This window comes from Sinohyriopsis cumingii, chromosome 11, assembly GCF_028554795.1.
Source record: "Sinohyriopsis cumingii isolate HCF-2022 chromosome 11, ASM2855479v2, whole genome shotgun sequence".
NCBI lineage: Eukaryota > Metazoa > Mollusca > Bivalvia > Unionida > Unionidae > Sinohyriopsis > Sinohyriopsis cumingii.
Window position 1 is genome coordinate 58,753,078 of NC_142971.1, and position 72,089 is coordinate 58,825,166.

The 72,089-nt window shown below is 36.7% G+C and overlaps 1 protein-coding gene across 1 annotated transcript; it reads right to left on the bottom strand.

Annotated features, from left to right (window-relative positions):
• Positions 1-11,874: 11,874 nt before the first annotated feature.
• Positions 11,875-56,307, bottom strand: LOC149788523 (YY1-associated factor 2-like). The gene is made up of 4 exons (XM_089974533.1): positions 56,172-56,307; positions 37,892-38,011; positions 21,020-21,190; positions 11,875-12,328 (listed from the first exon to the last, which is right to left on the bottom strand). Exons 1-4 carry the CDS (start codon positions 56,195-56,197, stop codon positions 12,109-12,111), a joined length of 537 nt encoding a protein of 178 aa, XP_089830659.1. The 5' UTR covers positions 56,198-56,307; the 3' UTR covers positions 11,875-12,108.
• Positions 56,308-72,089: the final 15,782 nt, after the last annotated feature.

Below are 72,089 nucleotides of genomic sequence, written 5' to 3' on the forward strand. Positions count from 1 at the left end.
TTGAGGTCAATGTGCTCAAGTCCATGGCAGCATCTATAAGGAAAGAACTGACCAGTTTCCTTTATTAGAAGACATAACACACCCATGGACTGTATGGGATGACACGAATAGGGTGGCGGGGTAATGTCGACCCAATCCACCTCCCTATCTCGTACCTGAACATTGACGCAAAGTGTATAACATTATTCAGTGGTAGTTTTGTGTTTGGGGGGTGTCCTCGACACGAACCCAATCCATGTAATGGTTACCGTTATCTTTTTATCACACTCGCCGCTTACTGGGCGGTATGACTGGTTTTATGATTCCTATAGGGTGCTGCTCCTCTCAGGGAGGGGGGACTAGCTCTTCCCTGTGCGAATGCAAAGGGTACCGCTGAACCTCACATAAGACCCGATTAGCTCTCCACCTACTGATTTTATCCGGTAGGAGGGACCCAGTACCTAACCCTAACTGACTCAGACCGAGTCGGAACAAGCGTCAGGGGTCACTGGGCATTATACGTCTCCGAAGTGACTGATCCTCCCTTTATAAGTCATACCCTATTAAAGCAGACCTCAAAAGAAGAATATCTGAATACAAGAACAATAATAAAAACAATTATAAAGATCATGGTTTGTTAGGGACCTCATGGTCAAGATATAGTATGAACAGCATTAGCTTACCTGTTTCATAGGGTAAAACACGGAAATAGTGGTGCCAAAACTTTACTCAAACTCTCTTTAGAAATATAATACTGTATCCAAGTGTGTATGACAATGAAATTAACCACCAAAACAGTGTGTGTATCCATCTCCCTCTAGTTATGTTAATGAAAGTGCCTGATACCTATGGCGAAGCATGATATGCTATTATTGCGACGATGACTATAGTGAGACAAATTAATTGTAATGTAATACAAACTATATAAAAAAATTAGGCGTGCAATCCTGACTCACTAGTGTGCTACATGACTGAACACACAAAAAGAATAAATTGCTTGTGTGCGACTCTCTTTCGCAAATAAAAAAAAAATCCACATAAAGTGTCGATCAAAGAAAACATGTTCACTAAATAAAACGACGGACAATGAGTCACAACCAATTCCATCGGAACTCGAGAAGAGTTTGACATTCCATGGAATTGCTGAAAATGCCTTTATGCTCTCATCAGAGCCACCTCAACCTAATAAAAACGCGATCGACTGACGGAACAGCACTCTATAAATACGGGGGGGGGGGGAGTATTTTGATGGTTAACCCGCGTTCTAGAAGTGGGCAACACACAAAATCTGCAGTGCGTTATAAATAGAGCCAGTACACTGTGTGTGTGTGTGTGTGTGTGTGTGTGTGTGCAGTCTTACCAACCAAGTTACAGGGTTGTACATTCAGACAGGAAAACTGATGGATTGTTGCATGAACGGGACTAGTCAAGATATCCCTGCTGTAAGCAGCGAGGGCAAAAATCTCGTAAACAGATGAGCAGACACTACTGTGGTTATACCCATGTATATCAGCAAAACAATGGTTTGACCAACTACTGTACACATCAAGGACATCATCTCCAAATGAAAGCACCAATCAAGTTAGATGGCTGTATATGCAACACTGTATATGAAATGGATCTCAATGCACAAATTGATCATAATGGTGCATGTGAAAAAAGTCACTGACGGTAAATTGAGTCATCAAGTTTAAAGTTCGTGCATGAGCATATACGAGAACGAGAGCTAAATGTACAATTTTACATAAGTCTTGGAGCATGAAAGTCGGTCAATGACCTAGTTTTTATGCCAACAAGTTGTACTTTTTTAAAGATAAATTCACTAATCAAGTTTCACGACTGCATATATATGACACATTTTAGTGAAATGTACAAGTTGTGACACTTCAGAAACTTGAACACATTCCATGCTGCCACCGTTCTCAGCAAGCTCATGACAGATGTCTAAAACAATTTTATCAAGCGTAAAGGATCTTCGTGAACATCCCATGCTGCCACCCTTTTTAGCAAGCTCCTAACAGATGTCTAACACATGACATCAGATGTAATGGAACTTTTTGAACATCAGTATGCTGCCACCCTTTTTAGCAAGCTCCTAACAGATGTCTAACACATGACATCAAATGTAAAGGATCTTCCTGAACATCCCATGCTGCCACCCTTTTTAGCAAGCTTCTAACAGATGTCTAACACATGACATCAAACGTAATGGAACTTTTTGAACATCATTATCCTGCCCAAGCTATACTGGAATACACGGTAACAGATGTAGCGGGACTCTCTGAACATCATAATACTGTCGCCAACTGAGGCGACTGCAGAATTGTTTTCGGGGGGTGGGGTGGCGTATTGGTCTGGTCAGTTATTAAGTTCTGCAATATAGGCGAAATCATGTTTAGAGGTGAAATGGGGGGGGGGGCAAATGTCCCCCACCCCACCCTGCCCCTATGTGCAGATGTCCATGGTTGCCAAAGATATACTGAAAATAAAGTAACGAATGTAGAGGGCCTTCCTGAACATCACAACACTGTTGCCAAAGCTATACTGGAAAATAGTAACACACGTGGCGGGACGTTTTGAAGATCATCATGCTGTTGTGAAAGCTATATTGGAATGTGGTAACAAAGGAAGAGGGGCATGAAAGTTTGAGCATCATAACATTGTTGCCAATGCCACAGATGTCACAAGGAAAGTAATAACCAAGTCTCATGTGTTACTGTATGCATCATCGTGATGAACTTCTCTGTGCAAGATAAAAATAACATTCGGAAACATTTCGTCGGCATAACTGCATATTGTAAAAGCAAAATTCCAATTACATTTATTGATAACATGTACAAGTTTTATTACTGAAATTTCAAGTACGAGTCCAATTTCTGTGTTCCATTTTGTGACAAACGGGCCAAATGTTGTAACAGCCTAATGTTATGATGTCAGTTTTGTGACTAATGGTCTAATGTAATAATAATGTCAGGTTTTGTGACTACTGGCCTTATGTTATGATGTCAGTTTTGTGAATAGTGTCCTAAAGTAATAATATAGTCAGCTTTGTGAATATTGGCCTAATGTAATAATCTAATTTTCTGTCCACCCACTGACTATAATCTCGCCTTATGGAAATGGACTAAAATTCACACATGCACAATTGTAATAAAAGGCATTAACTGCAAAACCACCATTGTACAAACGTTTTGCTACTACAAATTATTTGCTTATATCAAGTTAAATAAACATTTTATCCTGCATGGAGGGCATTTTAATGTGCAACTTTGTACTAATATCTGGGTGTTCTCGTACGGCAATGCTTTCTTCTAAGTTCCCAAATTTGCAATATTTTTGTACCCCAGCATCATCTCGGTTAAGGTTAGATTTGTGACTACTAGCCTAATGTGATGATAAGGTCAGTTTTTTGACTCCTGTCCTAACGTGATGTCCGTTTGTGACTACTGTCCTAATGTAATGATGTCAGTTTTGTGATTACTGGCCTAATGTGATTATGAGTTTTTTGACCATCAGCCTAATGTGATGTCAGTTTTGTGATTACTCACTTAATGTGATGTCTGTCTGTGACTACCGTCCTAATGTAATGATGTCAGCTTTGTGACTACTGGCGTAATGTGATGATCAGTTTTGTGACTACTGCATTAAGGTGATGTCAGTTTTGTGACTACTGTCCTAATGTAATGGTCAGTTTTGTGACTAGTGTCTTAATGTGATGTCAGTTTTGTGACTACTGTCCTAATGTAATGATGTCAGTTTTGTGATTACTGGCCTAATTTGATGTTCACTTTTGTGACTATCCATCTAATGTGATAATGATGTCACAAATATACACTTTCTGAATTAGGTTATGATCACTGGCTTTTGTAAATGCTAATTCACTTTTAATTTATGGATAATTAGTAACGGTATTTTTCCCATACTTTTCCATGTACTGACTATTACTTGGGGATAGGCATTCTACAAGGAGTACCAATGAGCCTTTACATTTTTAAGTGATTTGAATTCCTTAGACCCAAAGTTATGTAAAAATATTTACGAATAAAAAAGTCATATCCTCCAACATTTCAAAGGTGACCATCCTTAAAGACGCAACTTTGATCTGCCAAGCACATGTAGTTATTTTGGTACAGTAGATCCCTTCACGGAATTCAGATTCCAGATTTAAAACTAACTACAGGAACAAACACAGATTAGCACAAGATTTAGCAGAGAAAAAATATCACTTTAACTTTGGTGATTAGTACACTAACTGCCTGTGTTCTTGAGCCACACAACTTCTACACTTAATAAATACAGTAGCACCAATTTTGTTCCCCTCAAGACTGGTCAACGCATTTATAAGGCCATGTTTTTAAATCAGAAGGAGTGGTTTTATCAAAGAGACACCATAGTACAAGAAAAATTGATGCATTTACAAACAGCAGCATAGAAGTGTAGTAGAGAATTTATAATACATACTATCAGATAAAATTTCAGATTGTAGTAAAGCCTACTTTTAAGGGTTACATCTTTTCCTATTTCATGTAAATGAATGCCTTCTCATTTGTGTGTGTGTATGTATATATATATATATATATATATATATATATATATATATATATATATATATATATATACACACATACACACACACACACACAGAGTCAAATAACAAAATAAACATACTGTGGCTGTAGATTAAATAATTACATGTACAATCTACATTCACAATGCTGCAGGTGCTTTCTTGGACACTTCAACAAGACACAAATTATGCAGTAACTGGGTTAGAAATGTTTTTACCTAACCACTTGCACTTGAATTTAGTCTTTAATGTTTTTTTTGTTAGTTTCACAAAGTATTCAGTAAGTGACTAAATAAAATAATCACAGATCTCATGATGTAATTATGCACGATTCAACATACAATGAACTCTGTGGAGACTTTAAAAAGACCAAGAATGCCAAAGTACAAAACTGTAATATCAAACATATTCCTGGAGGATTTGATGTTGTTTTTAATAATTATGAATATTCATGAAATTAAATCCACCATGAAAATATAAAGTTCTAGCAATTATGTGTTTAGGTAAACAGTAAATTTTAATGTTTGATTCTCAGTTGTAGATGTAGACATATACGGTGTAAATATACAAACTTCGTTATTATGCAGGATTCTCCAAACTGCAGAGACTAAACAATAAACAGCATCTTTGACAGTTGGGGCTGGAGAAATCATGTCTGGCAAGTGAAGACCACTTAAATACAGCAGACTCTTATTCCAACTCCTGTTATTTGAATACCTATTACTATTCAAACTATTTTGGCTAGACCTGGCTAAATTTGTTCTTTGTTTATATCTTTTACATATCTATCATCTGAACTTCCATTCTTCCAGTACACCCATAATTCATAGTAATTTAGCAGTCCTAAATCCTTTAACCCTATTGAAATTGCAGCATTATCTGAAGCGTTAAAAACCGCCATGAGCGTCAGGTTATACTTCTTGAATTGTGACATGTGCAAGTCCAAACTGTGAGTACTTATTAATTGAAAAGCAAATTATGTTTATTTGTTGAAAATAACGTAATTTGCTTGCCTTTTGATAACCCTATTATTAATTCAATTAATGGCATTAGTTTTATGTGAAGTAGGTTTGTTATAAAAAAGTTTGAAAATCACAAACACCCGGAAAACTACAATCAACTATGCATGCATTTTGTGAAAAATCTATGGGATGTTGCTTTGCTTTCTACCGTGCATCTGCATCATGATACAGTTGAAACTGGAAGAGGCACAAAGTGTATGAGGGAGCCAAAATGTACAGAAACCAAAGTATAATGGAAACTGAAAAGAAAAGCCAAGATCACCACAAAAAAAAAGCATTTAACTTAAAGCACACTTGCACCTTCATAACCTTTGGTCATTCAATCTAAGTAATTTTTCTTCAACTACCCTGACTTTGGATAACTGAAAGTCTACTGTATTTGCTAGGCAAATAAAAAATACTTTGTTCCTATTCAGAATTACTTCTTACAAAACAAATTTTCAACAACAAAAAACTATGCAAGCTTCTGGCAATCTCAATCAAGTAGAATATATTTTTAATTCTATTTTTTATAGCCCCTATTATTTATTAGTTACAAAGTACCCATGGCCGCAAACACGTTTTATGGGCCCTAAGAAAGCTTTTCCAGTAGGCCCCAATGAATTACAAACTGAAGACATTGTCAAGCCGACTGACCACAGTGGTCCCTGGAATTTTGTCCTAGTATCCTACCCTGTCTGTGGCCCTGAAAGTACCAAACGGGTCTCTGAAGAATAAATAGCAAGCTACACAGTGACAGAGTTCTACACAAATTTGAAAGTACAAAGAACACTGAAGGGACCACAAAAATGAGTGTCTCTGGGTAGTGTCCTTGACATACAATTCCAAGGTACACAATCATAAACAAATACATGGTATATTTTATGTCCACCATGTAAAGTATTTTTGTGGAAATCATTTTTCTTCCATATGGTCTTAATGATCGCAACATCTCACCAACTGACAAAAACAATTCCGCTCCTTTTTATCTCCTCAAATGCACAGCATCCACAAAGTTTGGTTATGGTTTGTGGCACAATATGAAATATTTGATGAAAACCAGTTTCCTTTTTTAAGTCCATCTGACCATGACCGTTAACCTTTCAACCTCTAAATCAATAGGTTTTCTCACTGTTTCAAATGCAACCAGTCTACAAAGTTTTGTCAAAGCAGGTGTTACAGACCGCTAACAGCTTTGTGGAAATCAATACTTGCACTCCCTGCAACCTTGATATTTGACCTAAAAATAAATCGGTGTTTCCTTCTCCCAAATACAGTAGTCCCCCTCTTGAATGTCCCTCCTCCCCTGACCAGTGGCCACCTGCTCCTTACGGCCAGAATCCGTTGGCACCGACGAGTTTGTGTTTAAAAATACCCCTCGTGAAAGGCCACCCCACTAACACGACCAGCATATTAGTGCAATAATATAAAATTTACCCCTCACAAGCAGACGTATTTTATGTTAATATGTATCCAGAACCTGTATTTTATTCATGTGTTAAGTAATCCAATTTCTGTTTCCCGATGTCAGGTTTTCATTACTGAAAGAAGCGTTGACTAAAGTACATGTACCACTAAGGTTAATACATCATTTACGCCTCTCCGGAAGCCACATTTATTCCATAAAGCTGAAAAAGACTCAAATTTTACTCCATACAAAAGGGTAAGTACATGTAATCCGATCAGTCATACTGCTGTGACATCATGAGATGTCCGGTTTAATCACTCTGATAAATGTTAAGATTACAATTATTGAACAGTAGTAACAGCTGAGAAGTGGCAGTATCGATGTACATACACAAGCAGGAAAATGGTTTAATAGCCTTTACGACTTCCCTTAGAAAGATGTTGCGCTTGTTCACCTTTGATAATTAGTAGCTATTACTAATGAAAATAACTGTCAAGATCACAAATCCTAATGGCCACAAGGTCAAATCTGTGTGATGTTAATTGATGGTACATACCGAAGCCATTTTGGCTTCTCTCATTTAGTGTAAAGAAATGTATAAAAACAATAGGGTACCAGACTACAACTAACGAATCATGTGACACAATCACTTCCTTTAAAAACGTGTGGCAATTTGTTTAAATGCAGAAAAATTGTTTTATCAGTCTTGTAGTTGGCAACATTGGAATAAGTTACTGCAAAAAGATCAACATTTCATCAAGGAAAAGAAAACTTCTCAATTTAGAAGAGAAAGTGAAGTAATTTCAACTGACCAAAAAGGGGACAGTTCGAGGATCCAGGCAGAAAAATTTGATATCGGAAAGACTCGGATAAACAATATCGTGAAAGACAGGGAAACAATTCTGTGGAAATGGGAAGGTGGAATGGACAGAGAAAGGAAGATTGTTAGAGCCAGGAGATGTTTGCATCCTGATTTGAATGACAAGGTTTTTTAATGGTTTTGCACTGTGCGTGCTAAGAAAATTCCACTCACCAGCTGAATGATCCAAGAGAAAGCAACAATTTTGTCAGCTGAAATGGGGATATGACAACTTTACTACAAGTAACGGATGGCTGCATATATTTCAAGTTGGACACAATATTAAGTGTTCTGTCATTAGTGGAGAATCAGCTGATGTTAATAATGAAGTTGTCGAAGATTGGAACAAAAGACAATGATATATGCAGGGGATATGACAGCAAGGATATTTTTAATCATGAAGAGGTTGGTTTGTTTTTTTAGACTGTTACCAACAAAGTCGCTGGTACAAAAAGGGGATTCATGTAAAGGTGGGAAAAAAGCAAAGGAAAGATTTACAGTTTTACTCTGAACCAGTTGTTCTGGTGAAAACTGAAGCCACTGGTGAGGCAAACAGAAAAGCATGGATGACAGGACAGGTATTTGAGACCTGGATCAAAAAACATAATCAGCAGATGAAAACAGGAAGATCCTGCTTTTCCTTGACAACTGTGCTGCACACCCAGAACTGGATCTGTCAGATGTCAAGGTTTCATACTTTCCTCCAAATACAACTTCAAAACTTCAACCCCTGGATGCAGGGATAATCCAGACGGTCAAAGTGAACTAAAGGAAAAAACTGCCGAGACATGTTTTGTTCCTGATGGATAATATAACAGCTGCATTGGAGATAGCATAAAAGGTGACTGCTGAATGCAATCCAATGGCCGACATCAGCATGGGATGTCCTGACAGCCGAGACAATTCAAAATTGCTTTCAGAAATGTGGGTTTTTCCAAGAGGTATCGGGTGTACCAGAGGCAGAGGAGGAAAAGAGGAAAACTGGGATGAAGAGGACTAACTTCCCCTTATACCACCTGGAACAACCCTTAAGGATTATGTTCAGTGTGATGATGCATTAGCTTCAGAGAAGACAATTAGTGATGACTGGGAGTCATTAACTCATTCGGCACCAGCACTGTTATCAGCATCTCTGCTGCAATGCCCCAGAAGCACTAAGCTGTGTCTAGCTGCATGTGCCCCAGAGTTTTTATAGGTTTAAAAAAAATTGAAAATATCATGCACATGCATTTACTCTTACTTTAATTTCTCTTCTTATATCCAATTAAAATCCAAGAAATTTTCACCATTTATTCCAAATGAATTTGTCTACACTGTGATGTAATTTTTTTTCCTATTTGTCCAAGTCTTTCACAACCTATTTATACAGTATTTACAAAATTATGTGCGATTCAATCTCAGAAACTTCTATGTCCGAATCTAAATCTCACAAAATATCCAACTGCCGAACATATCTTTCCTTAGCTTGCTCAATATTTTCAAGATCAAACCAGAGAAACTCCTCATTTTTGCTCTCATCAAAAATCACTCTTACATCCGCCATCATTTACGATTTTTTCGTGAACAGAACACATGTAGTTAAACCACTCTCAAACAGTAACCCTTGGCTTCTGAACAATTCAAAGTTCCACAAAAGAAAGTAAAATCATTTCTAATTGGTTTAATAAATGTTTAGTTCTTGGAATAAACCATTTCTAACCAATCAGAGACGTTGTATCTAACACACATTCATCTCGCCTGGAGACGGGATTGGCCATTGAATGCAGTAAACAATTCACGACTACAGGCAGGATCGGCCAATGAATGCAGAAACCCAATCACACCTACCGACGGGATTGGGGCCGAATGAGTTAATGATAGAAGGTGCTAGAAATTCTAGTGAAACATGCCAGAATGAGGAAAGCGACTGTGACAGTGACACAACGTGTGACAATCCAAACCCAGCCATACAGTGCATTACACTGCATACTGCATGGTTACATTCCACAGAATTGATGGAACAGAATTGATGGATTATGGCCTCGCAACAATGTTGAACTTGTGGGCATAATTATGAAAACACAAGACATTCGTAAAAAAGATAACAGAAAAGCTGTCGAAAGCATGGGATAAATGATACTGGATACATTTTTTCCAGCCTAAGAATTGTTAGGAACAAATGTACTGTATTGAAGTCTCTACAGGAGACAAAAGATGTGATCTGTAACATTATTTTAAAGACAGATTTAAAACTATATCAATGGTTATTCATAACATTCTTTTGAAAATGATGAAACAGTTTGTTTCACACTGATTTCACAATATGCTTGTGATTTTTAAATGAAAATATTAAATGTTTTAGAATTAAATGTAGTTGTGACTTTCTTCATATGTATTTACTATTTGCATTTGTCACCCCCCTCTAAAAAGGCCACCCTCATTATAAGGCCACTTCTCTGCTGTAATAGGGGTTACCTTATATGAGGGGGACTACTGTACATATCAGACACAAAATTTGGTTAAAGTTAGTAATAAAAATTTAGATACTGCTTCATGAAGACCATTTATCTTATCACTGTGAACCTGACTTTTTAGTCCTAAATCAACATGTATTTCATATCGTAAAAGTAAGCCATTTATAAATTCTGGTTAAGGTACATGTATCTGATAAAATAAAATCATGAAACTGTTGTGTGGAAGCAGTTTTCCTTCTTTTAGTCCTGTTGGCCTTGGCGATTGACCCTAAAATCAAAAGTTTTCTTCCTTGCCCCAAATGCAAGTTTGTTAACACATTAACCCCTGAAGGTTTTTGTCGTTTTCGTCTGAAATTCGAGTACGAAACACATTTTGAACGCTATTTCTGAATACATCCAAAAACACCAACTTCCAGGTAATCTTCCAATAACATGCTGCCTAGTTCTATTAGAAACATTGTTTTTCACTGGTTATCTGGCTCACGCATGAGCAGAAGGGTACAAGTTGGAGTTCTTGTTTTTTGAGCTTTTGTTTTGTGCTTAACAAACTCATTATTTTCATATCAAGAACACTCTTTATTGCACATACCAATCTTCCATCTAATCCTGCTTTTTGCAAAGGTTCATCTGTCTGTCTGCAGTTCATACTGGTTTGCCCTAGACCTAAGACCACGGGCCAATTCTGGGTAGACAAAAATCGGGTCCACAAAATGAGGTTTTTCCCTCTGTATTTTGTAGTGCAACTAGAAAGTCCAGATTATTTGGTATCATTGTAGAGCTACATCTGTCTACCTTTCTATAATACCACCCACTTTCGTGTATCATACATGACCTTGAAGCTACAGAGCTCAGCAGTAATCTACTACCTCCTGCCACTTAAACTCATCACCAGGGGTTAATGTGTTAATGGTACAGAAGATAATAAATAACTCAAGTTATTGTGTAGAGTGAAATAACAATAGATGGATGGACATCATCGTAACATGATATTGTTTGTTTTACAACAGGTAATGTATAAATATCCTTGATCAAGTTTTAAAATACAAAGAAGTGTCTGCTAATACATATTTCACATCTTTCTGGTTGCCTTCTTGATTGAGTCCTACTGGGATGAGTCAATATTTAAGCCACTCATCCAGTAAGCAAAGTTAGTGTCAATATATGCCTGTAATTTTGATACAAAACATCACCTGACTCTTCTTCACTTAATTATTTGCATGAATAATTGCTATTATGGATGTGTGTGCATGACCTATAAAACTTAATACTTCACAGACAGACAAAGTAAAATAAAGTATTCTATCACTTGTTTTCCCCAAATAGCATTACCATCAAGATATCTGCAGCCATTGTCAACAAAATCCTGGCCAGAAATATATATGGTGCATTTTCATGAATAAGCTGTTAAAAAGGCTGTGTTGATGCCTCCTTAAAATTCATTTTATTTAGGTGGGAATGGCATACTTCTTACATGGATCCTTTTCATGGAGACACATGTCCCTTATCAGGAAACATTAATTCCCTTACACACAAATGAGACACTGCATAAGGAAGTGATGGGACATGGTATAAGCAAGTGATGGAAAAATGTATAAGGAACTGATAAATGATGAGTCATTTGATTTAATGGTGAGCAAGAAATTGGATATATTTACAATGAGTCAACGCTTTCGCCACATATATCTTCTGGAACATCCATTCTGATGAAATCTTAGGAATCACTTGTCCTTTTAGAATCTTGTCCAGAATAAGGAACTGTCATCTTTCTGTTGATGAATAAAATATGATGAGTGTGCTAAAAAGGAGAATGATATGTAAACCTTTGCATATATGAATGATGTTCAGACATGATTTTCCTCCACAGTGTGTTCAGAAAGTAGCTCGTTACTGGCAGTTGAGGAAGCATCACTTGTGTCTGATTGCACACTACTGATATTACTTTGAGCATCTACAGGTGTACTCTTTTTGGGCTGATAGTCTGTTATCACAACTGTCACACTGCCAACTGTTACATGCATATGACGGGCAGTACTTCGGTCAATATTCTTTAATCGTGGTGACCTGGAATAAAAAATAGTTTTTTAAGACAGATCTGGATACTGATATAAATAGAAAGGTCTGTATGTATCAATGCCCATGATGATTTGTGTCTAATGTCTAGCAATAATTAAGACAAGCCAGTAGGTTGATAAAAATGTAGATCCCAAAACCAATTTATAAACAACATTGCAAGCCTGTTCTTTGCAGTGCCTAACAGTGTAAAATGATGGTCTACGCTCACCCAATTGTCCAGTTTGGCTTGTTTAAATATCAGATAGTCCTTGTGCTGTGGTCTAAAAATAATATTTACAGATAGTCCTTGTGCTGTGGTCTAAAAATAATATTTACATCAAACGACAATGGGTTTTCAAACGAGACTCAGTATCGTTACACTGTAAACATGCACTTTTTTTATATTTTTTTTATTAAACCGTTAAAGGCAGACATATGGGTACAACTTGTCTTATAGTGACACTTACAAGCAGGGCCTTCCATCAGAATTAACATTGGAGGATGAGTTGCCAAACTATGCAGGGGATGGGGGAGGGACCTGCTCTACTGGGGAATGCTGTTTTTATTTAAAGAAGCTGGGTGTAATGTAAAAGGAGCCATGTAAATCACCATGCTCCCAAATGATACAGAAAGGCAAGAGATGGCTAGAGTGTATGGTCTCTGCAATTTGCTTTGCCATCCTAGAAGTTACTTACGGTTGATGCCCCAAAGGTACTTATGGTTGATGCCCAGATGTTACTTAAAAGTTGATGCCCAGAAGTTACTTAAGGTCATGCCAAGAAGTTACTTAATGATTGATGCCAGGGTGTTACTTAATGGTTGATGCCCAGAAGTTACTTAAGGTCAATGCCAAGAAGTTACTTAAGGTCAGTGCCAAGAAGTTACTTAATGGTTGATGCCCAAATGTCACTTAATGGTTGATGCCCAGAAGTTACTTAAGGTCAATGCCAAGAAGTTACTTAATGGTTGATGCCCAGAAGTTACTTAAGGTCAATGCCAAGAAAAAAGTTACTTAATGGTTGATGCCCAGAAGTTACTTAAGGTCAATGCCAAGAAGTTACTTAATGGTTGATGCCCAGAAGTTACTTAAGGTCAATGCCAAGAAAAAAGTTACTTAATGGTTGATGCCCAGAAGTTACTTAAGGTCAATGCCAAGAAGTTACTTAATGGTTGATGCCCAGATGTTACTTAATGGTTGATGCCCAGAAGTTACTTAAGGTCAATGCCAAGAAGTTACTTAAGGTCAATGCCAAGAAGTTACTTAATGGTTGATGCCCAGATGTTACTCATGGTTGATGCACAATGTATCCTTCCAATTAAACTATATGCTAAATCTTTTACCTAATGTTAAAGGTCCGCAATCAAATTCTCCCTTCCTGACTGATCAACATGTTACAAATATTAACAAATATGTTAAGCCCTTATCTCAAAAGCGAATTTTCTGCAAGAAAATGTATCTTTAATGGTGGTATAGATCATGTTTTATGACTGAGTGATACTGTTAAGAGTATCAATGTATTATTCTTAATTGCTGTCCTCACTATAACACCACTGTTCTTGTACCCTTGGAAGCTGACAGTTGGTGCAGAGCTACATGTAGATTAATTTGTAAGGGGCTGACACTCAACTGCCCAAAACAATTCCAGGAATTCAAGATGAGACTTTTTCTCCTTTTTCAAATGCAAACTAAAAACCAGTAAAGGTGTGTTGATGAACACCCCATTGATATTACCATCCATTCTGGAGAATTAGTGATAAATTTTCAGTATGATTATTGCGGTAGTCACACTAAATTTCTGCAGTGCACCATTATTATTCAGGACCAGCCAGTTATCGTGGGAAGTCTTTATAAGAAAACCCAATCTCGATATGACAATCGATTTTAAAGACGTAGGCAGTAGCAAGACTTTCAAGATGGCTACCAATTGTTCTGCAGAATAAGGTATCTAAATTATATCTCTACACAAAAAAGAGAAATTCCATATTTGATCTCCATGTACAATTTAAGGAGATGATGATGACAGGATTTTATCTTACAGAAGATCTGCCTCTTTATCAAAGATAAGGGGGGGGGGAAGAAACGGTCAAAAGTCAATATTTATCTAAACTTCAATATCTGTCTCTCTTCCTTCCTGCTCGACTGTCTTAGAGCTCTACTGAAATCAACATTTTTGACAGATGTCACCTCTGCTGTATAAGCATTAATCTGTTAATTATTTCTTAGCATACTCTGCTCCTTTTCTTTGTATGAATATTGTTCTGTGCTTCTTTCTGAAGGGGCATATACATAGCTATCTTTGCCTGCTTGAATATGTTGGGAAACTGATATTTGTGACTGTTATGTACAATTTTCCAGAGATCACAGATATTATCTTTTGGACACATCTGTTCCAAAAAAGGATTTTTCACTAACATAAACTTCCTTTGTTAAATCAGTAGTTTACTAACTACTATGCCAATTATCTGTTCCATAATTCTGTATAAAGGTATTTAGTCCATCAATGCTTGTGCAGACAGAGGTATTAAAATAAATATCTTTACTTCTTAATTGCATTTGTTAACCCTTATTTTATTCGATTTATCTTAACCCTGATATGGTTTTGTAGCATACAATACGCAGAACAAAACTGATTAATTAAAAAAAATGAAAATTACATTATACTTTTAAATTGTCTGTATTTTAATTAGGCTCAGTACTCTGCCATTTGTAAATTTAATTTTGAAATACCACTGAAGGGGATCAAGCTGTCTATCTTTTGTCCAAACAGCATGTATATCTAACTCATATTTAACACCATTTTGGGCTCATTAACGCTTTCCCAGCTCCAATACTCTAATATACTTTGTAACTTAAAAAATTGTTGTCATCATCACTATCACCAGCAAGTATTTGCCAAACAAAATCGTAATGAACGCTGGGAAACAGACATTTTGGGGTTTACTAGGTAGCCTGTATTTTAAACAAGCATTTGTAAAACTTTCTTCATGAATGGTTTCAAACTACGTCATAATGCTTATTCCTGGGCACGTTGTGCTAATGAAATTTATTTTCACAACCATTCATGTCGTGCTTGAAGAATCCAGATGTGGACCCCTTGTTATCCGACAAACACATGGCAACAAGAATGGTTCAATAAAAATTCTATACTTCACTGAGCACATTTACATATGTGGGACTTTCAACGAATCTGCGGGAGTTTCAATGTCCTCTAAGCTTGTGAAATGGTACAAATTGTGCATGATTTGCACAAAAGCACACCCTGACAGCATCTCCATGTTAAGTACTTGACATATCTAATGACTCCTGTGAAGACTCATTTGCTCTGCCAATACTTCCTGTTTGTCACACAGAGAATAAGTTACATTAATTTCTGATTGGTGATTATTGTTTAACCTGGAACAGAACAAGCAATTACCATAAATGTGAATTCGATGTAACACATTTCACCGTGCAACAAACAGGTAGCACAGCTTTCAAATCAACCAAAGAAGTCTAGATACAATTCAAAGTGCAATCATTGCATGAAAGTTATTATTAAATTGATAAGTACTTCATTATACATGTGGAACATGTTCGGAATGTATGCTGAACATACTTCTGGGTTAAGATAATTAGCATGGAATGATGGAGGGGAGCCAGATTATGAACCATGTAATTCTGTGTTAACTTAAGAAAATCAGCCACTGCACTCACAGAGAAACAGAATTTTTACATTTTCGAATATACCATTTAGACATTTTCAAATAAATCAATCACAAAATACTGTCCATTACACCCACTAAAGCTTCCATTATATCGTTCTCACTATCCAAACACCCTGTGTTAGCTTAAAATGTAAGAGAAGGACACAAAAACAGTATCCATCACACCACAAAAATTGTATCCATCACACCACTATGCTATCCAACACATCATATTCACTATCCAAAATGCCTTGTGATAATTTGTGAGATTTCATCCTTTTTTCTTACATTCTAAGCAAAAACTAGGCATTTTTTGTTCTTAACAAAAAACTTACCCCTAAACACAAAAAATAGTGACTGTGTTTTTGTGTGTATATGCGCAAGTATGTTTGTGTGTGTGTGTTTTTTTTGTATAAAAATTTAATGTAGATTAGTACTCTCATCACTATGAATTGTTTGCAGACCTGCCAACCCCGACAAGTCTGTCTCAGTAAGGTAGTTTATTTTTTAGCCCCATAAGACTGACAAGTTTTCAGTAAGGTGTAACAAAATACCAATAATTGTAAAGCTGGAAAATGTAATTAAAAGTTTGACTGATCGATGATATAATAATCATGTTCAACTGAAATATTTGTAAAGTACAGTGGAACCCCGCTATAACGCGATAATTGGGGTCCAAAAAATTGGACTGCATTAATATCAAGGTCATATTAACCCTTTACCTCATACAGCATAGTGACAAAGTGCAGCGAGCTATAAATAGAACACCTGTTACCTAGTCAACTGCATACGCATAGGCATGCCTGTGGACTGTTGAGTAATGTAGTGTATGTTACGCTTAGCAGCAATTTTAACCATTTTACATTTTTGGTACACATCTATTATATGTGAAAAATTTAAGAGTAAAGTCTGATTGTTATAGCTGTGTAATTATTTTTTACGGAAGAATATTTTCTGCTTTAAAATCTTGAGAGAACTTGTTCACCGTTAAATAGCAGATATCAACTGGTGCATAAACAGTGACCATGTGATCTGCCGTAATTGTCATTCGTAAAAATGAATGTAGTATCTAATAGGGGTTTTTCCCCCCGAAGGTGCCGCTACGAAAACCAGCTCAAAATGGCTGATGTTTATGGGTAATTTTTGTAAGACTTACATTAAAATCGTAAGAGTTGGCAGGTCTGTGTTTGATATGTGATTCTGTGTCTATAAAGTTCTATGTCCTGTCCCTGTCCCTGTCATGTGTTTTTTTCCCGCTGTCATTGTTCTGCATGATTGAGGTCAGCCCCTTGCAACATTGTTGCCAATGTCCAGTACCATGATGTCACCCTATCTGTTCCATTCCTATTGAAGCTATACAGACCCAATATACTATATATCAAAGCTATCATGCTTGGATGGGTGGGACATAGAACTGGATAGAACACTTGGCAGGGCAGGACATATCGCTTTATAGAACACTTGGTGGTGCGGGACATGTAACTTTATATAATGCCTGGTGGGGCAGGACATATAACTCGATATAACGTCTAGCTGGACGGGACATATCGCTTGACATAATGCCTGGCAGACATTGTTACCCGTGTCCAGTACCATGACGTCATCATTCCTATTGTCCCTATACAAACCCAACCTTTGTTAAATACCCCTTGTCGGTAAACAACCCCAGTATTCCCCATGTCGCTAAACAGCCCTAGCAATATCCCCATGTAAAATTCCCACTGTCCGTACACAGCCCCAGACGTTTTGTCTATCTTAAATTCACACTGAGGATAAACAGCCCCAGCAATATTCCTCATATTAAATTTCCCTTAAGGCTAAAAAGTCCCAGCAATATTCCCCATTTTAAATTCCCCTTGTCTGTCAAAAGTCCCACCCATGTTCAATTCCCCTTGAGGCTAACCAGTCCCAGCAATATTCACCATGTTAAATTCCCCTTATCCTTCTATAGTCCAACCCATGTTAAATTCCCCTTGGTGCCAAAGCAATGCACGACCTTTTTGACTGGGATTTCCATTGTTGCTAGGGTGTCCCACTATACTACTTTTGTACATCGCCGAACAGGAATTCTGAATTTTGCCAATCTAGATGAGAGCAGAGTTTGAGTAAATGTTCGGAATATCTGTATCATCCTTTTAATTATAATATAGTTGTGTTGTTTTTTTTTACGTCATTCAGGTCTATGACAGTTATACTTTAATTCCTTAATTTAGTGATGGCTAGCACTATAGTAAACTACATGCACACTAAAATATAGGAATCTCTTTCATAAACCAAAGACTGATTGCTAAGGTCAAGTCAACAACTATTTAGGTCAAATATCCCAAGCATTAATTGGAATGGAGGTCACATAAACATCACTGTGGAAGTAAGAGTGCAATTGCCCTGTAGAGTTATCATTCATGCCCTAATTGTTGATTGGTTCAAGAGTATGAGAAGGTCAGAACATGACAGAGTTATTTTGCAATAATACAATTGTTCCAGAATCTCCTGGTAAATCAGTAGTCATTTGATGTATATACAGAGATGGCAAAATTAGAATACACCACTCCCTCAATAACTTGTGCCCTGTTAACTCGCAAACCCGCTTATAACGTGGGTCAGGCATGGATCCCATTTTTTAAACCAGAAAATACCCCAATAATTTATCCCTATTTTTTGAACTTGAAGAAAATTGCGATCAAAACTGGTAACATAAACTTTGATGTAGCACTCGTTTTACCATCGAAAACGATAGATAGGACCCGGAAACTTTAATCAACACTACGAAATATCAAATTTAAAAATAGGTAATACAATTTTTTACATTTTCTTTCCGAACAACATTCCAAGTACACCGCAGTTAACAATATTTAAGGAAATTTCAATCAGTGAAAATGTCATGCCAAGTGGAAGTAGTACTTTAATAAATACAGATTAAATTAAAAAAAATTATCAATTGAAATTTGTGTTCTAGCTCTATCTTTTAATTCCTTTTAAATGTAATCATCATAAATGCAATGTGTCCTCTTGTAATTAAACATAAAATGTGTCAATCTATCATAACCGTGTTTTGATAACTGACTTCCAGAAGTCTTTTTGTACTGTTGAACGGAATTAAAACTCACCTCCTTTGTATTATCATGTTAATTATGTGTTTTGAATCAAATACAGGAGGTGGAATAAAAGAAAAGTTAAAAGGCACGAAAATCCTACGAACTTAAAATCTAGCGGCCCCAGTCGTATGTCAGGTGAACTCACTTCATTTGATCAATTGTACACTAATAAATGTTATTGTGTATGTTACATCAACTACCTTAAATTAACTGAATTGTTCATAACTGTGATCAAAGATAACAAGGCAGCCAAGTGAAATGAATATTTCATAAAATAAAGAGCTTGATTTCACATACACGGACCATTGTGGGCAAGCAAGTTTCAGAAAATTCTTGAACTGGCACTTAAGAGATATCCTCAAGATGATTGTTGTTGTTGTTGCTGTGGGGTTTAACGTAATTTTTCAGCACAAGATAGGCTATACATGGCGGCCAGTATTAATGGTGGAGGAAGAACCCGGGAAAGAACCACCGACCCACCAGAAGCTACTGGCAAACTTTCTCACATACCCACATTGGCCGAATCCTAGACTCAAACCCACGCAGACAGAGGTGAGATGGCAATGGAGGTGAGATGGCAATGATCTGTAATGGAAAGCGCTTTAGACCACTTGGGGCCCCCTCAAAGATGATAAGTTTTATTGTTAATTCCAACGAAATCACGACTTCAATATTGCACTAATTGAGCAATATGAAAGTGGAGTTTAAACGTAGATGATTTGGAAAAAAAAGAATCTTGTTTGGTGGTGTATAGACAGTTTAGTTCTCTGCTCTTGTGACTCCCTATTTGGCAGGATAATATTAAACACCACTACGGAAACACTCATCAAGAAAACAAAAAGCAGTGACGTACTACACAGACTTTTGTTCATGTACATGTGATGGTTGTTGAAACCAGCTGGAACGATATTTCATATGTTGGACAGTTTGAAAATAAATGTTAAACAGAATAACAAACAACTTCATTAGAAAAAGTACATTATTAAAAATTATTATCGATTGATTGTAAAATGAGGATTTAGTCAATAAACAGCACAGATCCCTAATGCCCCCCCCCTTCTCAATGTCAAAGCGATTTTTTTCAATTTATTTGAGACATCTGAATTTTTCTCCTGATACTTCTGACTTTTTGCATTTGTTTACCCCCCCCTCTCTCTCTCTCTCTCTCTCTCTCACTAAAATTACTATCATTAAACCTAAACATTTTCAGCATTCATTGCTTGTAAATTTATCTTTCATGTCTCACAATACATACATGTTAACACATTTTAGTGGGAAAGTCTTTGAATATTAAACTGCACTGTGTACTTAATTATATTGCTGCAACTTTCTAATTAGGGCAATAAAACTTGATCAGGTCACTATTAGCCATGACGTGGACAATGACTACTATGTCCTTTCTGTGATGGAAATAGCATAAAGAATTAAGGTCCACCATGGGAAAATGGATTTACAGTAAAGTGTGAACTTCAACAAAATAATAGTAGCAGTGTATTACCAATATAAAAATCACTATTGTTAGTGTTCAACGCAATACCCTTATATGGATACCTTTCTTCTCTAAGTGCTAAACTTTCTAATGTCAAAGCACACACTAAAGACTTCATTAAAATCACTTGTCAGACTAGAAAGGAATGGTCTATTCAGGGTAAAGGGAAGAGGACTTTTAAATATAGTAAGAATTTAAGAAGGAAATAATGACAGGGTTAAAAATATGACGTGCAATTTTCATACATTCGGTTGTCTTTCATAATAATGCATCCTAAAACAGACTGCGAAAGGTGGTCTGAATAAGGATGTGTCTCAATTTCAAGGATAAATAGTGCTGTTATTTTACACAAAAAAGGGGGAGGGGGAGGAAAATTTTATGACGGAAGAGTTGCATTTGAGTTAATAAAAGGGCAGGTTTCACTAAACTTACCTATTAGCCTTTCTGACTTTAACACCCTTCTCCTCCTTTTTCAGTGTACTGTTAGGTTTTTCCTTCTTTACCCCAGGAGGGGGTGGTGGCCCAAGAGGATTCTGGGGCTGCGGGGAAGCAAACTGCTGTGATCCCTGCTGGGCTACGAGAGAGGCATTCAAACGTGGCTTTCTGAAACAGAAAATACAATAAAGTCATAAGGTTGTGTATTATCAAATTTTAGCCCAAAATTATCTATAGAACCTGACCCTATTGGAAATGATGAATATATTAAATAAGAATTAAATATTATTATTATATAGTACATGTATGACAGGTAAATTTTAAGCAATGATACAAGCCTCTGCAAATTCCCAATTCTAAAATCAAGGACAATTTTTGGTGTACTCCAATCTATATTTCACATTTTGTGGAATACATTTATTTTTCCATGGAAATGAAAACATTTTAACTGTTCTGTAGCTTAATTATGAAATGGTATTAATCCATAAGATGAAACATCAAATGATCAACGAATGATTAGTGGTGTCAGCACATGCATGGACAACATGAACTCAAGCTAATTACAATACATGCTAATCTTTCAAAATTTAAAAAATTCATATACTTGAAAAAGCTGTCTTCATTTAGCGTTTGCTTAAAAATAATTCAGTTACGAGTATGTTGCTGTTGCTGTTGTAGGGTTTAACGCCATTTTTCAGCACACGATAGGCTATACATGGCGGCCAGTATAAATGGTGGAGGAAGAACCCGGGAAAACCCCTGGAAAGAACCACCGACCAACGAGAAGCTACTGGCAAGCTTTCTCACATACCCACATTGGCCGAATCTAAGACTCGAACCTACGCAGACAGAGGTGAGATAGCAGTGATCCGTAACGGAGAGCGATTTAGACCACTCGGCCACTTGGGGCCCCAGTTATGAGTATGTAGATGTGATATTAAAAAAAAAAAAAATATGGCCCCGGTTTTCTTCATGAGTAATTGTAAAACTTCTGTTCTAAATATGTATTATATATTTTATAATGCTTGCTACAGGGCAAACTAGTAAATGATATATAGTTCTACTAACATCACAACTAGCAATACAAGACCATTATGGGTATGAATGACCACTGCTATACTGCCTACACTTTTACGGGATAAAATTTAATTTTATTAATGATTTAAGCCAATTGAGAATTCAGGAATTCATGATTTTTTGCATGCGGTGTGAATCCATGAATTGCTATCTCTAGTCATGAAATTCACACCAAAATTGTGAGGGTTGGCAGGTCTGAGTTTTCTAACATTTTGACAGCTTTATGCCATACATTAAATCAAACCAAACGTACAAATATAGAGTACATCAAATCATGTATATTTTGGGGATTTATTATAGGGCTAAATTTAGTTATTTCAGGTGCTATGGTATTTATATTAGTTTTAGAAGACAAGATATATTTGTGTATAAATTTTTTAAATTCTCAACATAAATTTAATAATAGTTTGTCTGTGATAGAGAAGTAACTCTACAGTCTGCTACATTGTATTAGATTTAGAGGCAAGATTTGGGGTCAATACTAGGTTACCAGCAGCTATTCAAATGCTATGGTGTCAAGTTACAGTCCAGAGAAACTGAAACAAAGGAGTCAGCAGGACAGTTGGAAGATGTGTTTGTAAAGCTAATTAAAATCAATTATAGCAAGTTTGCCCTAATACTTAAACATTAAAATTAATGAAAAGTTGAAGCGAAATTTGAATCTCTTTTAACAGGTATAATGAGCTTAAAATAGAGTTGTGTAGTTAGTTTAATTTTGAATTAATCTGCTCAAAAAAGATAAAGGTTACAAGTAATTTCATACTCAAAATAATATTTTATAAAATTCTAACACACATCATCAGGGGGAAAAGAGTATGTATGTAGAGCACATATATGGCTTTAGTTTGAATTACATAATTTAGATTCTGTGCATTTTGATATGTAGATTAGAGTTAGTTAAAAGGTCTGCACCTAACACAATCAGACCAGAGGTTTAGTTTAGAAAAGGTCTTCAGGGAATGTTCTCTCAGAAGTCCTCTGCTAGGATTGTTTAAAAAGCCAGGTCAAACATAGTGCAGGGAGTCAGCATGAAGAACTAGAGTTAATAGAATTCCATTAAATGTAGAAAAGAAGAAATCCTCTTGCTTGTGACTAATTCCCCATAGCGCAGTTACGACAGAAAGGCGCTACTACAGATTCTACAAATGAAAATAAATATATTTCAGGGTTGTGTTTTATGGAGAATGATCACTCACGTGCCATTGCGCTGCTTAAATTGCTTCCATGAGAGTGATCAATCAGTCTCCACACTTATTGTTAAAAAGAAAGATTTTCCAGATGTTTTCTGAGAACTTCTCAATTTTTGTCCCAGATTTCATGTCAATTGCCTTTCACGAATACTGATATATATATATATATATATATATGAGTTCCACCATTTTGATATATGGTATAATGTGCCATAAACCATGATGTATATATTTTAGTGGCAGTAAAATCTTTAAAACCTTAATTTAGTTTTATCAGGAAACACATTCCTAAAAATTCTGCTTATCTGTTGACATTATATCAAACCAGTTTATTTTTTAACATGCAATTTTACTTTGCTGACATTTATGTTAACAACCATCATTGCACTCCTTTGTGCTTATGCACACAAAAATGTCATTTGATAAAAAGACAAAAGTCAATAAAGTTCAGCTGGTCACATTTCAACAATGAAATATTCCTGTATTTGGATATAATCCTGACAAGAATGATGGAGAAGATATGGTGACATTAATACTGAAATAATATGAGGAATGAATAACTCTCCTCAACACTACCAGGTGAGCTGTTCCCTGCTCTGCTGCATTGTACAAAATACAAAGTCTGCTATCTGACAGTCCAATCTAATGTACCTTTTATCCAGATTTAGTGAAAATAAGCTCAGTCAATTCTGCATACAGGGCTCTCTCTCAATTAAATCTGAGGAACTGCTAAATGACATATGCAGCTGACTTTTAGCTAATAATGAAATCAAGATTTCAATAGTCTGTTTTCATGATGTTGAGAGAATGTACACACATAATCCTTGGGTGAGACAATGTAGACACATAATCCATGCATCAGACAATGTATACACATAATGCATGATATTGAGACAATGTACACAAATAATGCTTGGGTGAGAATGTACAAAGATAATCCTTGGGTGAGACAATGTAGACACATAATCCATGCATCAGACAATGTACACAAATAATACTTGGATGAGAATGTACAAGGATAATCATTGGGTGAGACAATGTTGACACATAATCAATGCATCAGACACACAATCCATACATCAGAGAATTTACACACATAATGCATGATGTTGAGACAATGTGCATATATAATCCTTGGGTGAGACAATGTAGACACATAATCCATGCATCAGACAATGTACACAAATAATACTTGGATGAGAATGTACAAGGATAATCATTGGGTGAGACAATGTTGACACATAATCAATGCATCAGACACACAATCCATACATCAGAGAATTTACACACATAATGCATGATGTTGAGACAATGTGCATATATAATCCTTGGGTGAGACAATGTAGACACATAATCCATGCATCAGACAATGTACACACATAATGCATGATGTTAAGACAATGTGCATATATAATCCTTGGGTGAGACAATGTAGACACATAATCCATGCATCAGACAATGTACACAAATAATACTTGGATGAGAATGTACAAGGATAATCATTGGGTGAGACAATGTTGACACATAATCAATGCATCAGACACACAATCCATACATCAGAGAATTTACACATAATGCATGATGTTGAGACAATGTGCATATATAATCCTTGGGTGAGACAATGTAGACACATAATCCATGCATCAGACAATGTACACACATAATGCATGATGTTGAGACAATGTGCATATATAATCCTTGGGTGAGACAATGTAGACACATAATCCATGCATCAGACAATGTACACAAATAATACTTGGATGAGAATGAACAAGGATAATCATTGGGTGAGACAATGCTGACACATAATCAATGCATCAGACACACAATCCATACATCAGAGAATTTACACACATAATGCATGATGTTGAGACAATGTGCATATATAATCCTTGGGTGAGACAATGTAGACACATAATCCATGCATCAGACAATGTACACACATAATGCATGATGTTGAGACAATGTGCATATATAATCCTTGGGTGAGACAATGTAGACACATAATCCATGCATCAGACAATGTACACAAATAATACTTGGATGAGAATGTACAAGGATAATCATTGGGTGAGACAATGTTGACACATAATCCATGCATCAGACAATGTACACACATAATGCATGATGTTGAGACAATGTGCATATATAATCCTTGGGTGAGACAATGTTGACACATACTCCATGCATCAGACAATGTACACAAATAATACTTGGATGAGAATGTACAAAGATAATCCTTGGGTGAGACAATGTTGACACATAATCCATGCATCAGACAATGTACACAAATAATACTTGGATGAGAATGTACAAGGATAATCATTGGGTGAGACAATGTTGACACATAATCAATGCATCAGACACACAATCCATACATCAGAGAATTTACACACATAATGCATGATGTTGAGACAATGTGCATATATAATCCTTGGGTGAGACAATGTAGACACATAATCCATGCATCAGACAATGTACACAAATACTTGGATGAGAATGTACAAGGATAATCATTGGGTGAGACAATGTTGACACATAATCAATGCATCAGACACACAATCCATACATCAGAGAATTTACACACATAATGCATGATGTTGAGACAATGTGCATATATAATCCTTGGGTGAGACAATGTAGACACATAATCCATGCATCAGACAATGTACACACATAATGCATGATGTTGAGACAATGTGCATATATAATCCTTGGGTGAGACAATGTAGACACATAATCCATACATCAGACAATGTACACACATAATGCATGATGTTGAGACAATGTAAACATATAATTCTTGGGTAAGAATGTACAAAGATAATCCTTGCAGGGCTGAGCAAATTCTTTTTTTACCCAATAGTCCAGGACAAGTGGTTTCAGAAAATTCTCTAGTCCCACCTTTCTTTTCATTAGTCCCACCTTACTCTTCACTAGTCCCACCCTACTTTTCACTGGTCCCAAAATGGTAATCACTTGCCGAGATTTGATGAGACCTATGTACTTAATCCATAGAAAAAAACGAACGAAATAATATACAACATAATTATTTCTTAAAAGAATTTAATTTTTCAAAAACATTGGTTGTTATGCATTTGGCTTCTTCAGGTTCATGTATATATGTTTTAGCTGATGAATTTGAAAATATGTCCATGTATATGTCTGCCACCTGCACCAGCACTAAGCGGGCAGTTGATAGCTGTGTCTGGGTTAAAGTCCTCAAGCTCTGGTCCATTTGCAGAAATGTTCATTAGCATTTGTAAACTCTTTTGGTTTAAGGACTTCCTTAAAGAAGTCTTGATTAAGTTCATTGAACTAAATCATCGTTCACACTCAGCAGTGGATGGGCTTATTACAAACACGATTTCTTTGTAGAAATAGCTACCACACACTCAGTATCCGTCTTACGTTTTATCCCTCCATTTTCAAACAAATTTACCTTCTCCGAATCAGGGTTATTACCTTCCTTGCGAAAATAATTTAATAAACTTGTACATCCCAGACTTAGCGAAGTCCACCATTATTTCCCGTTAGGCCTACTGATTCACTTACAGGTTCAAACTAATTTTATGACAAAATAGTGTATAAGAGGCAGTTAATATATATCCAGATCACCGATTCTGATCTTAAAACACAAGCTTGTATGTTTTATCATCAAAGGATAGCATGCAGTAAAACTGATAGTTGCTACCTTACTCTAAAAAGGGTTCATGGTCAATTAGCTACCAAAACATAATGCTTGTGAATGGGCAGGAGTTTGTCAAAGTAATTGATATTCATTTCGCTACAACACTAGAACTAACTGGGCTAAGGCGAGGGGCATTAAAAAAAATATATGGTATGGTCAGTCAATGTACCTCTTATATAATCACAGGGCGAAGTCATTTTCGCTTTCCAAACAGAAGAAGGTGAAGTTAACATTTTTAGTTGACTTGTCACCCACTTACAAATGGCATTTTGTCTAAGTCTCAACATGTCTTGATTCTGAGGTCATGTGCACTGCTTATTCAGCTACATTCGGAAATGAACACAATAACGAAAGCTACAGTTGTTTATTTGATGTACTTTCATAAATGACCACATGTACATCTCTGGGTTTTCTGCCTCTGAATTCAATCACTGTAAATATCAGTACATTTTCCCACCCGGACGCCAGTCAAAGCCTTTGAACTTGCTGCCCAGCTATTGCATCATGTTCTTTTTAATGTACTCTTATAAAATGGCAACATGTATACATGTACATCAAGGGGTCTTCCAGTCACTGAAAATATCAACACAGCTGATCAACTCATATTCCCACAAAGCAGGTGGCTAAAGCAGGACTGGCAAGTCTTTGAATTTTGCCACACACCTATTACATGCGAATGGAGGTTTCCCGCCTCAGCGATTTTCTGCATCCCAGATCAAAAATTGGCATTCAAATATGCGTAATTAAGTGTTTCCAAGATCTCTGGGTAAGACAATGTAGACATCATAATACATGCATCAGACAATGAACACACAATGAATGCATCAGACAATGTGCTCACTAAATATTTGGGTCAGTTGTTGTTGTTGTTGTGGGGTTTAATGCCATTTTTCAGCACACGATAGGCTATACATGGTGGCCAGTATAAATGGTGGAGGAAGAACCCGGGAAAACCCCTGGAAAGAACCACCGACCAACGAGAAGCTACTGGCAAGCTTTCTCACATACCCACATTGGCCGAATCTAAGACTCGAACCTACGCAGACAGAGGTGAGATAGCAGTGATCCGTAACGGAGAGCGATTTAGACCACTCGGCCACTTGGGGCCCCAGTTATGAGTATGTAGATGTGATATTAAAAAAAAAAAAAATATGGCCCCGGTTTTCTTCATGAGTAATTGTAAAACTTCTGTTCTAAATATGTATTATATATTTTATAATGCTTGCTACAGGGCAAACTAGTAAATGATATATAGTTCTACTAACATCACAACTAGCAATACAAGACCATTATGGGTATGAATGACCACTGCTATACTGCCTACACTTTTACGGGATAAAATTTAATTTTATTAATGATTTAAGCCAATTGAGAATTCAGGAATTCATGATTTTTTGCATGCGGTGTGAATCCATGAATTGCTATCTCTAGTCATGAAATTCACACCAAAATTGTGAGGGTTGGCAGGTCTGAGTTTTCTAACATTTTGACAGCTTTATGCCATACATTAAATCAAACCAAACGTACAAATATAGAGTACATCAAATCATGTATATTTTGGGGATTTATTATAGGGCTAAATTTAGTTATTTCAGGTGCTATGGTATTTATATTAGTTTTAGAAGACAAGATATATTTGTGTATAAATTTTTTAAATTCTCAACATAAATTTAATAATAGTTTGTCTGTGATAGAGAAGTAACTCTACAGTCTGCTACATTGTATTAGATTTAGAGGCAAGATTTGGGGTCAATACTAGGTTACCAGCAGCTATTCAAATGCTATGGTGTCAAGTTACAGTCCAGAGAAACTGAAACAAAGGAGTCAGCAGGACAGTTGGAAGATGTGTTTGTAAAGCTAATTAAAATCAATTATAGCAAGTTTGCCCTAATACTTAAACATTAAAATTAATGAAAAGTTGAAGCGAAATTTGAATCTCTTTTAACAGGTATAATGAGCTTAAAATAGAGTTGTGTAGTTAGTTTAATTTTGAATTAATCTGCTCAAAAAAGATAAAGGTTACAAGTAATTTCATACTCAAAATAATATTTTATAAAATTCTAACACACATCATCAGGGGGAAAAGAGTATGTATGTAGAGCACATATATGGCTTTAGTTTGAATTACATAATTTAGATTCTGTGCATTTTGATATGTAGATTAGAGTTAGTTAAAAGGTCTGCACCTAACACAATCAGACCAGAGGTTTAGTTTAGAAAAGGTCTTCAGGGAATGTTCTCTCAGAAGTCCTCTGCTAGGATTGTTTAAAAAGCCAGGTCAAACATAGTGCAGGGAGTCAGCATGAAGAACTAGAGTTAATAGAATTCCATTAAATGTAGAAAAGAAGAAATCCTCTTGCTTGTGACTAATTCCCCATAGCGCAGTTACGACAGAAAGGCGCTACTACAGATTCTACAAATGAAAATAAATATATTTCAGGGTTGTGTTTTATGGAGAATGATCACTCACGTGCCATTGCGCTGCTTAAATTGCTTCCATGAGAGTGATCAATCAGTCTCCACACTTATTGTTAAAAAGAAAGATTTTCCAGATGTTTTCTGAGAACTTCTCAATTTTTGTCCCAGATTTCATGTCAATTGCCTTTCACGAATACTGATATATATATATATATATATATATGAGTTCCACCATTTTGATATATGGTATAATGTGCCATAAACCATGATGTATATATTTTAGTGGCAGTAAAATCTTTAAAACCTTAATTTAGTTTTATCAGGAAACACATTCCTAAAAATTCTGCTTATCTGTTGACATTATATCAAACCAGTTTATTTTTTAACATGCAATTTTACTTTGCTGACATTTATGTTAACAACCATCATTGCACTCCTTTGTGCTTATGCACACAAAAATGTCATTTGATAAAAAGACAAAAGTCAATAAAGTTCAGCTGGTCACATTTCAACAATGAAATATTCCTGTATTTGGATATAATCCTGACAAGAATGATGGAGAAGATATGGTGACATTAATACTGAAATAATATGAGGAATGAATAACTCTCCTCAACACTACCAGGTGAGCTGTTCCCTGCTCTGCTGCATTGTACAAAATACAAAGTCTGCTATCTGACAGTCCAATCTAATGTACCTTTTATCCAGATTTAGTGAAAATAAGCTCAGTCAATTCTGCATACAGGGCTCTCTCTCAATTAAATCTGAGGAACTGCTAAATGACATATGCAGCTGACTTTTAGCTAATAATGAAATCAAGATTTCAATAGTCTGTTTTCATGATGTTGAGAGAATGTACACACATAATCCTTGGGTGAGACAATGTAGACACATAATCCATGCATCAGACAATGTATACACATAATGCATGATATTGAGACAATGTACACAAATAATGCTTGGGTGAGAATGTACAAAGATAATCCTTGGGTGAGACAATGTAGACACATAATCCATGCATCAGACAATGTACACAAATAATACTTGGATGAGAATGTACAAGGATAATCATTGGGTGAGACAATGTTGACACATAATCAATGCATCAGACACACAATCCATACATCAGAGAATTTACACACATAATGCATGATGTTGAGACAATGTGCATATATAATCCTTGGGTGAGACAATGTAGACACATAATCCATGCATCAGACAATGTACACAAATAATACTTGGATGAGAATGTACAAGGATAATCATTGGGTGAGACAATGTTGACACATAATCAATGCATCAGACACACAATCCATACATCAGAGAATTTACACACATAATGCATGATGTTGAGACAATGTGCATATATAATCCTTGGGTGAGACAATGTAGACACATAATCCATGCATCAGACAATGTACACACATAATGCATGATGTTAAGACAATGTGCATATATAATCCTTGGGTGAGACAATGTAGACACATAATCCATGCATCAGACAATGTACACAAATAATACTTGGATGAGAATGTACAAGGATAATCATTGGGTGAGACAATGTTGACACATAATCAATGCATCAGACACACAATCCATACATCAGAGAATTTACACATAATGCATGATGTTGAGACAATGTGCATATATAATCCTTGGGTGAGACAATGTAGACACATAATCCATGCATCAGACAATGTACACACATAATGCATGATGTTGAGACAATGTGCATATATAATCCTTGGGTGAGACAATGTAGACACATAATCCATGCATCAGACAATGTACACAAATAATACTTGGATGAGAATGAACAAGGATAATCATTGGGTGAGACAATGCTGACACATAATCAATGCATCAGACACACAATCCATACATCAGAGAATTTACACACATAATGCATGATGTTGAGACAATGTGCATATATAATCCTTGGGTGAGACAATGTAGACACATAATCCATGCATCAGACAATGTACACACATAATGCATGATGTTGAGACAATGTGCATATATAATCCTTGGGTGAGACAATGTAGACACATAATCCATGCATCAGACAATGTACACAAATAATACTTGGATGAGAATGTACAAGGATAATCATTGGGTGAGACAATGTTGACACATAATCCATGCATCAGACAATGTACACACATAATGCATGATGTTGAGACAATGTGCATATATAATCCTTGGGTGAGACAATGTTGACACATACTCCATGCATCAGACAATGTACACAAATAATACTTGGATGAGAATGTACAAAGATAATCCTTGGGTGAGACAATGTTGACACATAATCCATGCATCAGACAATGTACACAAATAATACTTGGATGAGAATGTACAAGGATAATCATTGGGTGAGACAATGTTGACACATAATCAATGCATCAGACACACAATCCATACATCAGAGAATTTACACACATAATGCATGATGTTGAGACAATGTGCATATATAATCCTTGGGTGAGACAATGTAGACACATAATCCATGCATCAGACAATGTACACAAATACTTGGATGAGAATGTACAAGGATAATCATTGGGTGAGACAATGTTGACACATAATCAATGCATCAGACACACAATCCATACATCAGAGAATTTACACACATAATGCATGATGTTGAGACAATGTGCATATATAATCCTTGGGTGAGACAATGTAGACACATAATCCATGCATCAGACAATGTACACACATAATGCATGATGTTGAGACAATGTGCATATATAATCCTTGGGTGAGACAATGTAGACACATAATCCATACATCAGACAATGTACACACATAATGCATGATGTTGAGACAATGTAAACATATAATTCTTGGGTAAGAATGTACAAAGATAATCCTTGCAGGGCTGAGCAAATTCTTTTTTTACCCAATAGTCCAGGACAAGTGGTTTCAGAAAATTCTCTAGTCCCACCTTTCTTTTCATTAGTCCCACCTTACTCTTCACTAGTCCCACCCTACTTTTCACTGGTCCCAAAATGGTAATCACTTGCCGAGATTTGATGAGACCTATGTACTTAATCCATAGAAAAAAACGAACGAAATAATATACAACATAATTATTTCTTAAAAGAATTTAATTTTTCAAAAACATTGGTTGTTATGCATTTGGCTTCTTCAGGTTCATGTATATATGTTTTAGCTGATGAATTTGAAAATATGTCCATGTATATGTCTGCCACCTGCACCAGCACTAAGCGGGCAGTTGATAGCTGTGTCTGGGTTAAAGTCCTCAAGCTCTGGTCCATTTGCAGAAATGTTCATTAGCATTTGTAAACTCTTTTGGTTTAAGGACTTCCTTAAAGAAGTCTTGATTAAGTTCATTGAACTAAATCATCGTTCACACTCAGCAGTGGATGGGCTTATTACAAACACGATTTCTTTGTAGAAATAGCTACCACACACTCAGTATCCGTCTTACGTTTTATCCCTCCATTTTCAAACAAATTTACCTTCTCCGAATCAGGGTTATTACCTTCCTTGCGAAAATAATTTAATAAACTTGTACATCCCAGACTTAGCGAAGTCCACCATTATTTCCCGTTAGGCCTACTGATTCACTTACAGGTTCAAACTAATTTTATGACAAAATAGTGTATAAGAGGCAGTTAATATATATCCAGATCACCGATTCTGATCTTAAAACACAAGCTTGTATGTTTTATCATCAAAGGATAGCATGCAGTAAAACTGATAGTTGCTACCTTACTCTAAAAAGGGTTCATGGTCAATTAGCTACCAAAACATAATGCTTGTGAATGGGCAGGAGTTTGTCAAAGTAATTGATATTCATTTCGCTACAACACTAGAACTAACTGGGCTAAGGCGAGGGGCATTAAAAAAAATATATGGTATGGTCAGTCAATGTACCTCTTATATAATCACAGGGCGAAGTCATTTTCGCTTTCCAAACAGAAGAAGGTGAAGTTAACATTTTTAGTTGACTTGTCACCCACTTACAAATGGCATTTTGTCTAAGTCTCAACATGTCTTGATTCTGAGGTCATGTGCACTGCTTATTCAGCTACATTCGGAAATGAACACAATAACGAAAGCTACAGTTGTTTATTTGATGTACTTTCATAAATGACCACATGTACATCTCTGGGTTTTCTGCCTCTGAATTCAATCACTGTAAATATCAGTACATTTTCCCACCCGGACGCCAGTCAAAGCCTTTGAACTTGCTGCCCAGCTATTGCATCATGTTCTTTTTAATGTACTCTTATAAAATGGCAACATGTATACATGTACATCAAGGGGTCTTCCAGTCACTGAAAATATCAACACAGCTGATCAACTCATATTCCCACAAAGCAGGTGGCTAAAGCAGGACTGGCAAGTCTTTGAATTTTGCCACACACCTATTACATGCGAATGGAGGTTTCCCGCCTCAGCGATTTTCTGCATCCCAGATCAAAAATTGGCATTCAAATATGCGTAATTAAGTGTTTCCAAGATCTCTGGGTAAGACAATGTAGACATCATAATACATGCATCAGACAATGAACACACAATGAATGCATCAGACAATGTGCTCACTAAATATTTGGGTCAGTTGTTGTTGTTGTTGTGGGGTTTAATGCCATTTTTCAGCACACGATAGGCTATACATGGTGGCCAGTATTAATGGTGGAGGAAGAACCCAGGAAAACCCCGGAAAGAACCACCGACCCACGAGAAGTTTACTGGCAAGCTTTCTCAGATACCCACATTGGCTGAATCTTAGACTCGAACCGCCACAGACAGAGGTGAGATGGCAGTGATCCGTAACGAAGAGCGCTTTAGACCACTCGGCCACTCGGGGCCCCTGTTTGGGTCAGAGAATGTAGACACATAATATCATTGAATCAGACAATGTACACACAAAATTCTTGGGCGAGACAATATAGACATGTAATCCATGCATCAGACAATGCACACAACACGTAATATCATTGAATCAGACAATGTACACACAAAATCCTTGGGTGAGGCAATGAAGACATGTAATCCATGCATCAGACAATGAACACACAATGTATGACATTGAGTCAATGTACACAGGTAGTCCTTGAGTGAGACAATGTACAAAGATAATCTTTGGGTGAGAAAACATGCACACATAATCCATGTCTCGTAATGCATGATGTTGAAACAATGTACACATACAGACCCTGGGTGAGACAATGTACAAAGATAATTCTTGGGTATGACAACATGCACACATAATCCATGCATCAGACAACGAACACACATAATGCATGATGTTGAAACAATGTACATAGTCCTTGGGTGAGACAACATGCACACATAATCCATACATAAGACAATGAACACACATAAAGCATGATGTTGAGACAATGTATATACATAGACCTTGGGTGAGACAATATACAAAGATAATCATTGGGTGAGACAACATGCACACATAATCCATGCATCAGACAATGAACACACATAATGCATGATACTGAGACAATGTTCACACATAGTCCTTCCGTGAGACAATGTACAAAGATAATCCTTGGATGAGAAATCATGCACACATAATCAATGCATCAGATGATGAATACACATAATGCATGATGTTGAGACAATGTACACACATTCCTTGCATGAGGCAATGTACAAAGATAATCCATGGGTGAGACATGTACACATAATCCATGCATCAGACAATGAACACACATAATCCATGCATCAGACAAGATACACACATAATCCATGATGTCCAGACAATATATACTCATAATCCTCTAGCCCTAGAGGGAGGAACACAGCCCAATCTGTATCCCCGCACTGTAGGGGCTCCAATGACCAGGCAATAACCTACCAGGCAGCAGGAAACTCTTTTCCAGATCCGATACACTTGATCCAAGTTCTCCCTTAACCAGGGGACTCAATCCTGTTGCCAATGATGGGCCTCAGTGACTAACAGGGTGATAAGTTGTACATATCATTGCCGTGAATAGGAATGTTTAAGCCATAAGTATTATATTTTTGAAAAGTTTGTGAACAGCAGTAACGTTTCTTTGAAGTCGGATTTTACTGCATATTTACAATGCAAAGCATGATCATTACAGTTGTCAGAATACTGTTCATTTATGAAGCTGATTTAGGAGCAAGTACATGTAGTTATCAGCAAAGCCCAATACAATAAATTTCAGACCTTTTGGTTGACTTTAGTTTTACTTTGTGAAGCATGCCAGCTAAAAAAAAACTGGGGGTGGGATTAAGTCTTTGTACATACTGCAAAAACAAAACAACATACAACTTGGTCCTGACCAGAATTTACTCAGAGAATCCAGCAGAAAAAATTTGAACACCAGGACAATCCAGTCCCTAGTGAGCATAGTGATTAACACTAATGACTCTTGTATTACCTTCAAACCCCTTTTTGAACCCTACTGAATATATGTTTTAATTGTAGCTATTGCAACTTTGTGTGACAATATTAAAAAAAGAGGGGAAATTTTGGCCATATGGAAATTAGAGTAAGGGCTTGAGGAATTTCAGTCAGGGCTTGAGTTTATTTAAGTCACCAGTCCATGACCTGTGTCTAAAACAATTTGTTCTTGAGCACTACAAGGTTGTTGTTGTTGTTGAAGGGTTTAATGCCATTTTTGAGCACAAGATAGGCTTTACATGGCGGCCAGAATAAATGGTGGAGGAAGAACCTGGGAATACCCTGGAAAGAACCACCAACCCACAAGAAGCTACTGGCAAGCTTTCTCACATACCCACATTGGCCAAACCCGAGACTCAAACCAACAATGACAGAGGTGAGATGGCAGTGATCTGTATCAGTGAGTGTTTTAGACTACTTGGCCACCTGTGGCCCCAAGCACTACAAGGTAAAGCAAGTCATCTATGCTAATATGGTAATTTTAGGGATAAGTCTATTTACTTACATGTATTCACAAATTTAAATACAAAAAAATAAATGGTACCAATGCAAATCTCAGTAGAGAAAACTACAAGGTAAGTCAACCGGGCTTAACAAAAGATAGGGACTATTAAATTAACAAACAACCAGTAGTTACAATTGCTAATAATAAAGATATCCACAAACTATTATGAAAAAGAACCCATGTTCTGGGCATGTTATATGAAGGTAATAAGTGATGTGGGACCTGTTTGCTGCATGTGAAAATAACACAATTCACTATATAGATAATGGATATGGAGAGTCCATAGACCTCAGTTTATGCAAGAATATAAAGTCTTGGACATGATATTAATCCTTACCAGGAAAAAATGCACAACCAAATTATAATCACTAACGCCTTGTTTATGTGGATAAAAAGAAAATTTAATGCCAAGTCATACAAGTTCCATATGTATGGAACAATGTGAAAACTCTCCAGAGCACCTAAATTAACAGATCAGGTATAAAATCCAAACGTTTACAAAGATAATGCCCACAAGAGAAAAAGTAAACTCACTTGGAGACCCATTAAGCAAAGGCTAAGCTTTTCTGATATAAACAATGTGAACATAACAGCAAGTCAACTGAGAAAAGAATGAAGAAAATGTACACATGACGAAGAATGTGCAAGGTGTCCAAGTGTTCTGTAATCTTTTGGTTCACCCTAAAAGGACAACTGTTCGCCATATGGCTGTTATATTTTTGTCCAGGAAAAGTACCAGCTATGCAATAGCATCTGAAAACAGGAAGTTTATGCATTTCATTAAAATACATTTATTTCAAAACTGAAGCAATCACTTTTCCCGTACCTTTTTAAGCCAACCCCAAATTCTTTTAGTTATCAAGGTAACAAACCAAAATTCAAATGATTTTCAAGACTGTGCAGACGATTTAAGTGCAACAAAGTTTTGTGATTTTCCAACAAGCAGTTTTTATTTTAAATATATGGTAATGGACAATGGGGATGTGCTGGGTTCTTTACTTCTTGACAGGAAATGGTGGGGACAATTAATTTCATGCAAATAACACTAATGGGGTCTTGAGTATATATTGGTGGTATTCAGACCTAAAAAACTTTCCTTTAACATGAAAGATGGTCTATAAGTAAAGCAGAGCAGTAATTGAGTAATAGTTCATTTAAATGCAGAGTCCTCCAAAACGTGAAAATTGCACCAACATGTGGCCAATCTAATTTAATCAAACTTGGATACAATGATTTAAATGTAAATATTGTGCTGACATTTCAAATTACCCCTGTTCAAATTACCCCTGCTCTTGATCACCTGGATATATTGATGTAACATTTTCAAGAGCACCTGTATGATGAACAGAAATGGCCACCAGTCAGAATTTTGATGTTCTGATTAAGATATTAGTGGGAGCTTGAATTTCAGGGGATTCTGTAGGTTTACATTTCACCTTGTTTGTTTAATGAAGTGCTACTTAACTTTCCATGTAAACATACTCATGTTTTCGAACACTAAATTTTCAAAAAGGTACTATGATAAAATAATCAGCTATTCTTTTCAATTGTGCTAAGTACTGACCTCGTCGATGTGCCCTTTCTGACATCACACATTTCACACTTGTATGCCTCAGGAGAATTCTTGTATGTACACACACTGCAATCCCAGCATCCTTCTTCTGCAATCTTCTGCCGCTTCGATCTGTACACAATAATAAGATGTGACTAAAATTTAAGGTAACAATATTACAAACAAATTCAGTGTCAACAATTCAAAAGAATATTGGGGAGGGGCAAACCTCTACTACTGGGATGAAGTTTATCACTGACAGTTGCATTTTATAGAACCTGCAAATTTTGCCCTGCTAAATAATTCAACATTTGCAAATTCTTATGAACAATGAAATTGGGGACCTGCAAGCAGAAAACTTTATGTATTACAACTGAATCACAAGGGGAAAATACATGCATGAAAAATGTCCTAACAGTAACTCACATCAAAGCAGGCTATTCCTGTAGGCATTTACAAGACGGTCACAAACAAATGAAACCGGTTTATTGAGAATATTAATTTCATTCCTTAAATTTACAAAACAGACACTGATTTCTACTGTATATTACTTGAATCCTAAATGCATTAAATGTGAATATTAAAGTGGTCTCATCAATCTCTTTTTGGCATCATACCAGCCATACCAGTAGGACTGATTTGTTGGCCTAACCATTATTAAATCCAACCAGAAACATCCATACATGGCTGGGCTATCTATGAACCCAGTAAATATAAAGAAAGCAAACACCTTCCACTGATGTAAATGATAAATCTGACATCAGTGAAGAACAAAAGTATTAGATTTTACATACAGCTACAATAACTTGTTTCATAATTTGTGCCATCGACTCAAGTGTCAAGGACCCATCATATCGGTAAAGAATTAGACCAAATGGTGTGAAATAAATAAAGAGTAAGCAGCTAAAATTTGGAATTCAGCAATTTTAAATCTTTCTCACTGAGACTGAGCCCATTCCAGGCCCTTGAAGACCCCTAGCAAATTCTAAAAATTCTACCTGACAAAATAACAAAAATAATGGATGCAACTGAAAAGGTTGCTTTCTTGCTCTGGATAATTCAACATGGGATCAATGCATATCACAATCGATACAACTAATTAAAACATGGACAAAACTGAAAATGTGAAAAATTGTGGTGTGGTTTATTATTGGAAATGCAATCATTTTGAGAAAGATTACATCATGGATATAGGTAGTGTTAAAAACCAGTATTAAGGAACACATCAGTAGGGAATCAATGGTTATACATGACAATTGTAACAATAATGGGACACTATCGTCCCCAAGCAAACCAAGATGATCACATCAGAGGACAATATATGGAAAAGGAAGGTGAAGGAGGTGATCAATATGTGACAGCGGAGGCCAACACTAAACAGGGATGATGGGCTTGATATAATGTACTAAGTGCTTCAAATACTGCATAAAACAAGGTTAATTTGGTTCACAAATCAATTTTGGAATTTTTGACAAATATTTTAATGGGGTGGGTGGGTGGGAGAGCTACGATAATTTACTGTTTGAGGTCAGCAACAAAAGCTGGGATGGTTGGCCAACCAGAAACACACTTTTTTGGGGGGGGCTTGTCCAGTTATATTTGTATTCTTGGGAAAGCATATAAATAAGAACACAGAATTGTTAAAAAGATTTAATTTTAATATTTTGAATTTCTTTGGATAAGTTCAAGGTTCTAGACAAATTCAGATCTAAAACCAACTTTCACGAAATTCAAGTTTTCAGGGCTATTCAGTGATTTTTAAAAGGTTTTACAAATCACACACCACAAGGAAATCTCTCATGAAAAGTTCAAGGCATTACAACTGAAAACAAAATATTTGAGAATCACCTGTCACGAAGTTGTTTTAAAGTTTTATCTTAATGACAGAACAGTTTGTACTTCGTCTATTTGAGGTGATCCTTCATTTGGCAATAGTGGGAATAAATGTGAGCGTGTGTGAATTGGATTTTTAATGTAGCTTTAAGAATTTTTCAGTCCTATTGCTATGATGTCTCCAGTGTGGCAGTTGATAGTGATGTCTAGCACTGGGTAGACACATAGCATTATGTCCAATCCAGGCACATTATCCTGACACCAGGGAGACCAGTCGTAACACTAACCTCTTAACCCTTTACCTCATAGAGCATAGTTACAAAGTGCAGCGCGCTATAAATAGAACAACTGGTACCTAGTTGACTCCATACGCATACGGTTACCTGTGGACTGTTAAACAATGTAGTGTGTTACGTTTAACAGCAATTTGAACCATTTTACATTTTTGGTAAACATCTATTATATATGGAAAAATGTAAGAGTAAAGTCCTAATGTTATAGCTGTGTAATTATTTATCAGGGAAGAATTTTTTATATGCTTTACAATCTTGAGAGAACTCGTTCACCGTCATGTCAGTGAGGCCACGTGACCAACTGTAGCTGCCATTTCCAATACTCTAAATTTACAAGTTTTTCGTCTGCATCTACATCAGTAAGTCATCTGAATTTGATAATTTATAAAAACTAATTGTTGCCTACATCAATATCAGAGCCTTTACCTAGGTTATTTAATGAAATCCGTGACCGCCATTTTGGAGAGTGGAGATTACAAAACAGTTACCTTAAATAGCCAATATCTACCAGTGCATAAACAGTGACCACGTGATCAGACGTAATTGTCATTTGCAGAAATGACTGTAGTATTTAAAATGGGGTTCCCCCGAAAGTGGCGCTACGAAAACCAGCTTAAAATGGCAGACGTTTACAGCCGACGTCAAAAGGCGCTTCCAGGCAACTTGAGCAGAGGTGTCAAAAGGCGTTTCCATGCAAATGGTGTAGAGGCGTCCAAAGACGTTTGCATGAGGTAAAGGGTTAATGCTAAGCACCAAGAGAGGCAGCTGTAAGCACCATTTTTATAAGTCTTTGGGGTTCAAACCCACAATCTCCTCTATGCAAGGCAGACGTTCTAACAATTAGGTCACTGGAGTGATCCAAAAGTGGGAACCAAATCATGATCTCTACAGCTATCTCAAAATTGTAACACTCAAACTAGGGTCAGGAAAAATTCCCCCTTGTACATGTAGTAGAGGTACTCTTGGGAAGAACATTAATGAAAAATGTCCTGGAAGAGCATGAGGTATCTACTGTCATGGCATCTCTGGAGATAACTGAGAGCATCAATCAACTAATTAAGCTCCTTAACCTGGATAAAGTTTCATTCCTAATTGTTTAACCTAGACACAATGATACCTTCAGTGATAGAGATTTAAAGCATTTTCAAGAGAAGCTGATCTTGGATCAGCACATGTTGCAATTTCACAATGTGTTATAACTACCTGTGTTGTATGTATAATTCCCAATGTGTGGTAACTATCTGTGGTGCATGTCTAATTTTGAATTTGTGGTAACTATCTGTGGTGTATATCTAATTCCCAATGTGTGATAACTATTTGTAGTGATGTCTAATTCCCAATGTGTGATAACTGTGTGGTGCACATTCAATTCACAATATGATGTAACTATTAAAGCTATACTGATATCAATTTTTGCCGATTATGCAGATACTGCGTATAGCCGATTATTAAAATTGCAGATACCGATTATATAAAGAAACCGCATATTCTACAGTTAGCGAAAGCATTAGCATTTGATTGACAAGTAAACCATGCCCTATTTTTTTATATATAACAGTGCATAAATAGGGTGCAGATTTATGTTAACAGTTCAAATGTGGTCTCAAGCTACCATACATGTAATAACCAACATTCCCTCTAAGCTGCGCACACACGTTTCCACGCAGTTGCTCATGCATCCCCGCACAGCAGATCAAAATTACCAGATATTCAATCCAACATCGATACTCAAGTCACCATAATGCTTGCACAATGCAGCACGCATAGCATGCACATCTACCATTCGCTTAGAGGGAATGTTGGTGATAACTATTTCCCACATTTTATATCCCACCTTATTTCTTATTGTTAACTCGTATATGCAAATAGAACTTTTTACTAAATAACATATCTATTCAGAATTAGTTTTTTGGGGGCACATATGCTCTGTGATATGTTTCTTCATTCCTTCTTTTAATTTAATGATGATAATTAATGCTTATATATACAGTACATAAATGTCAGGTCAAGTTGACTCGTGTAAGTTTCACTGGTGGGAATGCAGATCATAATTTGCTTGTTGAGAAAAAATCTGCAGCATTCAGTGATCATTCCTCGGATTTAGGAAACAATTCACTAACAAGCAAAGCATATAAAGTGCAGCAAAACTAAATTTCTTAACTTCTGGTTGACGAAGATGTACTTTGTGAAGCTAGCGATAAAAAAGGGGGAGGGGGCATTTAATTCATGAATGTGTGAAATCAATGGTCACATTATACTTCACTTATCTTACATTGCAAAGCATGATCACAAGGTTTTAGTATTAAAATGTCATCTAAATAAAGTTTCTTACAAAACTATTATTTGGAAAATAATATACATAATATAGATTTGCTTAATACCTGATGTTTCTATTAAAAAAAAGTGAGACTGTAGGTAAGAAGATATTTTACATTTGATAATGCATTTATTTCAGGTGACAACAGTTAGACCTATGCACTAACGGTGATGTGCAAGACCATGGAAGTAGTGTAAAACAGTCATGTAATGATTTATTTTGTAATATTATGGCTGTATTGCTTGTTGTCAATAAAGTAATAACTATCCCATCTTTTTCAATGCCTATTACATTAATAGTCTTGGAAAAATATTCACTACTTATTCTGGCAACATTTTTTGAAAATTGGCAACAAAATATTGAGATTGGTGATTTTTTGGGCAACAGCTTTTTAAAAGCCAGGACCATCCCTGTAATATGTACACTGGAAGTTCAACAGCCACACGAGGCCTCATTGGCTGCTGTGATTGGGATGACTGCATGAATGGTATTGATAATTAGCTGCGAGCAAACAATCAGCGGTAGTTTACAGCAAGCGTGTTAACAAGTATTTACATTTAAGAATATACCGTCTTTCAATTAACCCCCAAATCAAATGCTTATTCCTTAATTTCCACTATTTAATTCTGATTTAAAATTCAACCATGTCAAGATGAATGTTATTATTAAATTTATATTTTGGAAATTTGTTTACATCAGCACAGATTATTTCTGTCGATACCGATTGTTCCAATAATCGGCCCAATTATGAGTATGGCCGATTAATCAGTACAGCTTTAGTAACCATCTGTGTTGTATGTATAATTCCCAATATGCGTTAACTATCTGTTGTGTCTAATTCCCAATGTGTGATACCTATCTGTGTGTATGCTGCCACCCTACACCCTGTGACTGATGTATCATAGCACAATCACATAATCTCTAATCTAATCCAAGACTATGGCCTGACTTGTATGATCAACCACTTTTACAAGCAATAGGGCAACCTATACTCTACTACTCTGCCAAGTACAGATTCCACCTCTACTTTTGACTGTAAACATAAACAGCAACTTAAATGGCACTCAATTTTTCTTTTGGCCACAAGCAGTTCGAGTGCCAAATACATAATTAGGTTTATGACCAAGAAGCCACACCCATTACAAGATTTAAGAAATAGTTAGTTTTGCTTAACATATGTGAAAATTGCAATTCATGATAAATAACTGAGCACATCTATAGATCAATGTCAGAAACCCCCTTGTAAATGAAACAGTCTGATTCTCATTGCAAAAGCTACAATGTATAATTTTCAATGTAAGCAGTAGGGGTGAAATGAAACACCCATTCCGCATATCAAAACGAGTCATGATACACAGCCTGCAATAAGATACATATCAATACACATGAACTTGATGGTCTTTCAATCTTTAGAAGGTAGGTGATGCACCTGTATGTATGCCGACATAATGGCTGTAATTCAAGTACATGTATGTAAATTACAGATACAGATATAGTTATCATATATTTATATGCAATTCTCATCAATAGCAAGAAAAAAAATACTTTCAAACTCCTATCTGTTGGTTGTCAGCGAGTTTTATTCAACATTTTAGGCCATTTAATGGTGGCTCCATTTAACTCACTTTAGCCATGAATGCTTTGAAAACATCTTATTACCAATCGAATGTTATCTTCAAAATATAAGAAATAAAGCAATTTCCTCATCTAGGACAAAATATGGGCATGGAAACGAGGATGAATACCAAAACAATCAATCACATTGTACTTCCTGTAGATGCGAAAGACCGCTGTTGCCAGAGGTTGTATCACCTAGTGCAGAAGGAAAACTATTGACAAAACTCGTTTTTATTTCGATACATATATTTTTTTTAATTGTACACAAGGTGATAAGCTTGAACGGTTTGAAATCTGCCCCTTGCTGATTCTTTGCAAATTTTATTTATTCGATCAGCACGTTCATTCACTGGTTACATATCTCTGCATTAAAGGAGAAATTCCAAATTTGTTCTCCATGTATGGTTTAAGGAGATATGCTGCCAGGATTTTAGCTTAACTCATTAACCCCTGGAGGTTTTTGTCGTTTTCACCTGAAATGAAAATAAGATTTTTCCACCTGTATTTTGTAGTGCAGATGTTCCAGATTATTTGGTATCATTGTAGAGCTACATCTGTCTATCTTTCAATAATACCACCCACTTTAGTGTATCATACATGACCACGACGCTACAGAGCTTAGCAGTAGGCTACTACCTCCTGCCATGTAAACATGGCGCCAGGGGTTAATGAGTTATCAAGTATTTTGGAATTTGTTTACAAATTGTCAAGGAATGTCTAAATTTGTAATTTATGTATAATGTCGATGCATAAGTGATTAAATACATAAGGAATATTCAAATTAACTCATTAAATACTGGAGGTTTTTGTTGTTTTTGCCTGAAATGCGAGTAGGAAACAATTTTGTGGGCTATTTCTGAATACATCCTAATACATACATTCCAAGTAATTTCCCATTAACCTAATGCCTAGTTATGTTAGAAGCATTGTTTTTCATTGGCTATTTCGCTCAAACATGAGCAGAAGGGTAAAAGACCACTCTTTACTCCAAATGCCCATCTTATCCTACTTTTTGCAAAGGTTCAACAGTGTGCAGTTCATATCAGTCTGCCTGAGATCTGAGGCCAAAAGGTCTCAAAATCCAGACAATAAATTGGTTTATGACCAAGGGCAAATTTTGGGTGGAACAAAAATTGGGTCCAAAAAATTAGGTTTCTCCACCTCTATTTTGTAGTACAACTAGAACTTTCAAAATAGGATTTTTCACAAACACAAACTTATTTTCTTGAATCTGTAGTTTACTATCATGCCACATTTCTTATTTGTTCCATAGTGCCGTACTAGGGATTTTAGTCCATTTATGCCATGTCTGCTTGTGCAGAGAGAGGTATTCAAATATCTTTACTTCTTAATTTCATTCTTTTCATCCTTATTATTCAGTTTATCTTAACCTGGTATAGTTATAAAGTTTTCTACCATATGATCCACAGGGCTAAATTGATTGATAAAAAAAAAGGAAAATTGCACACAACTTTTAAATTGTCTGTATTTTAATCGACTCGGTATTCTGCCCTTTCTTAATTTTGAAATATTGCTGAAAGGGAGATTGATCGACATGCTGTCTATTTTTGTCCATCCAACTCGTATTTAACACCATTCCTGATTGGTATTTATTATTTAACCTGGATCTGAACAACCAATAACTACCAATGAGACTTCAATGTGACACATTTCACCGTTAGACACACTGGTAGTGTAGTTTTCAAAGCAACCATCGTAGACAACTTAAAATTCAACTTAGAAACTTAGTGTAAAAGTGGTTATTAAATGATGAGTAAAATACTTCATTATACATGTGGAACAAGTTTGGAATGTATCCTATATGCTGAACATGTTGCTGGGTTAAGATAATTTGCATGTAATGGGAGGGGGTAGATTATGAACCATGTCACTTAGTTTTAATTTGCAGAAAGCAAATGAGTATTCTCAATAGTCTTTTCATTTTTACTAATAAAAAATGTGTGCCTGTGACTGCAAATGCTGTTTCAGATATTTATATATTTAAAGAATAACTAGGCTAAATGATAATAATTATTCGTGACTGCCGAAGACTAAAAAAACTTACAGTAAATATTTTGTATCGGTTCTCTATCTCTTGGATCAATGTGTATCATTATAGCTAACTTGACTCATGAGTATCCGATTCATATTTATCTCCATTGCTGACCCAAAACAAATGTAGTGTGCTGTACTCAGCATTAAGATTTAATGGTATGCATAATGGTTGCCTCAATATTAACAAGATAATTTAATCAAATTAAACAAGTGTTACTATCCAAAGAAAATAAATATGCCTTTCAAATCAAACGCTTCCATTTCTTAGGAAAGAGAAAACATGGATCAGGAGGTTTGGTACTGTGTACATGATAGTATTATATGTAAACGCAGGGAAGACTTGAAGTTAATCATACCAAAAGTAGCTGCTTAAAAGTTTAAACTACGAACAGCAAATCTTTTACTGCTGGTTACTACTTTGAAAATCCAGATTCTACTGCAAAATGGAATGAAATATTTAAAGATCATACTGAAAAGGTTCTAAATGAAGAAAAGGAACAATTCCTTTTTGGTAACATCTACGGGAACTTACTAAATCTACCAATTAAAATGTCTGACCTAATTATATGGCCTCATTTGTACTGGTTCAGCATAGAAAGGTGTCAACCAAGGTTGTCCAAATAAAAACTCTAAGACCAATTCCTCAAGTAATGTGCTTTTTATTGCTGACCTATCCACTGGCATGAATGACCCTTAACAGACATTCTAACTCCCAAATCATCTCACCATACATTTTTATACAGATCTTGGTTCCATATGGAATTAAATTATGTTCCATTGAACATCATAAGAAAGTCTGATGGTGTCAATGATGCTTTAGATTCTTTGTACTGACCCTTTATAGATTAGTGATAGATAGGCATGCTCCTTTGAAAAAGCAGTTATTTGACCAAACCAGGTTACATCCAAAATCAAACAAGCTATAAAAAACATGATCAATATAAAGCACACAACCTGATCAAAAAGTCTTGTTACCAACAACTGACTGATGAATCTAAACAGGAAACATTTGTGAATTTTTTTCAAGGAATAAGAAACTGGTAAACGTCATTTTCTTTTTTCATATTTTAAAAATTGTTACATCTTTTTTTTAAGTGTATGCACCAAAACAAATAAAGATAATGCAAGGTTCAATAACTTTCTGTTACTGTTGCTCAGAATATTAAGGAACCAATTACTTCAACAAAATTTCTAACCTTTGTACAGAAAACATCTCTGACTACTTTCTATGAAATACCTTTCATAATGGACAATAAAGTATCGAAGCAGTTCTGCAAAATTTAGAAGCAACGAAGTTCATCGGTGCCAACTTCATTGGACCAGGATTATAAAAGGCAGAAGTACCTTTTATTTCAGAGGAAAAAAACAAAAATCTAATCTGTGTGTAAAATTAAACAAATTTCCTAACAAATAGGTGAAACCCTTTAATAAATCTGGTCATAGTGAGGAAATAAATAATATTAGATCAATCTCATTCTTTTCTGTCTTTAATTATCAAAATTTCTTAGGACTCCCTGATAATTTTTCTTGATGAACAATCTTGAGCATGACGGACAGTCCAGCTTTATCTCAATCAATATACAATTCTAAGAAAGCAATTTTCTAAATATTATGTGATAAAAGATTTAGCCTAAAATATAGTTATATAGGTCAGACAATGCATGGGACAATGCTAAGTTGCAGTATTTGAGAAGCCCTGTAAGGTCAATTTGACATTGTGACAATACAAAAAAAGCAGTGATGCAAATAATACATGACTTTACTACATGCATGTGGACAAATAATAAAACCATATATCTGCATTCCTATCAATGGGAACTATTGTAACAAAACTAAAAAGTGAATGGTTATATATTATGAAATTCCCTCTTTCTAAAAATAGATGCATCCACATCATGCACAGACCCTGACGAGAACGTCTCAAGGTTCTCAACAGATTTCAAAGGTGGAGTCAGTTGACCCTTGACTCCAAAAACCACACGAGTCAAAACTGAAATCTCTAGTCAATTCTTTTGAACAGTCATAAGCCCGTTGATGTGATTCCTCACTATTCGTGGAAACAAATGATCTTTAACATTTCTTGCTTCGTGCTGAATATAGAGAAACTTGTATAGTATTTTGTAAGAAACATAAATTTTTGAAAAAGTTTCCCTTTCTAACTCTTACTGTGTGTATATTTTGTATATGAAACCGGGTTATTTTATACTTTATTACATTTTCAACTTCTCAACATATTCTATTATCAACTGCTCAAATCATTTTATATGCAAAAATATATCCATACAACTATGAAGGTTATATATGATTCAGATATTTGTGAGGTACATCACAGAACTGTCAGTTCATTTTTTCACTCGTCCTTAAACAACAAACAAATTTTGGAGATTGACTCTACCCCTTCTCCTCAGAGATGACACTTTCTGTTTCTTTGGAATCTGAGAGTCAGAAAATTCAACACCTGCATGTCATTTCCAAGACACAGACAGAAAAGCAAATATACTTCTTTGCACCAATGTGATTTTAAAGTTTATATGTATGCAATGAGTGTTATGTCTATTGTTTTTCTGAATGATCCATTAATTAAAACACTCGAGGTTTTAAACATTTTGCCAAATGAAACAAATTATCTGCCAATAAAACATGATCCCAAGATGAAAAATAGATTTGTGAGAAGATACATATTCCCGTTTTGTCTAACTGATGATAATTTAAAGCACAATCAAACAAAAGCCACTATCTGATCAGAAATGAATCCAGTGAAGTCACAAATGATTCTGAAATTATTAGGCCTAAACATTCTGCCAAATGAAGCAAATTAATTGCAGTAAAGCAATTCAAGTTGGTCCAGTTACCACTGTTAACCCAACAACAGGCTTCATCAGCCGCTGTAAACATATGCTCCATTTATGACCAGCTGATTATAATACTGATGTCCAAACATACCAAAGCTGATGTTTTTCTCAAAAGGCAATATATTCATAATTTCTTCCTCTTCATCAATCATAAACTTCAAACATAATCGCAAAACAATCCAACCCAATTTAGTTGCACCTAAGCACTAGCTCCATCCACTACATATGTATCTTCCACTGGTGCAATATTATTGGCCATCAAGGTATAAACTGTTATTGAGCAGATGTCAATGAGTTCCTCATATACAGTCAAACCCACTTATCTCGACCTCGGTTATCTCAACAACCCGCTTATGTCGAGCGTTTGGTCCGGTCCCGAAAAAATTCTTCTTTGTTATGCTATTTTTTACCCGCTTATCTCGACCTCTGTTAAGTCGATAACCCGGTTATGTCGGGCATAAGTTTCGGTCCGAAGTAACATGTGGACCCGCTTAATTCGACGAAATGCAACTTTTTAACGTCAATCTCACAGAAATTGTACAAGAAATAGTCAGCAAAAGCGATCGATTTTCAGGCACAATTTTGGTCCGTTACGGCAGTAGTCACATGTTTATTTCATATTCTTTCTATTTTTGGTTCGTAAGAGTAGCTTAATCGATTAGTTTATTAAGAATATATCATGTTCACTACATAAAATATTCAAGGATTCACAAAGACAAGAGTGTGTACAAATTACAATGTAACTTTATTTTACGAAAACGCAGAATCTTAGATGTCAGCTACATGTGTATTTTATCATTTCCCTTTTATTTCTTAAGGTACATTTCAGATATGAATTATGTTCCGAAGTACATGTATACAAGAAACAACAATCAAGGAGATACAAGTAATGAAATATTATGTACATGTACACATTAATAATCAATGTGCAGACGGAAAAGTGCTGATCGGCTGAATATTCAGGTCATGAAATTGCTCCATATGCACGTAATATCATGACGATTTATTGTATAGCATTTTATGACAAAATAGCCAAACATGTCAGCAATATTTTCAAAATATCTAGGAATTATAAACTGAACATAATGTAGTGGAAATACAAAAATATACGGTAAAATTACCTACACGTACATGTACAATAAACGCATACTATATATGAATAAAAAAATGAATACTTTTTTCATTTTGAATCTATACATCTATAAAACACACAAGTACATAAATATATCATAATGTGCACTACATTATTTTTGTAGAAAATATGAAGTAATATCAGTCTGCTTTTGTTTACTCCGGTGCTGATTTGTAACGAACGATTCAAAAGCACTTACGTTTTCATACATATGCTCGGCACCATCGACACTTGCCACAAACAATTTCATTTTTTTAATGCATTCAGCCATTTCACTGTAGTTTGGGATAGTGATAGGCTGATCATCATCATCATCATCTTGCTTGCATGATTGTATCTGCTTCGTTATCGCATGGCTTGAACTTGTCTAAGATTTTTGGCAAAACTTCTTTATGCCATTCCTTAACAGCCACATCTGAAACAGATGCACTCTCTCCACACACAGTTTTAAAACATATATTATTGCGCTGTTTGAAACGATCTAACCAGCCATGTGATGCTTTCCATGTTTCGTGTCCCAAGTCTTTTGCAAATTTCTCAGCCTGTTGCTGGATACGAGGGCCATCTACTGGGATATTTTTGGCACGGACGTTTTTAAACCATTTTAGTGTTGCCTCGTCGACATCATCGAACTTTGCGGAACGCATTTTCTTTCTATCGGGACCAAATTGTCCAAGTTCATAAGTAGTTTTGATTTTGTCAGCATTTTTCTTCCAGCCTGAAATAGTGTTTGATGGAATGTTGTACTTGTTTGCCAAATCAGCACACTTTTCGCCTTTTTCAAGTTGTAGCAAAATTTCATACTTCAGTTCAATGTTTTGGTTTGAAAGCTTTCTCTTTTGGAACATTTTTTTCTCTCTCATGAAACAGCATATACTGTACATGTACTTGTCAACAGAAAATAAACAGAACAGATATATTTCTAGGCAGAATATCACCCTATATATATGCTCGTATATATGCACGCGAATGGATAATCTCAGGCACTTGGCTTCTATACAATGGCAGTCGAGGCCCCATAATTTAGTTCTCATGCTTGAGGTCTTCTTAATTTTGTTTTGTTTTCTTATTTGTAATATATCTTATTTAGGTCTGGCAGAAAAATTGGCTTCCATTGTTTTAATTTATTTTCAAAATTCCTGTGAATACCAGTAAAGGGGAACCCAAGTCGGCAAAAAGAAAAACAGAAAAGAAAATAAGAATCGGCACACTTGAAAGAATCAAAAGTCAATTTCCAGGGTCGGTTTGCTTTGCAATAAAATAACCTTTGTATTTGATATCCTGCCGGTAAGTTCAAAGAATTAGTTTATTGCTCGCTACCGGATGTGTTTATTCACCATCCGCGCATCTATTTATTTGCCATCTGGAATCATAATTGATACAAACTCGCATTGATGCCTGCGGGGTAAGTAGTCTACTCAACATTAACTTGCTTTAATAAATACTCTTTGTAACCCATGCTAGCGAAAGGAGTGTCATTTGCACTCACAGTCAATGTACATGTACATGTATTTTCAAAAACATTTATTGATCTTTATCTGCGAGATACTGTCATATATTAACCTGGATATAATACAATCTTGGTTATTTTGCACCTAACACCGCGTTATGCGTGAATGGCGGGTGCCTGAAAGCAATCGGTGGATGTTTCTCTCTCACTCTCTCGTTTGTGATTTTCTTTGATCCATTTTTCAATCTGATAACATATTCAAACCTCTGAGTACAACCAAACATGATTTGTTTTTCAATATTCACATCAATTATAAAAATGCGTCGTGTGTTATCTGACATAAGTGATGCACACTACAGTAATGGATGCATACGCTACATGTGATATAAGGAGTTCATAGATATATTTTTTCTTTAATAAATTACTTATGATGATAAAAAAGGAATAAATGATAACAACACCAGGTTAGTTCATTTCATTTTATTATCAATTAAGCGTTTTGTTTATTTTATTGTAACATGCAGTGGGAGGGGATTCCAGTAAACACCAGCAAGAGACAGGAGTAATGCTCAAGGACATTTTTAAAATTACCGGTTTTTATGAACCCGGATATCTCGGGACCCGGTTATGTCGACGATTTTTTTTACACCCCCGACGTAATCGAGATAACCGGGTTTGACTGTAATATATTTATTATGGACAGTGCACACTTAGTAAGAAAATAAGCTAGTGGCAAATCAAGGGTGATGCTCCAACCCAAATCTACATATGTCGAAAATATGCACAAGTGGTCATTTCTACGCATCAAAAATGGGCCATATTTAAATTACATATGTCAAAACCTGTGGGTAAGTATCTATTGAAAACCCTGTGTCTCAGTAAGGCAGTTGATTTTTTTACCACAAGTTTGACTAGGTGGAACACAATATCATAAACGGCTATTGTAAAATTGGAAAACGTATTTAAAAGTTCAGTGTTTGACGCAATTCTTGATTTCACATGATGACAGCAATCACATTTCTCGTCATGAGACATCTTCAAATTGATATACGATGTCTAATAAAAGTAATGGTGTACTTCCTGCTTTTATCCACAAGAATATGGATATTCCTTTTTATTCTTCTGTGCTGATGAACATTTTTTATGAGGTTTATTTTCCCTTGCATCTTCAACATTCATCGCTTGATGAATACCATTTTAACAAATAATTCAAAATTAAAATCAGTGTGATCACTTCGCATGAAAAAATAAGTGCAGTTTAAAATGCCAGAGGTACTGCTGTAAATGAAGATAGTTTCATTCCCAAATTAGTTCTAATATGAAATCCAGATAAAAATCAAAAACACAGATGAAACAATTACTGGATTTTTTGGCAACAGTTAATTTTTTCTGTAGTTTTTGCTTTTATTCAAGTCCGTATTTCACAGGTCATTTTCCTAAGACTTTTAGCAAAATTGTAAGGGTCGGCAGGTTTGCATGTATAGCACCAAATTTGTGATTGACTGTCAATTTAATTGGAAAGAAGGGTCAGTTCATTCATTTATTTTGTGTTAGCCAGAATGGGGGGTACACATAAATAAATGGGAGGGTAAGCGAACAACATGTATGCAGCATAAATATTTTTTCACACACAGTTTTCATTATGACATCACAATACATGACATTCATTCTGGTTTATATGGGTCCAGAGTGGCCGGGTGGTCTGAAGTGCTCAGCGTTTTGGATCACTGCCATCTCACCTGTCTGTGTGGGTTCAAGTCTCAGATTGGGCTAACATGGGCAAGTGAGGAAGCTTGCCAGTAGCTTCTCGTGGGTCAGTGGTTTTTCCTCCACCGTTTATACTGGCTGCCATGTATGGCCTATCGAGTGCTGAAAAATGGCATTAAAACCCCAAACAACAACTACAACAACTGGTTTATAGCTAATCACAAGTTGGCCCTGTCCAAATATGTTCAGGTACTTTAGCATTGATTCTGCCATGTGCATTTCCATATGCTTTTGAAATTCTATCGCTGTAGTAAGAATAAAACAGAATATCCAAGAAAAGAAGAAAATGAAAATATTCCTATATTGATATATAATAATCACAACTTGGGAAACACATTTTCTAGGTGGATGCACGTGTGGAATACAAATTCATCATTATTTCTCAATGACACTTAAAATATCTTTAAAAATTCCACCTTGTCTGGGAGAACAAGTGCTGATCATCTTGTATCAAATTGTATTTTATCTTTGATTTAATGAAACAAGTGCTTTGAACATACAATTTAATAGAGAGCAACAATTTTACCATTTTTAAAGCTATTTTTAACAATTTTTGCTGATGTATGTGCGGGTGGGGGGATTTGGGTTTTTAACATAGCTTTAACAATTATTCAGTCATATCGCTATGATGTCTGCAGTGTGGCAGTTTATAGTGATGTCTAGCACTGGTGCATCATGCCGCAGACATGTAGCATCGTCTCCAACCCAGCCACGTTATCCTGACACCAGGCCGATCAGTCCTAACACTAACCTCTTGATGCTGACCACCAAATGAGGCAGCTGTTAGCACCATTTTTATAAGTCTTTGGCATGACTCGACCGGGGATCGAACCCATGACCTACCACATCCGAGGCAGACTATCTAACCCAGGGGTGGGCAAACTATGGCCTGCAGGCCACTTGTGGCCTGCCAAGGGTTTTCATGCGGCCTAGGAACAAGTCATCATTCGCACAGACTCTGTTTATGTTACACTGTTTATCAAATAAATGTGCTTTTGAAGTTTAAGTTTTCAAATATTAAGAACATATTAACAACTGAAAATTAATTATGTTTTTTTAGAAAAACCTAAAATTATTTTACTTAATGAACTATGCAGCCCGAGACAAGGTGTAAATTTGTGTATGCGGCACTTGCACTGCAAAGTTTGCCTACCTCTGATCTAACCACTAGGGCACCGGAGCAGTTTACCTGAAATTGAATTTTGAAATAACTGGGTTAAGCCCAAAGTTCCCTCTGATATTCTTCCTGTGTGCGCAGAATTGGCAGTTGTTTGAGCAGCCTCATTTCCACATGAGCAAAACATTTTCAGAAACATTTGTTACAGTAAATTGTAACTAAGTTACTGACTACATACACATTTGTAATAATGCCTTTTTATTAAAGATGGATTGCTCAGAAACCATGTATAGTTTTCATACTTTATTGCAATGAAAATGTTATGCTACGATTATGAATGCACCACTAAAGTAGACATTGGTGTTTGCCATCAAAACTTGTGTGCGGAATTTTAAAACTGCTGCGCTGGGTTATCTAATGAGCTGCGTGGCTGCGCACCTTAGTGGGAACATTGGTTAGGCCTGTAATCCAAATTGGAAGATGCTTTGTCAGCATGATGAAAGTAGTACAGGTAAAACCCGTTATAATGCGATGCTTGGAGTCCAAAGATTAACACTGCCATATAAGCGGGATCATGCTAACAAATTTTTAGAAAAACCTGCTTAAAGAAAATGTGCATAGAAATGTCAATGTCATAAATTTTAACTAACCTCTTGATCATATAATCTGACAGGGATGCGAATAATCAGCTTTTCCGAGAGCATGTTTTTAGGATGTTAAAAAGAAAGATCACCTTAAATTAAAAAATATGAGCCACGCTGCCATCACATTATAATGAATCGCACTATAACCGGTTTTACCTGTAGATTACCTGTACATATATTTTGTGACAACATTCTAAGGGCTCAAATCAGCACATCATGTAACAAATTCTAACTTTTCAAACACTAGATATGTAATTTTAATAGGACTGGCCACCATCTTACAAGGTATAAATTTCTGGATTGGTTTTTTGGTGAATTTCAGTGCCCACCTAACTTGCTATAAATATGACTTAACCCTTTGCCATCTTGATGAAATGTTAATAAATCTGGTCACAATTTTTAATTTACTACTGTGTGTTAAGGAACAAATAACGGTGAAATGGAAACAATGGATAGTACAATGATTCACTCAGCATGTGCTTCTTCTTTGGAGTAAAAGTGATGTGAATCTATTGCACAATCAGACAATTTTACTCCAAATTATAGTACTGTGGACAAAATTTGAATGCACGTCTTTTTTCTTATACAAATTTATTAATACCATAACATTAACTTATTGTACGGAATTATCAAACAAAATCCTTTTTTTTTATTTATTAAATATTTGTTAATTCCCCTTACTTGAGCAAACGATTTACAAAGTCGGAAATCTGGACGAACGTTTATTTTGTTATATCAATATTTGTACAGCCGTCGTTTTGTACATATCCTGTCGTAATATCTCTGAGTTTATGGGGGAAAATATATGTTCTAATGAGACTACGATAAATCCAAAAACAGTTAATATTTCTCTTTGAAAATGCATTTTTCAAAATACCTTGAGCATAGAATGGTCCGTTTATACCTTACACTACAGGCCCAGGTATATACTATGCACGCTTCGTAGCAATGTTACTCTAATTTTGTAATGTTCATGGCATTAAATTAGCATAATTAAGGTTCTATCTAACGATATTACGGCACAAAATATAACAAATACAACTTCTTTATTAAAGTACTATAAAAGAGAGTCGCAGACCCACGCATATACGTGTATACTCCTTCGTAAACAAAAACAAGATAAGCACGTCCCAATGATGAAGCCATGTTGGCTCTTTTAAGAATGAAAGCGTATCAGTGAAATTTTGCTCTTGTATGTGTTGTAAACTTTATTACCTTCCTGAGGTCCTTTTTTCCTCCATTAGCCTCAAAATCGCCTTTAACAGACGAACATGATGGAGAATACGACTTCAGTTTCACACTCAATAAGCAGCAAGATGGCGGCTGAACAAGTCACATGGCTTAAATAAACCAACCGTATTAAATGAATATACAATATTCTCTGACGTCTTATCGCGGGAATCCGAGTGAAAAATGTGTATTTGCATATAATGTATCTACCCTTACACTTGAAACGGCTACTCTATTGCATCGACAAAATTAATAGGTTAACATACACGCTCAATTAATTTCTTTCCAAATGTTGAAGTTGTGCACGTTAATTAATAATAACATGTGAATATAACAGAATTTGGATTCAGTACATGCTAAAACAAAACTCCAGCTCTGGGTTAGATGTTTTTATTTCTTTTCTTCTTTTCTTGTCTACCAACTATGTGCCACTTAATTTCATTCTTAACAATGAAGGGCGCAGATAATTGTTGAAGATGTAGATGTATACTTGCAAGTATGATATATGTAAGTTCTTTTATGTTTACAATGCTTTTACTTTACATTTATATTGTAACTTAGATGTATGGACTATATATATATATATATATATATATATATATATATATATATATATATATATATATATTGAATGTGTCGGCCTGTCGTGGTTGCCGTGTAATTCTGCGCAACGATACATCATTTCTGTACACATTGGATCACGTATTACTTTTGTGTAATTCTGCGCAACGATACATCATATCTGTACACATTGGATCACATATTACTTTTGGTCGAATATCCAGTTTGTATCAAGAAAGAACGATCGTATTTTAATTGCCGAAAATGATATTCACAAAGTGCAAAAATATCCCACATTTTTATTCTAAACGCATATGAAATTGCGATTTCTAAATGTCAAAATGAAGACCCACTCCATGACCTTCTGGAACTTGTAACCCAGAAGAAGAAAAAAAATCCCTAATATTTATCTTTTAGAATCATGATAATAAATACATTATGTTTACCTACGTACAATACCGCATCTTAATCCAAGTTTTTAAATTTCCTAGCAGATCTCCCACACATGCTTTATCGTCTGCTATCCAACTTGTCAACTTGCCGCTCGAACGGATTCTCTAGAAAGTTCCGAGCGTATAGTCCGTTTCTAAATTCATTAGTAATTTTTTTCTCAATAACGAGACAATGTAAACGCATTACATCCTATTTATTGTTGTTTCTCTTCAAAAATAATAGTTTATTGTTATAAAACGTTTACTACTATTTTTTCTTTGTTTACAAGATCGGTTTAGTTTGCTAATGCTGAAAAATATATTATATTGACCTAGAAATCAATGAGTCATATCGCCGTCTATTTGTTATTTATAGTTTATTGTGTGAATAACAAGCAAATTGAAATAATTATTTAAATTAAACTGTACCGGCTGCAAAAAGATGACTGTATTTATGTGTGGTTATATTTTTCTAGACTTCTTGGTTTAAACCGCTTGGTTTTAATGTTCTTAGAAGGCAAAATGCAGTAAGATTCATTTTTTTCCAGTTGGGGTTGTAAGCAATTGCAATAAGTGTTACATCACTGAATGAGTGGCCACGGGAAGAGAACTGATCTGCAACTGGACTTCCGTACAGATTCTTTATCACCACTGGCGTTAACTTCGCCATGACTAGGATGTCTGTGTTTATTTTTTGGTCTCCGGCAGGCCACGGCTACTTTGTGTAAATTAGCAAAGATATAACACGTTATACAGCCACATTACACAAAAACACATATATTAAAATAATCTAAGTATTAAAGCTTGCGTGAAAGGCATAACATATACACATAAATTAAATTCTTCTAAAAGTAATCTCAAAATTGAAGTAAAATCTCAAAGCATGAAGCTAAAAGCGAGGAAATTATATTTAATTAATATTATAATGCAATAAATGACAATAGGATCAAAGAAAATAAAGCATATCTGCAAAATACATGAACCATGTAGGAGACAAATTTTCAAAGTTAGAAATAAAGAAGTACAACACAAATATTTAAATACTATTTAATATCACATGGGGGTATTTGTTTTAATATCTTGAGTAAGCGTCCAGTCTACAATGTTGAATCACAAAGACAACAACAGACTTGATAGCACCGTGTCATTTAATATGGCTAATTTGTCTCGTCAAACGACCTTCACCGCACAAAATAGAGTCAGTTTTGTAATAATACAATTTTATTCATTTTAGTGGTTCCTTTTGTTAACTTAATTTTGTAAATATTGTAACCAATAATTGATGTAAATTAAGTAGTCAATGTCGACAAGAATTGTTGCTGAGTCAGCCGTTTGCATTGATGTAAAAAGCCTATATATAAATTAAGAATTTCTTTTGTATATCTAATGCACAGAACTTACAAAGGATTTGTTTGCATTTGATTACATCAAAACCATTTGAACACTTTAAATTCTTTTTCTATGAGAGAAGCAAACAACAACTATCTTTCAGATGTGGACTTTAAGGATAGTTTTGCTTTTGTTGTTTTGGGTTTAACGTCAATTTTCAGCACATAATAGGCTATACATGGCGTACAGTATAATTGGTGGAGGGAGAACCCGGGAAAACTGCAGCAAAAATCACAGATGATGTGAATGGGGGCTAACAACGGATAATGGAACTTCTATGTTAAATTTGATCGGTTGTACCCTACGGACAAAAATGGGTGGACCAGTGTGGCAAGGGGGTGACCCGAATACGTGTTATTTTAGGGACAAATAGACACATAGACATAAAGACATTGACATAGAGACGTGGTTAGAGACATAGACATATAGACATTGACACAGAGACGTGGTTGGAGACATTGACATAGAGACATAGACATATAGACAATGACAAAGAGAAAAGAGACGTGGTTAGAGACAGAGAAAAGGACATATTACACATACTTAGATTTATGAACATAAATCTATCACACTAACAACTATGCAACAGACTAAAAAATTAGGCAAGAGAGAATATGTATCTTTTCGAGGCAATGGAGTGGCCATGCAAAAGGCTGTTTTTATTGTTAACACCAAGCAGTTAACACAGAGGAGATCGCACGGATCATCTTCTATTTCTCAAACTTCGTCTGAACTTTGAACCGTAGATTAAGACTCTCTTCAGACAGCCTTGTCTCTGCACACAGATTGTTCGTTGCCAAAGAGATGTATCAGTCATCTTGGTGATAACCCATGATGATTTGACATGCATGGGATAGTCCCGGTTGAAGAGCATCGGCGATACGAGGGTAGACGATTCTACGTAAGTTCACATCTTGTGACGAGAACAGGTGAAAGGAATGAGGTGAGCTACGGTTATTTATAGTGGAAGAGCAGATCGAAACGGTTGAGTTCTTTCACCAATCCTAACACGTGTTACAAAATTCAGTCACAGTTTGTCTTCCAATCCGAAGAGAGCTTCCTGTGACGTCACATCCCCTATATAGGTGCGCTAGTGTCTGTGCACAGTCAATCAATGCAACAGAGTTAGTACGTGAAGGAAACTACGAGGACCATAAACAAGGGTGCATCGGCTGTGGAGACGAGGAGTGATGGCATAGCAACGGCTACGAAAACAAACACGGTTCTACTTACAGAAGAGAACGATTTTAATTGGGATTTAGCGGATTTTCCCTCATCACAAGAATTTGTTCCGGTACCAGTACCGTCTATGCTGTCTCCTTCCTTACCGTACGTCGAGGATTTTAAAAAGAGAGAAGAATTGAAGAAATTGTAGCAACAGCAAAACGAAGCAGAACAAGACTTTTCATTCAACAGAATAAGCGAGAAGAAGTAGAGGTAAGAAGAAAACGACAAGAAGAAGAAGCAGATAAGAAACAAGGTCTAGGAGAGAAGGAGGACAGTGAAAGTCAAACGGTGACGGTAGTCTTCGACATTTTGGCAGAGTTAAAGAAATGTATCAGACTTCATTAATACGACCCAGGAGAGAAAGACCTTCCCGAGCTAAACAGTCCAATCAAATACGCCTGAGACACCCACGCTAGTGATTTCTACAAAATCATCGACAGTAGCAGGTCCAGAAAAAAGCCTTGGCCGTAACAAAGGGACAAGGCAGTTAAAGCTCATTAAGTTCCTACGTCTTTCGTATTTAACACTAACAAACCCCACAAAACCCCAAATACTCAACCGTCCTTTTCAGGGCCACTCACCTCTCTCGAAAAGAGACTACTCCATGTTTGCCAAAATCAAATAAAACTCAAATCCTTTATCTCACATGATGTACATGTATGAGTGTAAGTCCTTATTATGAAATTCAAAACCAAGAGACACTTACATTGTTCTTTCTGGAGTGAAATGAATACTTTGACGGAAGACACTGACCCTTTATATAAGGAAGACACTGGCCTTACATTAATATATAGAGGACTATGAGGTTTAAAATGTAGTCATTTTACATTTTGAAATCATGATAAAACGATCGCATAATTTCGTGAAGAAATGAGAAAAAAGTAAGAGGCAGAAACGTGACCTATCGCCTCGCACAGTAGCTGAAGTCGTCTTGGCTCAAATCCATGCTAGCGATTTTGAAGATGACATAAGTGAGCCAGAATACAGTTCCAGAGAGACAACACCAAACCAAAGTCCACCACCTGTAATGCCTGAAATGTACTACCCCTTTCGAGAGACAAATAAACGCGCCTCTTGAAAATTTAGAACTACGGCTTACACGTACAGGGTGCAATTTTAAGATTTCAAGTCAGACGCACCGCTGGAGAAAGCAGAAGAGTTCATCACCGATTTGTGGGATTCATTGCTAACCACACTGAAAAATAAAATATGTCGAGCCACCGAAGATAATCGCTTGACAATTTCCATTTATAACGACAGTCTGAAGTCCCCTGTTTGGATAGAGTTTAACAGCCATCAAATTTGACACCTTTTAAAGTTATCGACACGATTCAACACGTACAGCAGTCCAACGACAAGTTTCACATCACGGATGGAAAAGCGACACTGTACGTGGCACACGTTTCTTTTTCCAAAGGGACCTGACGCAAAAAGGTGTTATTGGTGGACGACGTTAATAGCACCAAAACGAGTATTGTCAGAATTAATAACCCTCAAGACAAAATGTGTTTAGCCCGCGTCAACGTGGTGCGATGAACGTATGCCGACAAGAACGACACGGCAGAATGGAAAAGAGCCTGGTAAATTATTCAAAAATCGAACCGAGCCAAACAGCGAAGAGAAGCAGAACTCCTATTACAGTAAACTGGCCTATCCAAAGACACACCATGTTGCATTCCTGAAATGCAAAAGTTGCAAGACGTCTTTGCTACAAATTGAAAGTACACCCTCAAGAAGTGCGAGGACCTCTGTTATTTTGAGGCAAAAATTTTAAAGACGGAAACTACGTATACATCTATCATCACGATGAACACTTCGATACCATTACCAGTATTACCACATTTCTCGGGTACAGTTACTATTGTAAGAAATGTGACTTTGGCTATAACAATCGTGAGCAACACAAGCATTGTGGATCGAAATGTGAGGGATGTTTGGCTTCTAAACCCTGACTTGAGGAAGGATAATAACTAGTGCATTGCCGAGCTTGTCAGCGAACTTTTATGAGCCCTGCATGTTACCAACAACATCTCAAGACGCACGGTTCACAGCAGAAAAGTGCTTGCCAACTCCTAAAATGTTGTTCTACTTGTGGACAAGTCATACGTACCAATTGTGCCAAGGCATAACTAGGTCCAGGAAAGAAACGATGTCACATTTGTCACCAAACCGTGGACTTGGAACACGAATGCTACATTCAAAAATACCAACCCCCACAAGAGGAGGAGGAGAAGGAAGATGACCAGAAGAAGAAAGGCAATTTCATCTTTTTCGATTTCGAATGCATACAAGAGACTGGCATTCACATTCCTAATTTTTTTGTGGCTCATCGAGCTTGCGAGAAGTGCATCCAAAAGCATATCTTTATTCGCTGACCCAACTGTAGCAAGAATCCTGGAGGACGTAAAAAAAAATCTTTTGGGGACTTAAAACGCTGACCGATTTTGCCCAACGGATCTTAGACCCAATCGATGAGACATGGAGCCAAGAGGACATCGAACGTTACGGAGATTGCAATGCTGTGCCACGGTGATGATCCACTACTTCTCGGGGTACGCTGGACAATTTCTTCTGAAATACTATACGAAACAAAGCACCAAACGTCCTAAAGTGACTTTGAACGGAGCAAACTCATTTCCATGCAAGTGGGACAAGTGACAATTAAAGATTCAGCGAGTTACTTGGCCATGCCATCTGAAAGAAAGCCTAAATATTTGGAATGACAGAAATGGCCAAAGGTTATTTTCCGCACTTTTTCAATACCGATGCCAATCAACATACCGTTCTACCCCATTTGCACGAGGATCACTACTACGACCCCGACAGCATGCGCACTGAACAGCGAGAAGCTTTCTACCCTTGATACTACGTTCACGCCTCGGACCCCTTCGACTTTCAGGAAGAATTGTTAAAGTTTTGTCGATCGGACGTGGATATTTTAGGACGTTGCTGTGGAAAATTTCGAGAATTATTCACGGAGCATTGAGGGATCTACCCTTGAAAAAAGCCTTCACCATTGCCAAAGCGTGTTCCTTATTGTACCGCAAGCGATTCATGCCCGACAAGATCCTGGCTGTCATCCGCCCTCAAACGACGAACTTTGATAAACGTCAATACTCGGTAAAAGCTCTTCGCTGGCTACATTACTTGTGTGAGAAGGAAGACAAATGGATCCAACACGCCCGAAACGAAGGAGGTGAAAAGACCATCGGAACGTATTCCGTGGAGGTCTGTGACTTAGGGAACACTCAGATCGTGTACGAGGTTATTGGATGCTTGTTTTACGGATATCCGATCTGCTAACCTCAACAGTACATTAAAATTCAATTTTTACAGCGCATCATGGTAGACTTGTACGAGGCCACTTGTCAGCGACGCTTCTCTTAAAGTTATAACAGCAAGGATATCAAGTGGTGGAATGTGGAAACACGAGTACGATCACCGTTAGAAAACTGATCCTGAATTTAAGCGTATCGTGGAAAGTTACAAGTTGGTGGACTCTCTGAACAAGCGGGACATTTTGTATGGAAGACGGACGATTGCCACCTGTTTGCTGTACCACGCCGACGAAAAGAAAGGAGAAGAAGTCAAATACTTGAACGTACGTTCGCTGAATCCTACCGAATGAAATATTGTCACTTTACTACAGGACACGCACAATTGCTAACGGAACACATCGACCTAGACAACATTCGACAATACGGAGAATTGATTAAATGTAAAGTCTTCCCTCCCACAGACTGTACCATTCCGTTTTACCTCACCATTTCCAGAGAAAAATGATTTTTCTCTTGTGTCGCCCTTACGCCGAAACGTGCAACCATGACCAACCTTGTCAGCACACTCAGGAAGAACGCACCTTGACAGGAACGTGGGTCAGCGTGAAATTATTCAAAGCTTTAGGCCTGGGAAACCAGTTGTTAAAAGTGTACGAAATATACCACTTTCCCAAGACAGAACAGTACTTCAACGGCGACGAGACTCGGAAATGCATGTTCGCAGACTACGTGGATGCCCTTTTGAAACTGAAACGAGAAGAGAGTGGTTATCCTTCCTGGTGCCACACTACTAAAGACCGAAATAAATTGAAAAAGAAATACTTTGAGCAGGAAGGCATCACTTTAGACCACATTCGTAGAAACGAAGGACGGCGATCGTTTGCCAGAAGTGATGTTAAATTGTTTGTGGAGCAAAATGGCACAACGTCCATGCTTACCCAAGACGGAGTATTTGACAAAACCTTCCCTCTACTTCTAGATGATTCATAACAAAACCAAAACGATAAAACATGTATACATCCTTCGTGAAGACTTGATCGTGGTTAATTACGAAGAATAATTGGAGTTTGTACAGGCCCACGAATGTTGGAAATGTCATCATTGCAGTCTAAGTGACAGCACATGCTCAGTTAAAATTGTACGAAGCTTTATAATTGTTAGGAGATCGCTTCCTGTACTTCGACACAGCCAGTTACATCTACATCGATCGCATTGATCGCCGTCACCCTGACATCGAAGGGGACCGTTTAGGAGCCTGGATGGTCGAGCATTCCGATCACAAGATTCTAAGTTTTACTAGTGGCGGTCCAAACAATCACGGTTACTAATACCATAATCCACAAGGAGAAGTGAACACCGAGTGTAATGTGAATGGATTTACTCTCAATTATCACACCAGTCAAGTGGTGAACTTTAGCGTATTGAAAGAAGTATTGGAAGCTGGAAAGGATCAAGACGTTAACGTGACCACCTTCCAATCTCAGAAAATCGTACGTATAGCCACACACCATATCGTCAGTCGGCCCTTAGAAAAAGTGTATCAAATAGTGTACCACAAAGGAGTGCGGCTTCACAACCACTTTACCTTACCATACGGATACACTGATGTGAAACAAATGGCTCCAAGTCGATGGCCACTAGTGAATAAATTATTTGAATGCGTCGACGGAGAATGATCAGTTCTGTGCAAAATGTACACTCTTACCCCCGGAAAAGAAAGACATTACTGTGAATGTCTAATCCAGAAGAGAACATTCGTAATTCGCCTGTGAAGTTGAGATAATGCATTTGCCAGGATTTGGTCAAAATAAGTCAAACGCAAGAAATAATTGAATCCGAACATTCAACCGCTTTAAAATGACTTCTGGTAACTGAATAATATCAGTGAGTAAACAATTTGGATACGCCACTGGCGCACGATCAGCTCTGTTCAGAAAGTACACTTACTGTCTCAAACAAAAGAAAGACATTGCTGTGAAAGTCTAGTTTAGAAGAGTACATTCAGAATCTACCTGTGTAACTGAGAGAACGCAATTACCAAGCGTTTGTCAAAATACAACTCCAGTGCAAAGAACAATTGCATCCGTTTCGGCACCGATGTTGGAACCACTGGTACCTGAATGGTATCAGAGGATTGATTCATCTCAAAGTGTTCCATCGTTAAGACATCAATGAATCGCGTGAGATTCATAAAGTTTTGGATACTACTCATACCACTTACAATGTGACCACATCACACCGAATTCCAACGGAAGAGTTAGAGGATTACAGCAAATCTTTACAAGAACTATTCTTGGTTCAAGAAGAAACTTTTGTGCGACGTGTGATATGTGATTTAGTGACCCAACCATTTTGGTACGGCACTGAAATAAAACCGCTTCTTTTCAAAAAGTACATTTTTTACCTCCAAAAGAGGGTACACAGTGTGACTGTGCAAAGTGGTGGAGAGACTCTAAGAACATTACAAAGTGTTCCTTGGACACCACACCTTCGTCACCAAAAATGTTGCACAGTGATTTGTTATGTTCCACTTTGATCCCTTTATGTGTATTTTGTCGATGTACTTAACCATTTGGCTTTTATACATTTTTGTCTTTCATGTTCCAGTTTAAAAATGTTTTGAAACAAAAGTGTCCTGAAAAGTATAAAAACTCCTAGCCTGTCTCTTCTAGTTTTAAAATTGGAATCACCTTCACTATGGCTACCTTAGCTGTCTCTGCTCCCTCTTCATCCGCTTTCAAAGTCATCAACGAAGACAAAGATCGTGCCAGTTGGCAGGCCTTGCATATACACCATCCCTTTAACACCTAAATTTCTGGACCGAGTGGTTCAGACAAAACCGAATTTGTCAAACTCATTTGATCGATCGTCCACCTCAACCGATCGTGTTGCAAAGAGTGGCAATCGGCATACAGTCTCCTGTACGAAAGTCAAGGCAATTCCAACTCGTTTGTGGAAGGCATTCATGGCGAAGACGACGGGATCGTGTCTGACACCAGTGAAACTCAAAGCAAAAACATTACTGAAAATCCAAACACTTTTTGGTCAAAGTTCTGAACGACCAAGTGCATGATAATTGAATGAAAACGAAACTGTAGATGCCTCTATCAAACGAATAGTGTCCCCCGATACTCCACGGTACACCAATCGTTGAAAACATTTCTGCAGGCTCTTATTTTTACGGTCAACATCTGGTGGACACGATTGCTTCCCAATTCAATGCGCTGTTTGACAAAGGCAAGCAAAGTGTCTCCCTCGAATACCATGAAATAGCTCATTGTCTACTGATGAAATTTTCGGATGGCAAAACGTTGTCCTTACATTTCCTCCTGTATAGTTTGACATTTTGGGTGGGGACAATCATGCTACCCATCGCCACAACTTGACTTTTGCGAAGTTTTTCCGTTCCTCTGTAGAACTCAACCAAGAACTAAATTTGATCCTTGTGTACTCTGATGTGGTGGAATACAACGTATGCATCCTTACTGCGAGTCATTACTTTCAAAGTGGATTCTGCCGGGGCTAATGACGAGGAACCTATAAACATCTATCACGTTCACCACGAATTTGTACATTTTCATTATCTTCCCGTCAATAAGGTGTATTTCAACAGTGTCATTATTGGTATAAAAGGAGATCCGGGACAAAATATTCCATTCACCAAAGGGAAAGTCACGGTGAAACTCCATTTTCAAGAATGATTCTCAAACGACTTGTAAGTCATGTATCCTGTGTACCGAGGAGTCGCTCGACAGCGCGGACATGGTTTAGGAGATATGGTGAAATCGGCGTTTCGTTCAGTGGCCATCGTTTTGAAACCGATGGTGAAAAGAGGACTGCACGCATTGAAAGATGCCACGTTGACATACGGTAAAACATTTCTCCAAAAGGTCATCATCGACAAACAAAACCCCAAAGAAGCTTTCTTGGGAGCAGGCAAAAGTGTCTTGCTTCAAATTGGCAGAGAGATGTTGGGCCGACGATAAATTTATATAAATGCCCTGGACGCTGTCCTGTCAGACATTCCTACTTCCCTGACACCACAGCAAGGACAAGGCAGAAAGAGACGACGAAGACACCCCACCAGAGGACTTCACACACACAGAGCTAGAAAGACCAAGAAAAAGACTAACCCTCCGAGAGAGAGAAAAAATGATGCACCAAGAGTCTAGCGAATGTTTCAAGTGAGAACTGGACCTCTTGTCCATGCCACCCACTATGATGACGATGCAACAATCCCAATGGGTAGAATTTCATCCTGTCTTCTCTTTGACGACCTCAGCATCCATCGAATTTGAAATCAAAGGACAGCCCGAATATTACATAGATCTGAATAATAGTTACTTGTACCTGAAAGTCAAAATTATCAAAACGCATGACACTGCTCCTGGAGCCGATGCTAGAGTAGCTCCCGTCAACAATTTTATGCGTTCCTTGTTCAGTGAAACGGATTTGTATTTAAATAACAAACTCGTTAGAAGCAGTATGGATACTTACCTTACCGAACGTACCTGTAAAATCTCTTCACGTACGGGAAAGACGCCAAGAACACTGATCTAGATGCTTGCGTCGTATGGAAACCTGACACAGCTGTGTTGACAAGTTTAACGACACAGTCGTGACAGCTGATGACGATCCGCACAATGTGGGCTTTAACGACGGTCGAAAGAATATCATGCAAGGACGTAGTTTATAACTGATGGATTGTTTGCATTTGGACATGTGGTTGCACGAAACGTATTTGCTGAACGAAGTGGATATCCGTCTGAGACTAAATCTCTGCAGTAATCTTTTCCATTTGATGGCCTACGCCAACGAGTACAGAACCATAATCCAAGAAGCCAGACTCTACGCGCGACGTGTGGAAGTGTTACCTAAAGTGGGAAACGACATCAGTCACACTTTGAGCAGAATGACTGCCGAGTATCCGATACGACGCATGGAAGTGAAAACCTTTACCATTTCCGCTGCACTCCAATCCAAGATCGAAGATCATCTGTTAAAAGGACAATTACCCAAAGGTTTAATAGCTGGTGTCGTCAGTAAAAAAAAAAAAGCCCTCAACGGGGCCGTCACTGTCAATCCTTTCGAGTTTAAGCACTATAGAGTGTCCAAGATCTGAGTCAGAAGTGATGGCAAAACCTTGTATACAAGACCTTTTGAACCGAAGTTTACCGAGAAGATTTGCTTGAGATCATACTTGTCTCTGCACGAAGCAGCCACGGCAATCCCTACGACGATTATGCAGAAGGTTACGCTTTGTGGGCTTTTGATTTCACTCCAGACCAAGGCAGTGACGATGGACATTTCAACCCCATAAAATGAGGTCAACTGCGTCTGGAACTTCTATCCAACACGGTGAACGTCATCTTGTCTGCCGAATTCGACAGCATTCAACAGTTTGAGAGAAGTCGTTCTAGACTATTAGAAGCTATGGAAGACTCTTTGAACAGTGAAACCTTTTTGGAAATAGGGATCAAGGAGTTCTTGGAAGCAGAACCCAAAGACAAAGACGAAGAGGTAATGGTCATGGCCAGATGGCCAGAACAAGAACAAACAATTAGTGTCCTGTAAAACTAAATCGTTATTTGATATTGTATGAATTGTTATATTGTGTGTTGGTTGATTGTTGATTAAATAAAAGTTTGTATTTTGAAAAAAGGAATGTTTGTGGTTTGTTTTTAAAATAATTATCACTATCTATGCTCTTTCACTTCTCCCTATTCCTCACCATGAGATAAGCTATAGCATTCCAACCCGAAAACCCTAGGAATGTTTACTATTGCGTACACGCTTGAGTCGTATAAAGTGGGACGGTCTCCAGCCTGACCATTCATTGTTGACTCGTCAACCTATGAAGATGACTTCAAGACTAGCAAAGCTGAACGAAGCACACGTTAATTTGCATCGTGACAGGCAATGCCTGATACCAAAGCCTAAAGAGATAGAGAATGTCAGGATGTTAAAAGTAGTCCATGACCTGACAGAAGAGGTCTTCAAAGGTGAAATCAAGAAGGAACAGGAATAATGGACTGAGAAGTATAGACGTCTGAAGCAGCAGAGAGAATAACAACAGCAGCAGCAGGAGACAGACGGAAGCTTTGTAGACTGTCGTATGGACAGCAGGCTTCTCTATTCATCAAAGTAGAAACTATTATAGTGAAGCCACTCAATCCCCCTCTGCACTCCCAACATCAACACTCAGTTGAGACAATGATTGGAGCCGGCGTTGCGTGTGTGATGCTCGGCCTGGGAGATGTACACATTAACCAGGTGAAAATGAAGTTTCAAAATAACAGCCCTTTTCAGGGCTAACCAGATTTCTAGAAAAGATAGACTGAAAAATTGCCGATTTGTGTGATTGTGGAGTAGTGTGACTATAAACACTGACTCATTTACTGATGTATGTATGTTTCTTTTTGTGTGTATGTGTGTCTGTTCGTTTGTGTATGCGCGTACGTTCGTTTGTAAGTATATGTTTGTGTTTGTGTGTGTATGTGTCCGCGCGTACGTTTGTGTGTTTGTTTTTATCTTAACAAAAAGTCCTTGTCTTGCACAAGCGTACGTTTGTGTGTGTGTGTGTGTTTTCCTTAACATTACTCATTCTTAAGGGAAAGCGCACATTTCATAAAACGACGAGGTTAAAAAGGGTAGTGATTAAGACATAGAGACATAGATATAGAGACGTGGTTAGAGATAGTTTAAAGACATAGACGTACATAGATTTGTGTGTGTGTGTGTGTGTGTGTGTGTGTGTGTGTGTGTGTGTGTTTGTGTTTTTCCCCTTAACAAAAAAACCCATGTCCCTACACTAAAGAATATTTGTGAGTGTGGAGTAGTGTGAATATAAACACTAATTCCTTGGCTAGTCTGTGTCGATAGTAGATATTAGATTTTTTTGTTCCCTCTGTGTTGATACAAGATAATCGGTTGCTTTCTTCCCTCTGTGTTGATAGTAGATATTGGGGTTAGTTTCTCCCTTCTGTGTTGATAGTAGAAAATGGGTTATTTCTCTCCTATCTGTTGATAGTAGATAATGGGGGTATTTTTTTATAATATGTATCCAGGAAACACGCCTTACCAACAAACAAAACAAATTACCTAAAATAATAGGACACTCACCTGGAATTTTTAAACACCGCCAAATGGACAAAAGGGAGGAGGTCTAACAATCTTTACCATCGACACAATAACATATGTTGAAACATTACCAACTCCAATTACCACAAACAACATAAACAGCATTGAACATTAAACAATAATGGTTAGCACAGGTAACACCGATATATAAATTATTATTCTATATGACCCGGGGGGCAATAATCCTACAATTAGCCCAAACATCTACCGTCAAATTACCAAATCCAAAACCAACAACTTAAGCATCTGTGGGGACTGTAATGCCCATAATGAACTATGGGGAGAGAATAAGAAAGATATAAGGGGAAAAAACATCGAAGAGTGGATAACCAATCACAATCTAGTCATCCTCAACGACGGATCCAAAACTAGCCTAAATTCTGAGAATGGGTCTCTCTCGGCCATAGATCTTATCATAAGCACCCCCAAATTAGCGCAAAAAACTGACTGGGGTGTAGATCAAGAAGATTCACTAGGAAGCGATCACTTCCCGATCATTATCACTATTCAAACTAAAACCCAACCCATTGAAACCCCACCCTAATGGAAGTATAGCCAAGCTAACTGGAATCAATTGACAATCTAGAACATACAAATACTGACAACCATCATGACAATATAATAACTACCATTTTAAAAGCAGCTAATCAGAGTATACCAAAAGTAACAAACAACAACCAACAAAAGCCAAAAGTAACATGGTGGAAAGAACTATGCACAACAGCGCATAAGGCCAAAAAGAAAGCTCTAAATAAGTTCCAAAAAACTAAAACCACATTAGACTACCTTAACTATAAAGAAAAAGAAACGTTACTAAAGAATACAATTAAAACAGCAAAAAAATAACACATGGCAAGCCTTCTGCTCTAAACTCAACCTAAATTCTAATTCAAAGCAAGTCTGGAACAAATTAAAGCAATTAGAGGAAAAACAACACATACAACCCCCAAACGTAAAGGCTCTAATAGCAATAAAGACAAAACAAACATAGTAGCAAAACATTTCTCAGATATGAGTAGCAATATCAACTATTCCAAAAATTTCCAAGACCATATGCAAAAGATAGAGCTAACACATACTCATATTTTCCAAGACCTAGGAAATCCCGATTCGGACTTAAACTGTCAGATTACACTGAGTGAATGGAACAAGGCACTTGCTTCCAAAAAAGAAACATTCCCAGGCAAGGATCAAATAGGTTATATAATATTAAAAAAATTTACCCACTAATATTACCAAAGCAATCCTCAAATTACTAAATACAGTATGGGAAACAGGATAACCACCACAAAGTTGGAAGCAAGTCATAGTAATACCCATCCCCAAACCAGGCAAAGACCCCAATGATAAAAACTCATACAGACCAATTTCCCTCACAAACAATGTCTGTAAACTAATGGAAACCATAATATCAAACAGACTGAAACACCACATCGAAAGCAACTCCTTACTATCTGAAAACCAATGTGGCTTTCAAAACAAACGCTCCACCATTGACCAATTATTCCGACTAGAAGCGGATATAAAAATAGCATTCAACTCAACAGGGAAAACAGATAGAAACCTTATAGCAGTTTTTCTCGACTTTGAAAAAGCATTTGGCATGATCTGGACCAAAGGTCTGATTGCTAAACTTAACCGATTCGGAATAACGGGGCGACTTTTTAACTGGATAAATAACATCCTAACAGGTCGCAAAATTATAACAAGAGTAGGAAACACCCTCTCAGACGAATTTGCCCTAGAAAACGGCACCCCGGCCCTCAAGGGAGTGTACTCAGCCCAATACTCTTCAACTTAATGATAAACGACCTAGACCATAACCTGGCCTCCAATTAAGTCAATCTATCTCAATTTGCCGACGATAGCGGCATCTG

Coding starts and splice junctions, on each gene's coding strand:
- LOC149788523 (XM_089974533.1), bottom strand. CDS start 56,197: ATGGAGGAAAAAAGGACCTCAGGAAG. Junction 38,012..56,171: donor GAAAAAAGGACCTCAGGAAG/GTAATAAAGTTT, acceptor TATTGTGTACAG/ATCGAAGCGGCAGAAGATTG. Junction 21,191..37,891: donor AGAAAGGGCACATCGACGAG/GTCAGTACTTAG, acceptor TTTCTGTTTCAG/AAAGCCACGTTTGAATGCCT.